Source organism: Liolophura sinensis, chromosome 3 (assembly GCF_032854445.1).
Source record: "Liolophura sinensis isolate JHLJ2023 chromosome 3, CUHK_Ljap_v2, whole genome shotgun sequence".
Taxonomy (NCBI): domain Eukaryota; kingdom Metazoa; phylum Mollusca; class Polyplacophora; order Chitonida; family Chitonidae; genus Liolophura; species Liolophura sinensis.
The window spans coordinates 12450748-12522836 of record NC_088297.1 but is presented as its reverse complement, the minus strand read 5'-3'; the positions used below and the strand labels follow the sequence as shown (position 1 = coordinate 12522836).

Below are 72089 nucleotides of genomic sequence, written 5' to 3'. Positions count from 1 at the left end.
ACTAAGTATTTATAACGTTCTGCACGTTTTTGCCCATTCTATGGTCTTTCAAGATAATAGCGAATAATTAGTAAAGATTTAATTAGTGTGTAGTCGTGACATGTTCTACATACTCTGTATGTTCTGAGGAGTAGTTTGTCGGGTTGGCTGTTGTGCTGTGTAAAACAGGAAAAAGATGCAGTCGAATACAGATATGCACATTTTCTGACAAATGTCACATCAGGATACTACTGAAATAAAACCCCCATTAAACTGGCCACAGGCCGTATTTCCCGATAACATGTCAGAATTTACCAACCATCACGCTATCTCCGTTGTTCTCGTTTTAATAGCCATACTGTAGTCTTTGGTTTTCAAAGGTCAAAATCACGCCATTCATATGTAATTATGAAATAGGACAAAATGCCTCTCTGTCCACCAGCTGTTGTTGTTGTTATTGTTGTCAGGCTGACCTTCACCGTTACCTGGGCAAAACTTGCTTGATTGGCAAAGCCGGTGTTACTTGTGATGACCGATGTTCCCTATAGGGGGTTATTCAGTCGATATACAGCATATGCCGCATTAGCAGTACCACTTGTAAAGATACCTCAGTTTAATCTCACCGAATGGATTTGTATATTTGTGTAGCCTTTGAATTCGCCCCAGTTGTACAGGACGGTTTCAAACCGTCCATATATGTGAATTATGGATCTATTCATTCTACAGATGGTGTCAATAATTTAAGCACGGGGTTACCATTGCTATTATTCTAGTACCGTAGGGTTAGAGTACTTTCGGCTTCCACTGTAGAGAAAATGCCCTAAAAGTATAGGTGTTGACTCTATGTGTCAATTTAGGCTAAAATAAAATTATCAATGTGTTATAAACAAGAAGTATAGGTGTAGATTTCTTTGAAAACTTGACCGTTTTTAATTTTTTATAGGTGAAGTTTTCAGTGAAAGCTTAGTTCTTTGTCATTTTTTCCTAATTTCAAAACCACAGCTTCCAATGAAATGTTCGTTGTGTTGTGAAATAACGCGTTTTGGTGTGTATGTCCCGAAATTGAAAAACAATTCAGCTTCCAGTGAAAATGTTCGTTGTGTTACAAAACAACAAGGACAGATGCATATGCCTCAAACTGAAAAACAACAAAATGGGAGGCCTCGTGCGAAACTATTTAATCAGCATGCATCAATTAAATCGTGTCAGGTGTTGTTTAGAATCATTATATTGTATATTGTATTCTTATAACTAAAGGCTGAGACAGAGCTTAAGTAGCTTCTGGTATCACTTCCTGCCTCATCAACGTTACCCCATTGACCTCTGTGTTTTTCAAGATTTCTCCACAAAATTTGCTAATCGAATTCATGTACGACGAAATCAACCTCTATGCTGCATTTTGCATGTTATCAGATGCATTCATGCTCACGGGCCTGCGAGATATGGAGTCGCGAAACAGTTTTGAAACGGAAGAGCTTCACAGGAGAATTATTTATTTGATTAGTATTTTATTACACGGTCCACAAAAATATTTCCATTATACGACGGCGATTTGCATTATGGTTGAAGGAAACAGGGCAGAGGCGCGGAGAAACCCACGACCATCCGCAGGTTGCTGTCAGACCTTCTCACGTAGGACAGGAGAGAAAGTCAGCGTAAGCCTGACTTGAACTCACACCACCGGTTTGGTGGAGTTCTTGGCTGTTACCATAAATATAAAAATATTAGGTCAAAGACATGTTGTGACCTACAATGTAATGAATGTGCCGTAGGTGTTCAAAGTAGTAATCATATTGTGGTTAGATGTTCGTGAACGAAGGCGTGGGGCTCTATTGATTTTTTTTTTATTGTCACGGAAAGTAAATGCCCAGAATTTTCCCCTGTGCATGTAATTACAGGTGTGGACAGGTGAAGACAGGTGAGCTGACGTTACCTGACGAGGCCTAATGCTACCTGACCACAGGTGTACGTTTGTGAACCAGACTGCACAGCTATGAACAAGTCACAGCTTCCGTTAACCACCCAGGTAAGTCTTCAAACCCACAAATGTGACATTCTGTTTTTACAGCTAATGATTTGACAGGTTGACGCCTGTCAAATCTAAATACGTCTATCGATAAATGTACGACAATGCAATTATGACAGTTAGCACGTTATTCGGACCTGCCCCGATCGCCCAGTTTGTACGGCATCCGCTTCGGGGGTGGGAGATCCAGGGTCAATCCTGGGTCGGGTCACACCTAAGACCTTAAAAGAAGAAGTTGTAACTTCTTGCTTGGAGTTCAGTATGAAAGGAATAGTGCAACTACTGGATGACCAGTATAATGGCTTGGGCTGGGCGGATTACTTGCCTTCGATGAGTCGTCTCAATGAAGCAGCACTAGATAAAAGAGCGGTGGAAATCCGTCCTGCAACAAGGAGGCACATTACATGCACTCTAAGGATTCGCCGTCATATGACTGAAAAATTGTTCAGTACTTATTCATTCACTCAGGTCATACGAATCAGTGGTACATTAGACACATGTGCTATTATATGGTATGTCCCACTTTACTTACGCTATAGTGAGGAAGACGTTGTACCCCAGAGAGATGTTGTAGCGAGAGGAATGTTGTAACAAGAGCGACACACAAAACGAAAGTGACGCTGTAGCAAGAGCAACGATGTAGCGAGATAGATGCCGAAGCCAAAGCGACTCTTTAGCGAGGTTTTCATCGATGGCGACGCTTTAGCGAGATTGGTGTTGTAGTGAAAGCGGTGCTCTAGTGAGAGCGATTCTGTAGCGAGAGATATGTTGTAACACTAGTAACAATGTAGGGAGAAAACGATGTAGCGACAGCGACGTGGTACTGAGCACTCTGCAACGGGAAAGAATCTGTTACGTGAATGATCATGTAGCGAGAGCGACTCTGTAGGGAAGCGTCGCTGGAGCGAGAGCTACCCAGTAGCAGCGAAGGCGAAGCTGTCATGAATGAGCCAGCGAGAACCCTAGTACTACTGACAAGACAAGCTTCATGCCCTCTGTCCAGAGAGTACCGCATTCTGTTCAGCTTCCTCCATATATAGCCCGGATAGACCTTATATGCTTGTGTACAGTGTGAATTATTAATGAAAAAAATAAAACAAATCAGATCGATATTGCAGAATCAAATGCAGAATCAAAATAGCTGCCACCTTCCGTAAAAAGTCGATGTTCTCTTGCACTCGTGGGCGCTTTAAGTAAATGCGTCATGTTAAAAGACATATCAGACCGACGGACAGACAGAGACTGATAGACGGACAGGGCGCAGTTAAAAGGACGCAGAAACCGTTTGGTCTAAATGAATGCAAGTAATTTCTCTTGATCACGACAATGATTGAAAGATCTACATTTGTAGTGAGACACATTGAACATTGCCTTTTCCTTGTCGTTTTCATTGTATTCATTCTCCTTATCTACTTTTTATTGTGTAGATAACAGTTTCCTGGCGAAAGTAGACGACGTCAAACTGTGTTCATGTCAAAAATGCGATTCACTCTGATACGCCGTATGCAAATGACGATGACATTTCCCGTCGTCTACCTGGTGTATATACTGACCCACCTGTAACGCAAACAATGCCAGTCGTTAATTAAACAGCTGAGGTATGGACGTTAAAGGTCAGACAGATTTTCACCTGTGGCTAATGCAGTCTGAGCTGCGGGCTGGCCAGCTGCCGAGGCGCTGTAATCTCTCAGGTATACACGCTTCCTCTAAGCCCCTTATACAGTGAGCTCATCGCCACTCACCTGATAGGCACACTCTTTGATGTGGCGATGACAGGTGAGTTTTCGGGAAAATCCGCTTTAAGGCCCCGTGTTGATTGAAAAACCCTAACTTGGATTAGATACGGGAACGAAAGTTAAACCGTATGGAGATTTTTTTGGAAGGCACAGATTTTGCTTAAAGCACAGTTGGATATACACCAAAGTTCAGTGTGCACGTAGGCACCTGGAAATTGCTTGCACTCTAACATCGCATGAGCTAGACTTGAGCTCACAGCGACCAAATTGGTGAGAGGCACCTGAGAGGCCGTGCTGACGTGCTAACCTCCTCTATCACGGAGGCCCCCAGTTTATATATCATATTTACATTTTAATCTATTCATAAATATTATCACATAACAGATTAACTGCATGTGTTTGGATAAAATGACACATTTACATTCAGATAAATTTATTAGTCATACATTACATCCTTTTAGCTCGCCTTCGTGAAGAAAGAAGAGGTACTGTGAGAGGGGGATCAGATACTGTCGGTGGTGATGGCAGTGTCCAGTTTGGTCAATGGTTTTGGCCAATCATAGGGTTGCAGTAGTCATTCATCGTTCACAGATAGCTAATCATAGGTAGCGATTTACATATAAAAGGCCAAGGAAGATTTTTACCTCATCACTCAATATTTCCTCAATCATGCACAAGGTTGCAGGTACCACCAATAGTGTATTGATTTGCCAAATGCTGTCCGCTATTTTCGCATCAAAGACCTCTGAGGGAAATTTGTGCACGAACTCCCCACAGTTCTTTTACTAACGCAATGACACACGAAGTCAATGCTCTGCAAAGCCTCACGCATACAATAAACAGTCATAGTTACAACAGTATAAACATTCTGGCCTTTCGTGTTGATTTAATGGTAACATCTTTGCACTGTCTAATCACAGAACAATATCTGTGCATGACAGTGTCAATCATTTTAGTTTATTTTGATTTAGAGGTAAAGATTTGAACGTATCACATGATTTGAACATTATGCAGTTTTACGAACTGCCCAATCACGTATTCTCTAAATGCCCTGTTATAACAGTATTATACAAAGATAACATAAATCACCAAGAGGCGGTCTAAATACCCACCACACAAACATATTTTCAAATACTCTTCACTTGTGAAAGAATACATCGAGCAAAATAATGAAAACCATATCTGCAAATAACGTTTCACGCACTTTCATTTAATAATTGCGTAAGTTTCAAGTTTTCTTCTCCTTTTAGGTTTTAACTGTTTAATTACTACATCTGTTATACTATATTGTGTATTTAAATTATATAAACTACTTTATATACTTGTCTTCCTTTCTGTCCATACGTGGGAAGGTTTGCTCGCAACCTGCAGATGGTCGTATGTTACCCCCGGGCGCTGCCCCTTTTCCTCCCACCATAATGCCGGTCGCCATCGTACGAGTGAAATATTCTTGAGTACAGCGTAAAATCCGAATCAAATAATCAAAAATCAAAAATCAAATTTTTTTATTATCGGTTCAGATGGATGATCCTGGGTTTCCCCGGGTTCGGCTGCCAGGTTTCCTCCAACCATAATACTGGCCGGCGTCGTATTAGTGAAATATTCGTAAGTACGGCGTGAAACACCGATCTAATAAATAAATAAATAAATAAATATAATATATCGGTTCAGTTACTGCGTCTTTCATTGCTTTCACTGCTTGTGTGGTCTTAATTGGTTACAAAAAGCCGTACGACGTCTGTGTGGCTTTTTGCACAGAGTAACGTCTGCCGGAGACATCTAACGGCGTCACATGTCGGAAAATTTGTCAGTAACTTGTCAAAGGTCGGTGGTTTAACCCGGGCATTCCGTACCACTAGCACTCCGGCTTCTCCCACCCATAAAACTGATCGGCATTGTATAAATGAAAATTTCTTGGGCATGATCAAAATAAATAAAAGGTACATAAAAGTAAACAGAATTGATTGTTTCCTAATCTCCTTCTATACGTAGATCTACATGTTCGTGTGAAATTTCGTTATCACTACCTGTTGTTTAAGAAATTTTGACTTTATTTTTTTTTTATCAGAATGGTTCATCAACGACTGACCAGAGCTGGAAGATATTCTATGTCGTAGCAATCACGTGGACGGTCATCTTAATTTGCATCACTCTGACAATGTACAAGTCGGAAGAGTGCGAATCAAAATGGCAGCACATCCGGTCTGGGCTGACAGGCGCGGTGGATAATGTTCAGCTGTTAAAGCAACAAAATGAGGAATTGAGGTCCTTACTGGCGGAGCTCAGGTAAACATTGGAAAACTTACACAAAAAGAAACAAGGAAATAAACAGTAAACTGTCACGAAAATGGCGAGAGTACTACTGCTGACTTTAAGTTAGTATTTAAATACAAAACGCACTTGTAGTGAGCCCTAAAGGTTCTGCATACGGGACAGCGTGTCGGCGTATCAGCAGTTCCGCGAGTTCACGCAGATATGGACGAGACAGGATGGGAGCTCCCGCAAACTATACTAGCTTCAAGGCGAGATTTTACGATACCAGCTAGACTGAATAGCCCGGTCTGTCGGCTCAAAGGCGCCGTTAGCAGATGCCGTAAAATCACGTAATTTAGACGTGCTAGTTCGCGAGAGCCCCCTTCCTGTCTCGTTCACACCTGCGTGAATTCGCGAGACCACTGAAATGCAGACTCAGCTTATTCGTTTGAAGTATTTTATTTATGTATTTATTTGATTGGTGTTTTACTCCGTACTCAAGAATATTTCACATATGCGAAAGCGGCTAACATTATGCTGGGAGGAAACCGGGCAGAGCACGTGGGAATGTTTAAAGTATGGACACACAGATTATAACTAAGTGAATATGTAAGAAAGGGAATTTTCAGTAACAAATAGTTTTCCTTGAGTATCTCTTGTCTAGTTTTTGTGATTTTATCTAAGGCCAATATTCACTAGATATTTAGAAAGATAACAAGTAGCGATACATATATCATATTTCTTTGTTTTACAATCAACCATGCTTCTTTGTTTTAGAACTAATCATATTCCTTTGAAAAACAACCATGTTTCTTTGTTATAGAACCAATCATATTTCTTTGCTTTAAAACCAAACACATTTCTTTGTTTTAGAACCAATATATTTTTGCCATATAACTATTGTTATATCTTTGTTTTATAAATAAATCCTTCTCTTTACTTTACCAATTTTCCATAACATTCCATTGGTTTGCAACCATTTCTCTTTCTCCAGTCATATTTCTTTGTTTTACAACCGTTGTTTTTTCTTTGTTTTGTAGCAGGTTACAGTTGCTTAATATGAATAACCGTCTGAAAAAGAGTGAAAAAGCAGACCTCCTTCAAACATTGATTTTGAAGGTAGCGCCATGAGTCTCTGAAGACACACCAACTGATTTTCTGTCAATACAACTATGGTAAAGTCTGCAACAACAACAACATAACTAAACCTGATTTCGTAACGAAAGACCGAACATTACAATGACAAGAATGAAAAGGCAAACACATACACACTCCCCAAACAATATTCTAGATTGAACCTAGAAAACCTTTGTAATATAGTTCAGCCTGGGCACATTTGTCTGTTTTAAAAGAGAATGTCTTATAGAAGACAAGCCTTAGATAACTGGGAATACGAATCTCTGGATTGAAACGTAAGGATTTCAGTGAACCCCGAGCAGAGAATTTTATCGGAATTAAATCTTGCAGTTAAGAAGTTTTACAAGACTGTCTCATCTAGAATAGAAAGTCAAACATAAATGCGTCAAGTATTTGGAGAATTCCAGCGGAGTTGTGCCTTGTTGTGTGGAAATTCCATCAGAACTCTGTCATATAGTGTAGGAAGCCTAGCAAGCCTGTGTCGTGTAATTTTAAATTCCAGCAAATCTGTTTCGTATAGCTTGAGAATTTAAAAAAAAGCTTTGTCATGCAGTTTGGGAATTCAAGTAGAGATTTTTAGTGTACTTTTGGAATTCTAGTAAATTTCTGTTCGGGAATTCTAGAAGAGCGATGTCGTGTGGTTTAGGAATTGCAGCAGAGCTGTGTCGTGTAGTTTGGGAAATTCTATCAGATCAGTCTCGTATTTTATGAAACATTCTGTCAGAGCTGTGTCATATAGATTTATAATTCAAGCACAGCTGTGTCATGTGTCTAACAGACCTGTGGTGTTCAGATTTCGGTAATCATTCTCGGATCGTTTTTTCTCCTTGTATAACTTCTTGTGATCTTTTCTGTGTAGAGGAATTTTCTAAATGTCAAGAGTAGCAGTTTACCATGGGAGACAACTGTGACCCGCTCAGCTGATTTTTTTTTTTTTTTCATTTATTAGGTTGGAGATTTACGCTGTCTTCAAGTATATTCTCACTTAATTACGGGCCGTATTTTATGAGGGGCGAACAAACATTTTATGGAAAATTATTGATAGCTGATACCATTAAACGCCACCATTTATCGGTATCGATATAATTCAGCCATTTTAGTCGTCTGATAATTACTGCTCCTTCCTGACATGTCATAATAGTATTCACCGGAAATTTCAAAATGTTATTCTACCTGAGTAAAACAAATGAAATCGGTTAAATTTTTAAAGGTGATATACTAGTATAAGGATACATAAGTATAAGTATATCGTGCTACCCTTGTAAGAACTGCACAGTGACCGATATCGGTGAGACAGCAGTTGATACGCCAACCCTTACACTTTGACCGTTGTAAATACAAACATTTTTTCTCTTTCCAAGCAGCCAACAAGGAGCAATCATATCCACTTAAGCCAAACAGAACACACTATCGATATCGCTGATTCATTTATTGATATCGGTAAACGAATTAGCGACATCAATAAATATTTGTCAGCCATCGATATCGCTCATTCATTTATCGATATCGCTCATTCATTTATCGATATCGCTCATTCATCCATCGATATCAATAAACCTTTGTTATATAGTTAAATGAATCCGCATGGATAAATGAATTAGCGATGTAGATAATTCATTTTTATCGATTAGCTTGTTTAAACATGTACAGTACTATAGCTATAGCGGACAGTATAATGACATCTATTCCCGTTTTTATTACAGGTAAATCCGAAGTGATGCAAGACTTAACAGCTTTAACATCTACATTGGTACGTTCGACGGGTAGAGTAAAACATATATTTTTGCCTCGTGTAAGAGCGTCCAGCTATAAAGGAAAGCCCGTGAATTGTGGATGACTTTTCGACTGACCTCAGTCAGCTGACAGGTGGAATATCGGTGACTTTTTGACACACCTCAGTCATTAAGCAGGTGGATTATCGGTGACTTCCTGACTCACCTCAGTCATTAAGCAGCTGGATTATCGGTGACTTCCTGACTCACCTCAGTCAGTAAGCAGGTGGAATATCGGTAACTTTCCGACTCACCTCAGTCAGTTAGCAGGTGGATTATCGGTGACTTCCTGACTCACCTCAGTCAGTAGGCAGGTGGATTATCGGTGACTATCCGACCCACCTCAGTCAGTAAGCGGGGGATTATCGGTGGCTTTCCAAGTCACCTCAGTCAGAAAACAGCTGGATTATCGGTGACTTTTCGACTCACCTCAGTCAGAAATCAGCTGGATGATCGGTGAATTTTAGGATTTAAGTGTAGCAGCAAAACAGTGGATTATAGACGACGTTCCTATTTAAGCCTGCAAGGAAACAGGTGGATTACAACTGACGTTCCAACTCAACCCTGCTAGCACACAGGTGATACATGAATGACTTCCAGTGGATTATAGACGACGTTCCTATTTAAGCCTGCAAGGAAACAGGTGGATTACAACTGACGTTCCAACTCAACCCTGTTAGTAAACAGGTGAAGGTAGAATATTGGTGACGTTGCGATCTAACCCTGCCAGCAAACAGGTGGATTACGAATAACGTTCCTATTCATCCTGGTTAGCAAATAATGGAATATGTGAATGACGAGATGACGTTCCCACTCAGTCGTTTTAGCAAAGGGAAGGACTATGGGCGCATGATATTCAAAGCCAATTGTCATAGCAAACAAGTGGATTATGGATTACGTTCTAAAATTTGTTAATAAAAAAGGTTTGATGAGGTTTCGACGGAACCGTGTTAGGAAACAAACGGATCATTAATGACCTTTCCAGTCTGCAAGTAAGTCTATTATGGATGACTTTCAGACAGGGTCCTCTTTCGTAAACATGTCAACTGGTTTACTGGTTTACCGATCGCTTTCAACAAACAGTTGCATGGCAGTTGAATTGGCGACTCAATTTTCTTAACCAAAATAAGTTTATTATGAATTAAAGAACTGCAATAACAAACAGATTGTTAAATCTGTTGACAAACAAGTGGATTATGCATAAATAAATAAGATAACATATGCATAAATAAATAATAAGAAGTTAAGTCAGACTTAACTCAGACTTAACTCTCAGACTTAATTATGAAACAGATTCGTTACGAATTTGTTGCCGATTTTCAAACAAATTGATTATAACTAATTTTCTAACGTCGACTCTGCTATGTTAGTGAGCAGATTAATTATGAAGGAATTTCTGACTTTACTCTGTTGGCAAACAGACTGATTATGAAAGAGTTTCCGACTTATCTCTGTTGGCAAATGGATTGATTATGAAAGAGTTTCCGACTTAACTATTTTGACAAACAGATTGATTATGAAAGAGTTTCCGACTTAACTATGTTGACAAACAGATTGATTATGAAAGAGTTTCCGACTTAACTATTTTGACAAACAGATTGATTATGAAAGAGTTTCCGACTTAACTATGTTGACGAACAGATTGATTATGAAAGAGTTTCCGACTTAATTCTGTTGGCAAACAAATTGATTATATATGATATTCTTCTTCAAATCTGTTAGCAAACAGAATCAAGATATCAACATACAGTGATTTCCTTAATTGTTGAATTAAGTCTCGTGCTAAAAAGGGGAAAAGAGAGAATTAAGAATGCATGTGTAATGAATAAGTTAAGTCTTTAAGAACTTTTGAGGCTCGGGAATCTTTGGACAGATTTTACTTTTGAAACCAAAGTTCTCTGCTGAAATACTCAACAAGGAGAAAGGCCCTGTCCTAACGTGTACATTAAACTGGGTTCATACAGGCTGACGAGCCGATATAACATGAGTTTGAACCATATAAAGGCTGTGCGGCTGACGAGCCGATATAACATGAGTTTGAACCATATAATTTATTTATTTATTTATTTGATTGGTGTTTTACGCCGTACTCAAGAATATTTCACTTATACGACGGCGTCCAGCATTATGGTGGGAGGAAACCGGGCAAAGCCCGGTGGAAACCCACGACCATTCGCAGGTTGCTGGAAGACCTTCCCACATACGGCCGGAGAGGGAGCCAGCATGAGCTGGACTTGAACTCACAGCGACCGCATTGGTGAGAGGCTCCTGGGTCATTACGCTGCGCTAGCGCGCTAAACCAACTGAGCCACGGAGGCCCCCGAACCATATAAAGGCTGTGCGGCTCACGAGCCGATATAACACGATGTTGAGCCATATGAAGGCTGTGCGGCTGACGAGCCGATATAGCACGATGTTGAACCACACCTAGGCTTGGACAAACTGGATTCAGGTTCAATCCCAGCGTTGGACCGGAAATTTGTGGATTCCACCACTCTCACTTGTCACTCATCTGTAAATGACATGTGGAAGACTGGCCTTACTGGCTAAACAAGCTATCACGGTTAAATATAGGTGAAGGTTATTATTATTATTATTATTATTATTATTATAACAGTATTAAATTCAAACACGGTTTATCTTGACTGAGTGTATTTATTTATATTTGAGTTTTGCTCGACCATCAAGGGATTGTTTATACATACTTTGGCTTTCTTTGCATTAAATGTGTTTTTGATATCAATATCATCGGGTAGTAATGTGGAGTCCAGGGTGGCCTCTTACAGTTGCATTCAGAAGGATAGGTGGGCGAGTTAACAGCGCTGCGTGCAGCATAAATTTCCATTTGTTCCGTAAGTGGCGTATAGGTATAGATTTATTTATCTGATTGGTATTTTACGCTGTTCTGAAGAATATTTCACTTATACGACGGCAGCCAGCATCATGGTGGAAGGAAACCGGACAAAGCCCGAGAGAAATCCACGACCATCCTCAGGTTGCTGGAAGAACTTTAGGTATAGATATGCTAATAGTATAAATATATTTATAAATATTTACCGCTGTCTGTACTTGGACATACACTGAATATTTTGGTCATATAATACAACCATTTCATTCTTTATATTACCACCCGATTTCCTCTCATCATAATGCTGGCCGCCGTCGTATAAGTTAAATATTCTTGAGTACGGCGTAAAACAGGAAGCAAATAAATAAATAAATTTATATTAACAGAAGACCCATTACGTAGAAGTATACAACGTCCACATAGCTAGTCTCCACGGCACTTTACACTTTTCTTCCATCTCTAACACATTATGTGACGTATCTGGGAAGCAATGCATTTATTTTCCTCTCTGTTACACAGCAAACGTTTGAGAAACGGCTGATGCATGGTGGTAAAATGGTTCAAACGCGGTTCTTTTGAAACAGACTTTAAAAAATGACGACAACGGAGAGATTTGTAAAAGGATAACAATGTCTTTGATAGGAATTAGTTTAGAATTGCTTGGAAACATAAAAATGGTCAGTGGGTTCATAACTGCATGGCAACAATAATGCGAAATCTTAGTTTCGATTTTAAGGTGTGGGCGGTCCGTGTAGCAGCCGTATACAAAATGGCTTCAACCTTAAAAGTTTCTCAGCACATTAGATTTCCTATGATTCAGTTCACAATTTCCCCCCAAGAGGTTGGCAATTTTCTCCACCAGGTGGCGCAAGCTAATTCAGATGACATAATTAGTGTAATGTACCGTAGACACAAGCTATAAGGAAGTTGCATACTTCTGGGTAATGGACTAATCATATTACCCATCATGCAGTTTATCGTGTTTATAAAACGTGAACGTTGCATGGCCGTCGAATACAACCATTTTCTTGTTTATGCCAGGCTAAATTATTCATCAGCCAATCCAGTTCATGTTAATTAGAAATTATGAATGATAATGAAAACAAGCAAAACCTAGCTTGACCTTGAACTCTTTATGAATCGCCGTTAGTATGTAGATGCCTCGGCTAAGCATAAGGTGTGTCTCCTGTGAGTGGGGTGTGTGTGTGTGGAGGGGGAGGGGAAGTAGTTAAAGGGAAGATGCTTGTCTTTTATTGGCTAGTTCTTAGTGTCATAGAATCTCATCTCGAGATGGCTTAGCGGCATATTTTCTAGCACACTGTCCCGTGTAGATCGAAACAATAACAACAACATACACATGAAGTCAGTACGGTCTTTTTTAACAGGTACGCTTGCTTACATATGTAACATATGAAACCCCACTGGGGTTTGAACCAGCGGAAGTGTATCCGGCGTTTCTATATCACAACTTGGGAAACCGAGGATCAAACCCTCGTCGAGTCATGTTAAAAACTTTAAAATGGCACTTGTTGCTGTCTCGCTTGGTGTTCAGCACCGAGAGATTTGAGCAAGGAAACCGGACTGGTTGTCCCGCTGTCAGTATCATGTGAGTAGGTCGCCTCTCTTGTCTTGTGTTTTCGGTATGATAATTCAGTGGCGGCAGCACTGTGACTTTCGCGACATGGTCTCGCCTTGCAACAAGAAAACATGGTATATTTATTTATTTGATTGGTGTTTTACACCACGTTGAACAATATTACACTTATTTATGTATTTATGTAGTTATTTAATTTGTGTTTTACGCCGTACTCAAAAATATTTCACTTATGTGACGGTGGCCAGCCTTATAGTGGGAGAAAATCGGACAGATTCCGGGGAAAACCACGATCATCTGCACATTGCTGGTAGACCTGCCCACGTACGGCCGGAGAGGCAGCCAACATGGGATGGACTTGAACTCAAAGCGACCGCAAAGCAAGACTGAAAACTTGTTAAGAATGATGTAAAACCTAAAGCAAGCATATAGGCTATACACACACGCATAAATCCGCGTCTAACACTTTTTTTTTTCGTTATGGATAAATCTGCTACAGTGGTTATATAGATGCTATTATATAAGACATGCTAAGACCATTGCACCAAGTACAGATCCTCCTCACAAATCCATTTCATCTATGACGTCAAACGCCCCTTCTTCGGCTCATCATGATGACGTCACATTAAAGACAGTACAACGTTACAATGGAAACTGATACATTGGAACGGTGTAGTCGTTACACTTCAGTTTTGACGTACCATTGGCTCCATGTCCTGCTTCACACCAGTGTCATCTCACGGGATTACAAAATATGCCGCCTCCCCATTGTTGTGACGAACATTCATAATTGTATATTCTTTCAGATTACAGGTATTCTGTTTCAACGCAGCCACATTCAGTACAGTCACATTCATCACACTTTAATTCTGTGTGCCACCATGCCGTTAGTGAGAGAGTCAACTCTTCAGGAGGGCTGCGTTGTTGTTTTTGTTCCGGTTATTTAGGATGGTGTTTTAGCTCTTGGTTGTGCGATGCATTTTTGAAACACTCAAGGGTTGCAGTCCATTACAGTGCACAGGCTATATATTCTTTTACTACAACAGCACCGTGTCAAATTCAGTAGAGATGTCACCCATAATCCACCTTTTGTTATGTCTGAATCACATCTCTTTGATTTAAACAGGCTTATGGCTCACCTTTTCATTCAGGTAAATAACATACGCACTAAACCATAACCAGTGCACAGGAAGGCATTGATCCGACAGTGATTATAATAAGGACAACATGGCATAAGGACTTTATGTAAGTTTAAGTAAACCTGAAATAATGTGTCACGAGAAGGATCGATCCGGTCAACTGTAATCCACATTTTGTTGGAGTTTGTCCAATATACATCTCTTGGGCGGGATTGGCGTACAGTATGACATCATGGATCACTTTTCACACAGGTAAATAAAGACGTGCTGAACCGTTACCAGTTCCGAAGAAAGTATAGACCAATGGAACTACATGACGTTTTATTTATTTACTTCTTTATTTAGAAAGTTTGCACTAGCTTTCGATCCTTATGCCGGAATCTTCATCACGTGAAACAATAAATTTCCTTTGTAGCAATCTCAGGAAATCAATGGGAGTGTCTACGTTGGAGTTTCTTGGCGCTACCCTCAACATTATGGTTTTAAGAAGGTCAGCTTTATCGTGGTTTTTTACTTTTTCCTTGATGTAACGCAACTGTAATCCACTGTAAAAATAAAAATGACATCCGATTTGTATAATTGTTTTATTTATTTCATTGGAGTTTTACACCGTAGTCAAGAATATTTCACTTATACGACGGCGATCAGCATGGCGGTGGGAAGGAACCGGGCAGAGCCCGGGAGAAACCAACAACTGCCCACAACACATACGGCCGGAGAGGAAGACAGCATGAGCTCGGACAGATTACACTGGTGAAGGAAAAGACAGCCGACAGCCTTTGTCCTTATCAGGCATCTTGTTCTTTTTTTTTTCTTGTCGTAAGTGTACTGTCGTGTAAGGAATAATTTATCTCACCATTCTGTTTTGTATGATTACTGCCTTAATAAAGTCTGCTGTTATGTCACCAAAATAGTTTGTATTTACACTACCTTGGCTTGGTTTTTAAAAATAAATGGCAAAAAAATTAACAAATAAATAAATTTTAAAAAATAATAACAATAGCACATAAATAATAGGCATATTTGGAAAATTACTTATTCATTCCTGTACTTCCATTTTAAATGCTTACCTCACTAGCTTCAGGATTGAAGTGATTTCTTCTTTTCTCTCTTTGAGCACCTGTTTATCGACCACAGCGCCTTCCAAGCCAAATCGGACGTGCCGCCATTTTGACTCGCACATTTCGGCCTGGTACATTGCCAGCGTGATGCAAACCAGAACCGCTGTCCACGTGATAGCCACGACGCTGAAGACGCTCCACGTCTGGTCATTCCATGACGTACCATTCTGCAACAACAACATCGTAATAATGACTGGATTCCATGGCCCCACTCCATGGCCCAACACAATGGCTGTCGGTTAACGGCAGAGTATTGTCAATCTGCCAATTTTAACATGGGATGGTATATATCGTAAAGAAAGGTAGTTAAACAGGCTTGGATTAATTTTCTGAGTTATGACCTTAGTTGAGTTTGGGTATCAGTGATTGACACAATAATGATATTCTGTCCGTAGTTTAACCTAGCCTCGAATACTGAAATGTTAAAAGATAGGAATGTAGCCCTTTCTTCCATGCTGTGAAGAGGCGACGTCATTTTGTACTGGGACGTCACTCTGTAATGTATTTATTTATTTATTATTTATTTATGTATTTGATAGGTGTTTTATACCGTACTGAAGAATATTTCATTTGTGCAATTTCGGCCAGCATTATGGTTGGAGAAAAGCGGGTAGAGCCCAGAGAAAACCCACAACCATCCACCAGTTTGTGCCAGACCTTCTCACATGCGGGCGGAGAGGAAACCAGCGTGAGCTCAACTTGAACTCACAGCGACCGCATTGGACCAAGCATGTTATAAAATAGGATGTCAAAATATAGACTGACATACCCCACAGACAGACAGGGAGACTTTTAGAGCTGCCTGTCGCAGCTAAAGATACGGTCTTCTTTCACACAATAAAACAGGTTAAAAGTCCCAGACTCACAGTCCCAGAAAACATGGAAGCAAACATGGCTTTAGCTCCACCACCTGTTACGGAGGCCATTCGTCCCCCCCCCCCCCCCTTCCACCCCCTCCCAAAAAAAACGACTCCGTTTCAATCAGATTATTTGCCTTCATCTTAAAGTAATAGAGAAAAGACGTGAACGAGTTTAACTGTCGTTCCCGTGAGTCTAACTCAGATCCATTAGCGAGTTTATTATCGCGGGAATATAACCCTAGGATTGGACCGGACTTCCCTCACAGCTGAGCTGTACTTGCTGCATCAAGGAGTGAGTGAGTGAGTGCTTGTGCTGCATCAAGGAGTGCGTTGGACAGCGGGGCTTCCCTACTCCTCACAACGCCTCCCAAACTCTCTATGAGCGCTGTACATCACCCCTTCCATCAGCAAACTTTGCGCAACATCGTGAATAACGCTATGCACGATCGCGGTGTTCACGGTGATAAGGCCAGAAGTGGTGTTTGAAACCCCTCAAAAATCTGCATGTTTCCAATGGACTCCTTAAAAAATGGATGAATGCTGAATTTAGGTCCGCGGAAGTGCATGGAATCGGCAATCCCACATGCCCCACATGCGTCGAGCTTGTCTTTGGCAGTGACGTAAAGCTTAGAGAGCGGCACATGCGTTGTAAGGAGGAAACTGAGCCTCGTTCTGTCACTGGCAGATTTTCACAGGAAGCAGATAACACGTAATATAGCCCGTGCATCAGGCCTGTGCGAAGGCAGGCCTGATAGTTAGCCGTAGGCAAAAAATCAGCCTAACCTTAGCTTTGATTAACGATTTCCATTGTTTACCTGAACAGGTAGACGACATGGAATGTTCCCCTCATTTGCATTCAGCACTTCATAGTGAATAATCATGCTGGCCTCCTCCCCGGCCGAACATCAGAAGGTTATGGCAGCAACCGGCGCGTGGTCGTGAGCTTTCCTCCCACCCTTATACTGTCGCATAAGTCAAATATTCTTGAGTACGACGTAAAACTCAAATTACACAAGTAAATAAATAAATAATAGCAAGCAGGATGCTTTACATGAAAGCCGACAAGTTTGACGTTGTCTCTTTATAACTGAAAATCCTCATCGCTGCAAACCGGCTTCGAAGCGGTAGATTCAGGTACAATCCTGGGTCAAGTCACACCTAAGGCGTTAAAAGAGGAAGTTGTAACTTCCTGGCTTGGAGTTCAGCATGAAGGGGATAGTGCAACGACTGGTTGACCCGTATCAGTATAATGGCTCGGGCGGGGCGTCTTACTTGCCTTCGGTAAGGCGTCTCAGTGAAGCAGCACTAGATAAAAGAGCAATGGAAATCCGTCCTGCAACAAGGAGGCACATTACGTGAACTCTAAGGATTTCTTCTTCGTCATATGACTTAAAAATTTTTAAATACAACGTTCAACCCCAAGAACTCACTCACTGACTCATCGCTGCAAACGATACTAGGCATAACTTGAACAAAAAAAACCTTCCATGTGACAAGGGAACTACTTATTTTGTGCGCACTGATGACGTGGAGTTTTTAATCCCTACAAGGCGATTACACGATACCATAGGATTGCATTCATCTTGACCAGTTTATACAGCTGGTATGAACTGAGCAGATATCGGAAATAACCACAGCATTAATATTAGGTTAACGTGGATGTTTAAGATTTTCACCGTACACATACAGCTGTACTTGTAGAATGTTAGCATCTCACTATTACCAAAGCTCAACCCCGCAGAAGAGCAATCACTGCAGAGCTTAAAACATGGGAATTTAGAAACACCAGTCGGGACTGGTTGGCTCGATGCTACTGTACAATGTGACTGGGTGGGGTGTCATATCTGGTGTCTTCGGCATGATATTTCAGTGGTGGCGACACTTTGGGAGCATAGACTCGCCCTGCCAGAATTAAGAAGATACCATATATGTACACAGACCTAATGTCATATGACTGAAAAATTGTTAATTACGACGTTAAACCCCCAAGTATATATACATACTGCTGAATGATAATAAAGCCTCATCAATTTTCGACAATTCAAATCTCATGCTTAGTACAGCGCATGCGCCGCTCTCTACGTTTTCTTTACATCACGGCCTCCATTAGCAAAACTTGTACGGAAATCTTGTGCAACGCCGAGGTGACTGGTTTCAGGAAGATACGATGGTGATAAGGCGGGAAGTAATGTCACAATTATAGCGACATGTTTGCGAAGTATTGATATTAAATACTTACGGACACCTAAATTACATTCATTGTCTTCTTCTACTATGATTATTTGCAAAGTTACAGTAAACCTAAACTTACAGGAAAATCCATGTCCATCATTTTACTGCCAGGTGCAGTATTTTAATTTACTCGGTGCAGTAGACGAATATGGAGACCGTCAGTGTTAAACTGGAGTGCCCGACTGGTCAGACAGGAAAGTAAGAACAGAGCTGGAACTTCATGGAACTACTGTGTCGTCAGGTTATTAATTGCTCCTGGACGTGTATAGTAATTAACTAAGGTGTGAAATGTAAAAGGGAAGGACAAAGGAGAGCTTGACTTAAGAATTAAGGACATTGAACTTTGAAGGTGACCTCCAGGACAATGAACACTAAACTTTAATCGGAACCTGTGATACTGTTTGCTTTCAGTTTATATTAAACCATCTTTATTATACACGCCTTTGTGTTCAAGATTATTGTGGCCAGCATTGGCTACGAGAATACACAAAATCTCTGTCTTAACCTTTGTTTTTAATATTGCTTAATGCAAACTTAAAGTATACACAACATGATTCTAACCAACACCTGATAAATGCTGATTACATAGTTCCGCGAGAGGACACCAGGGGTGAGAAAAGGCCTAAAACAAGCCTACATATGTCACCCAGGCTCCTCTGGTCAAGCTTATCAAGTGGTAACAGTGATATAAAGATATTTGTTTTTGAATAATTATGACGTCACGCGATGTGCTCAAGGATACAGATGCAAAAACATACAGATGCATATGTTGTGTTACATATGCGTCACGCATGTGCCACACACGTGTCACACACTTGGAACTTGTTTCATGTGAATGGCATGTAGCATACGTGCGTGTAATGTACGTATTACGTACGTGGCAAGTATGTGTAATGTATGTAAATTGTAGGTGCACATTTTACATTCACTACCCGTATATTGATATCCACTCGTTCATGCTTTTGATTGTACCCCATTGTTTGTACATGCCATTATTTGGACTATATGTCTTCATCATTCCAAAAGAAATATTTTCTTGCAGAAGCAAGACAGTGAATCATTTGGAATTGTTCAGGCAACGTAGTTTTATATCAATAGTCTGACTACACCAAGTAACATGGCATGCATGCAAGTCCTTGCATACTAGATCTTTCAGCTTGATAACATATGGACAGGAACTCCTTGTGAGTCATCAGGTGATTTACTGCAAAAACAAGCATTGTGGAGTACTAAAATCAATACTTCATTACTCTGAATCATGTAAAGCGATATCAAAAAAATGTTTTTCATCAATTTATATACTGTACACATGCAGTATGTGAAAAAAAAACATGAAACAGGAGTAACATTAAAGAAGTATATGCAACTAAAACACAGGATTTGAAGCACTTATGTATATGAAATTTTAGAACCGAAAATGTAAATGGAATGTATATGCATCATTCGTTAGTACTCTCAGGTCGTCCAGACAGCTTCCATGTCTTGGGAGCGAAATCAGTCAGAACTGACTCAGAAATGGTTGTGACGAGCCTCTCGTCCATGGCGTATCCTGTAGTTGGCCGTTCTCTGAAAATTTAAACAAAGACCAGTCACTATATTTTAAAATGAAAATGCCCTTTTCTGAACGCAATAAGAATAAATGATTGAGTTCTCCTGCACGATGAAGAGTTGCAGCACGGAGAATATCATTTACTTGAAATTGCATTGACCCCAAATGTTACATATTTTTTCTCGAAAGAGCATTGCTTTTAATGATTGAAAATCAAAGATATATTTTTTTAAAACTCATTGAACGATCTTGGGGGTAGTCCTCGGAAAGCCCAAAAGACATTCCAATATATATCATTTGATTCTTTCTTTTTCTTTGTTTCTTCGCCTTTTGAAAACTTCATATGTTGTAGATCATGAGTAATCGGATGAGTTATTGTTTCCATGGCAACTAGATTTGAGTGTAAACGATAAAACATATATTTGTCATGCTGGCATGTAATACAAAATGAAAAAGAAAAATCTGTCTTCACATCATGTTAGATAGTTTATGTACATACACTCAACATTTGAATGATATTATGACGTCATATCTTTTTGAAGACACTTTTTGTGGTGGCCATATATCCCCAAATGAAAAATCTCAGTGTCAGGTTTATACCTACTTCTTGAAGATGAAGGGCCCTGTTGGTAAAAGATAAATAGGCCTGCAATTCAGTGGTATTTTACATATTTGTATATGTAAGCATTTTTCGGGGGCCTCCGTGGCTCAGTTGATTATCACGCTAGCGCAGTGTAATGACCCAGGAGCCTCTGCCAATGCGGTCGCTGTGAGTTCAAGTCCAGCTCATGCTGGCTTCCTCTCCGGCCGTACGTGGGAAGATCAGTCAGCAACTTGCGGATGGTCGTGGGTTTCCCCCGGGCTCTGCCCGGTTTCCACCCACCATAATTCTGGCCGCCGTCGTATAAGTGAAATATTCTTAAGTACGGTGTAAAACACCAATGAAATAAATAAAGAAATAAATGCAAGACTACGTGAGCAATATTGTGTATATCCCATGTGAAATCCAGTATGGCACATACAACGTAAGAACGTTTATTGTTGTTATCCAAAGATGTTAATAGGAAACCAGTCTGATTCCATCTACCAAAAACGCACCTCAGCCAGTATTTACTGGAATGCAAATCAAGTCACGTGGCGGCGATCAACCAATCAACGTTTAGTGTAATTTTGATGAACTTGGCAACACAAGAACTACTTACGTAAACAATGATAACTTCACACCGGGTGGATCTTTCTGCGGTGCAAAGGGACCTTTTATACCAGGACCAAAGTACCCTGATAACAAAGGGTTGCACCTTTTGATTACCTTCACATTTCCACTCAAAAGTATATCAAGCCACAGAACAGCGTAATGATACTGAATGCTCTGAGTGTCTAATGACACTGTAATAATTAATACAAGATTAAAATAGTAACTGTTGTTAATTAATATGATACCAGACAGCCAAATTTCAAAAATGTATTTCAGTGCCGCAGCACACATGTAATAAACCTACTTTGATAGGAAGCACTTGATGATCTGTTTGAATGTCCTCGCTATCTGTAGGATCGCGCAACTTTGCAAAAATAGTGTTCCGACGAAAGTAGTTCCTAACTTTGTCTGCATGAAATACAATGAAATATGCTCAAACAACAACAACAACAATCACAGTCACAGTATGTTACTGATCATAAACGAAAACATTACAACGCAGCAAGATGTCAAAAGATCACATGACCAGCAGGGTTGCCGAAGGAATACATAGCCATTGCAACATTTACAAACAGTCTTATGTGGATTACTGGTACACAGGGGCAGATTCAGGAGTTATTTGATTTCCAGGTAAGCTAGGTGAACATACAGTCTGCCACTACATATACATAGAAAAAACGATACGGGGGTCTCCGTGGCTCAGTCGGTTATAGGGCTAGCGCAGCGTAATGACCCAGGAGTCTCTCACCAATGCGGTCTATGTGAATTCAAGTCCAGCTCATGCCGGCTTCCTCTCCGGCCTTACGTGAGAAGGTCTCTGAACAACTTGCGGATGGTCGTGGGTTTCCGCCGGGCTCTGCCCAGTTTCCACCCACCATAATGCTGGCCGCCGTCGTATAAGTGAAATATTCTTGAGTACGTCATAAAACACCAATCAAATAAATAAATAAATAAAAAAAACGATACAGGACGATACCACTAAAGAATAATTTTTTAAAATTCTATAAAGTTTTGAAAGCCAAGAAGATGACGTTCAGCATCGGGGATATGGCACTGGCGGACAATTCACTTCAAGTAGCCATGTTGTAGAAGCCGTTATGAACTTGGCCAATCACTAGCGCTGAAAGCATCACCTGATAATTGGCTGACACTTCAAAAACCTATTATCGCTTGATTGTCAGCGTGTTTTGTTATAGTGGATAGACAGATAGCGGTACAATAAATTGGATTTTGCGACTAGTTTAAATGTTAAACTGATGCATTTTGAACCACACATTTATGAGCAGGGGACTGAGAACGGCTGCCCGTGTCACAACGTGTTCATGATGAGAAGGATTGAGTCATTTGTAAAGGTGAGCTGGCAAGAAACCCGCCTCGGGAGAATCATAGTTTGAGAAAAACTATTGTGACTTTGCATTATTTTTCCTCAACAAAGTATTATATTATGAAAATATCTTCCCAAAATCCGAATGAAAGAGTCTGTTATCATTCAGAAGGTCCTGTTATGTTCGGTAAATTCCCTGAAGTCGGTACAACCAGCTAGGTCAAATGCTTACATCCATGCGGGACGAGGATGAGCTGAACCGCTAAAACACGACGCTTGTGTCCCATGGATATCGCCCTGACTGAGCACCAAACTAAAGGAAATATGAGCCCTTTAAACACGGAACAGAGCTGATACCCTTTGGTTGAGTATCAGGCGTGTTGTTTGTATTTTCCCATTGTCACATTGTTTATACCGATTGTACGAGAGAGCTCCTAGGTCTTGTGATGTCACTCTAGATAGCTATAACATGGGAAAATGGCGTCAACAAAATGAGTGGCTAGGTGCTGACAATCATTGGCAGTTTATTTTGATGTTAAGAGATCTATAATTTAGAACATTTTTAGAACATTTCTGGAATACTGCTTTATTAATTAATTCAGCTTTAGTGGTTGACTTTATGCTCACATCAAGTAAATTATACAGTAAATTCCTTGCCGATTTAGGGGGCTGTGTACTGCAGCAAAAAGGTAAGGAAAAGTACATTATAAGAAACACATGTTCAGTACTGATCATGTCAACATTGGCAGTGAAATAGTTAAACAGGCATGCATTTAGTTACATTTGTGGTTTACAATAGCAATTCAAAAAAAATACATTCCACCATACCATCCCAACTTAGATTTATACAAGTAGTTGAGAATGTACGTTTGGTGCGGCATTGAGGTGGCGGTTTTTGTGGTTTTGAGGTGGCGGGTGTTGATGCCCAGTTGCCCCGGCTGGGGCAGGCTGGGCAGGTTGGTGGTGACGTCACACCTGCAAGCCCGAAGGGCTGGCAGACCTTGCAGGTGTGGACGTCACCCCTTCGCTGGGGAAGTTTGGTGGGTTTTTTCCACGCCGCGGGGCGTATGTGATGTGTGTAGTAGACTAGAGTATAGTATAGCAGTATAACCGTAGAGTATAGGGGTATAGGGGAAAAAAAGAGAAAAAAGAGGCAAAACGTCGGCTTGTAAAGTGGCGTGGGACAGCTCGAAAAGAGCTCCCTGGCGCCAAAACAGACCAATGGGTGAGCCGGATTTGCCCCAAAACGGCCCAATGGAGGGCCCGCAAAACGGACCAATCGGCGTGCGAGAAGGGGTTACGTAAGAAAAAACGAACCAATCAGCGTGCGGTTGAGTTCCGCGTGGATAGGATAAAAGCCGGTGAAGACAGCGACCGGTGTTCCACGAACACTACAACGGTCATCTAAAAATATATACTGACGGATCTAAAAATGTGCAGGGTCACACTGGATCATCATTTGCAATACCAGATCTAAACATAGTTAAAAACTATAAACTACCCAACCACCTCTCCGTCTATACTAGTGAATTAGTTGCAATTACAATGGCACTACAATGGATTCTTGAGAACAAACCAAACCGAGTAGCCATACTAAACGACTCCCTCAGCGGAATAATTTCCATCCAAAACTCCAAATCTGAGAGTAGACCAGACCTCCTACAAGAAATAATCTCGCTAACTGACAAAATACAGAAACAAAAAACCGACCTGACTCTAGCATGGGTTCCAGCGCACGTTAATATTCGAGGAAATGAAATTGCAGATCAGGCAGCAAAATCGAGCCTACGAAAATATGAACAAGATATAGACGTCCCCCTGAGCCAAAATGAAATATATACATTGATCAATACCCAAATTAACAATCAGTGGAAAGAGGAATGGGATAAAGAATCCCGCGGACGGTGGCACTATAAAATATTAAACGGAACGATTACAAAATTAAATTCGTTCCAATTATTGAATAACCAAGATGACAAAAACATATCACGCCTGAGAGTAGGGAAAACAGGGCTCAAAGCACATCTAGCAACTATAATCCAAAATTCTTCACCAACTTGCCCAGCCTGTCAAGAGCATGATGAAACCATAGAGCACTATTTGCTACAATGTATTAAACACAGTAAAGAACGAAGACGATTGGCAGAATGCCTGCAAATCTACAAATGTGAACTTGACCTTCAGACTATCCTTAACCCCAAACCACACCTGAGAGCACAAATATTCTCCTTACTAAAAGAATACATCAAATCGACGGGCTACGAAAGCCGAATCTGATAAAACACAATTGACCAACAGCGGCGATACCTTGATTCTGAGGGCCGTTTCTGCTCTAGTCAACAATACGTCACCTTCTCTGATTAAAAACGGTGCATTCTCCGTAATTACCAAACACATATACTAACAACGGCGATACCTTGATTTTGAGGGCCGTTTATTCCACAGATACATAATTCCTCCCTACAACTTTATCCCCAACTATATCGGCGATACCTTGATCTTGAGGGCCGATAAAACGTCCATGAAACCAATCTGCAAAAACATAGCACACGAAAACAATGTAACCACAAAAGTTGATTAACTGTAGTAATTAATAATATTTCTCCATTAACTAATCTGCCCTCTTATTTGTTGTTATTTATCTATTCTTATTATTTGATATTTATTTTCTATTTATTTACAAATGTGTATATATCATACGAGGGCAGACCCTCTATCAATTTCTGATTGGTAGGTATACCACTAATTTGCTCCTAAATATCTGTTTTATCAAATATCTTCTTGCTTAAGATATACATTATCTCATAAACAAAACCCCTTCGCAAATCAAAAATACAACTATCTTGTATATTTGTTTTCTCTATTTGTTTTCACAGGGAAAAAAAAAAAAAAAAAAAAAAAAAAAAAAGGATAAATCTTTATTATCGGCAGCAGTTACGTTCATAGGCTGGAGAATAGTATCCTTCGAAATTCGATCCCAAACTCTAGAATCGACTTTGGAACAGGCCATGACATTCGGTTTTTTTTTTTTTTTTTGGCATTGGGGGAGCTAGAGTTGGGACACTTAGATGCTCTGGAAGATTGGAAAGTCTCCTTCAGGAGACAAAACCTGACCTAGTTATCCTCCACATTGGGGGGAAACGATGCGGACTCTCACAAATCAGCAGCAGCAATTTGCGCTGATATTTTAGACTATGTTGGTGCACTTAAATCGAAATTCCAAATTCCAAGGATCTACATCAGCGAGCTTCTTTACCGTCAGGTAACTCGGCGAATTTCGGTCCACATTAATAATAAAAAAAAATCCATGAAATTAACAAGAAGCTGACAAACAACCAATTGGCCACCTGCTGGAGACACCGGGGACTGATCCGACCACAAAGCAAATTCTAACCAACGACGGAGTGCACCTAAACACTCTAGGCCAGGAACTGTTCTACCGGTCTATGAAACGTGCTGTCTGCACCGCCATGGGAGGCCACAAATAAAAATTGGAAATAGAGAAGGAAATCAATTAAAAAAGAAGACATGGAAAACAATAAGAAGACCCATGGGACCAAAGAAACTTAACAACCAGGAAACGAAGACCAGAAACATGAAAGACATCATGACAATAGGACTATCTCTTGCTTCGACTAAGTGGATGAGGCCTGACATCCTTGCTCCTCATTTATACTTGTCGCACCTGTTACAGGCACAGGTTTCCAGTACGCTGGTTTTTCCTGGACGGCGTCCGGTATAAGTGGCGGGAGCTCCTTAACTCCACGCCACTGAGGAGGAAGCAAGAGAACAAAACTGTTAACCAATAAATAAAGGCACTACTGTTGTTTTCTCTCTGTGTAAATTTCTGTATAGGCAACTCATTGTAATTCTATAATGCAGATCTATGTATTTCTAATGTAAAGATAACGTTAGTCTCTGTAAATGGCTTACTATTTATCCCCTTTCTGTTGAATGACCATGGCAGCATTTGAACCTATACAATAGGCCGTAATATGCTACCACAAAGAGGTTGATCCCACCGATTGACTCATGTACATATGTAAATAGTGTGCCAACGCACTGCTGTTATGTAACCAAAATATTCATGTGTTAAAAAAAAATAAATAAATAAAACACTGATTTGATGGGCCACGATGTCCGCCAGGAAAGTGGCCCTAAAACCAGTAAATAAAAAAATAAAATAGCAGATCACTTCACCCGAAGACACCGAGCGAGCGAGCGAGCAAACAAGCGACGATGGATCGAGAAGATTTCGAGGCTGATACAGACAAGAAGAAGAAGAAGAAGACGTTGGAGGAGAAGAAGACGGAGAAGATACATATGCACATATGTACAATAGTATGTATATAGAGTATGTCTTGGGTTTACCTGGGATATAACGTCTACACCCTTCTATGTTACAGAGACCTGTTTCATCTACCACCACCACCATCACCACCACCACCACCACCGACGACAACAAACCCAGCACGAGTAAAGCTCAAGTGCGTTTAGCGGGGGCTGCCTCGCTGAAAGAAGAAAACAAAAAACAAAGTCCAACGAGCCAGTTCGAACCCGACCCAGTACAGCCTCACAAGGCTGTCTTGCCGAGCGGTGACAGTGACGTACGGGAGTTGTACCAGCGGCATTGGCGATCGATCCGAACTCATTTCCATCGCCACAAACCAATTCAAGACTGCTATAATTACCGACTGAGTGATCTCGGTGCTATCCCAGCCTATGTAGACGAGATTTACGAAGACCAGCCGACTACTTTCACTATCAATTACAGTTTTGGATATATCCTCCGCCACAAAGAGACGGGACAGGTGCGGTATTATTACCCGAGCACCAACAACACCCGAGTACTCGACGCACCGTACCGCGTGGCGAGTCGGGCTGACCTGCGAGGATTCCACACCCAGCGTCTCCTCACCCAAGACCCGCTTACCTGGGCCCAAAAACAACGCCCCAATACGAAATGGACCGTCGACCTCATCACCAACGTGATGTTTTTCGTCCACAAACTGCCACATCAAACTCCGCATGCTGGAATTTTATTACGATTTCATGGCTCGTTTTTTCGACAAGGCGGATTGGCAGTACTGTGAGATGGACACAGACTCTGCTTACATGGCTTGGTCTGACCCAGACTGGGAATCCCTCGTCAAACCCGAGCTGCGAGCCGTGTACAAGACCGAGCGGGATGCGTGGTTTACCCCGTCGCGACCATTACGACAACGATAAGCGCACACCGGGGCTTTTCAAAGTCGAGTGGACTGGTGATGCCATCGTCAGTTTGTGTTCCAAGACTTATTGTTGTTACGGGGGGGAATCCAACGCCAAAGACAAACTCTCCTGCAAAGGTGTGAGCGCACGAGGTGTGGACAAGGCCGTGTACCTCTCTGTGTTGCGCAATCACCAAAGCGCGAGTGGTGTGAATCGGGGAATGCGGATGCGGGGCAATACGATGTACTCGTATACCCAACACAAAGACGCATTCACATACTTTTACGGGAAGCGAAAAGTGCTCCCCGACGGGGTGAGCACCACCTATTTAGATCTGTAGAACGGTGCTATGGATACTCTACACACCCGGCTCCGTGCTCTTGTGACACTTCCGACGGCCCTTTTCAGGGCCAACCAACTCTTCCCGAAATAGTACTTTCTCAATCTAAGCACTAAAAAAAAAGAAAGAAAAGAAGCCCCACACCAGACACAGTCTTCCCATTTTTTTTTTTTTAATTGTACAATTTTTTTTCATGTGTTTTATCATTCGCGGTGGTACATACGTTAAAAAGTTAAAAACGCCTAGCGGGGGGCGGCGGGCCGGCAGCCGTAATAGCCGGACACTGACCCGACTTGCCGTGCCTGCTACATCGTCATACATTAGACGGCCTGGTAACAACGTATGACTTTTAACAAGATATGTAACAGCCATTTCTTAAACGGTTAAATTCAATTATTCTTTATCCACTAATCTTAACACACATATACACAAGACAACCAAATGACCATGAAGGAGAAAACGACAACTACCAGGTTATATTAAAAAATTCATTTTTCAATGTTTTATTCTTTTCTATCAAAAATCTGAAATACGAAAGGATATACCGAAACATAAACTTGCAGTACTTGCTATGGGGAACCTAACAGAGCCCATACGTGTAAATGATAAATACATGATATTGAAAATAAATGATAAATGGGTGCACTGAACAGCTAATTTGACTTTGAAAAGACCGGTCAAAGCAGGTGTCAAAATGTCTGGCTCTATTAGTAGAGATGTGCTTTCCAAAACATGAGGCAAAAATGGAATTAAATGCTCACAGCAAAGCCATCCAAAATACAACAATGATTTTCCAACACAAACGTCAAATGTTCTGTATTTTCACCAACATCCACATATTTTAGAAAGATATGTAACAGCCATTTCTTAAACGGTTAAATTCAATTATTCTTTATCCACTAATCTTAACACACATATACACAAGACAACCAAATGACCATGAAGGAGAAAACGACAACTACCAGGTTATATTAAAAAATTCATTTTTCAATGTTTTATTCTTTTCTATCAAAAATCTGAAATACGAAAGGATATACCGAAACATAAACTTGCAGTACTTGCTATGGGGAACCTAACAGAGCCCATACGTGTAAATGATAAAAATGATATTGAAAATAAATGATAAATGGGTGCACTGAACAACTAATTTGACTTTGAAAAGAACGGTCAAAGCAGGTGTCAAAATGTCTGGCTCTATTAGTAGAGATTGTCAAATGACCATCGAAGAGAAAACGACAACTACCAGTAGGTCATCCATGGCTTTTCACACGATCTGTTGGAAGCGTTCCACAGGTGGGTCGGGGTGGTTGGCATAGCTCGGCTGGGTGTAAGGACATGGTAGGCTAATGTACTCTAGGGCTGAAGCACAAAACAATAAACTCTGACAATTCTAGTTATGCAAATAGTTACTTTCCTGGCTAATATTCATTCAAAATATACTTGGGTAACCGCATGCATGTATGTATGTGAGTATTTAACCATTCATTCTTCAAACGAGTTGCTAAGACACAGAATACCTGATGCATGTCACAAGTGCTTACATAACGGCAAACAGCTCAGCTATGAATAGTAATTTTCAGCAATTAAGTTTTTTGCAGCATGTCTTATTACATATTATCCAGTAAAGAAGTTTTTTTATAATTTTCATATACTGTTACAAACATGTAAAATGAGATAGCTCTTACTTTCTTAAATCAAGAAGCAAAGCTGGTTCAGGAAAGAAAGAAGACATCAAAGCATACAATGGCCACTTATTCAATCATGTATCGTAAGTGAAAAAAAGTAGAGCTTGGGCGGTGAAGCATTTGTTTGTCTTTCCTTTTTTATCTGGACACTAACTTTACCTTCAAGAGGCACACCTAACTGCACCAAAGTGTACTCTGCTGCAAAAACCTTTGCCCCCTCAACAGTAGAACACAGTTTATTTGGGGTAAATGGGTTACGATTTGGAAACTGAGTACCGAGAGCTGGTGTGGTGATCTGAAAGACAAATGTACTTTACCATAGATTAACAATGTAAATGCCTAACATCAACTTCTAAATGACACTTACACATGTATAAATCACAACCACGACATTCTTTTTTCGATTTACTTCAGATCAATTATTTTTATCACATAATTTACTTCTTATTCTTTCTGGTACACATGGACATGATTAATTGTATAAATAAATAATAAAAAAAGTTACATTCCAGCAAAAGAACTTGATTCTTATCTCTTCAAACAAGTTTCTTATCAACATTTTGTTGAAACCTATGGTAGTACCTTGTACAAAAAGATCTGTTGGGCACCACTTCCATCCCTTCCCATGGGAGAATGAAGCTGGTATACAGGACTTCCCCATCCATTCTTCTGGCAAAGGTCATCGAGCACCTATAGTGAACATTGTTACATGCATGACACTCTTGATTTACTGAAGCCTCACTAGGGCAATCGGGCTATAAATTAAAGGTAATTAGTAAAACAAAAAATTCTTCCACAAAACAAAATCATGGTCAAAGGTTAAACACAGAGCCTTGCATTATGACAACTTTCAATGATAACAAAACAGCCAATTTTTTTTTTTTAGCTATTAACACACCTGATTAACGAAATTTAATTCAAAACTCATTACATGTATAGGAAATATTAGATAAGAATTAGTTTCTAAGTATGTTACCTGCTACTTCAAAGTTTAAACAAACACCCATCTTCAACGAAACTGAACTAACTCACCTTCTGGTTAATTGGACAATCGGTTATGTCTTTTAGTACGGCGTAGGCAGATTATAGATTTTAAGACTGCGTAATCCTTTAAGCATGCTCCAGAATAAGTTGCAATGCGCAACTTTTTAATGGGATATGGGACTGGAAACCTTCCGCATTGACAACGATACACACCTCTGCTGGATGTTTCCTAAAGCCCCACCCCCTCATCATCCCTCGGCCTCGCACAGGGCTTCTGATGCCCATGGGACCTCGCTCTGCCAACCCCCTACTAACAGTACAAAAAGCACAAATATTCAAGCTATTTCACGATAAAAATTATGTGACTGAGCCTTCTTAAAGTTTCTTCTTCCTGCTTTTCCTCCTGAGATGTTCACATAAAATCAAATATATTGAGCTATTCAGGTCCGGTTGATGAAACTTAATGCTTCTTTGTATACTTACATGTAAGAAGCCCATAAAACGTTTTTTTTTTTTGAGGACATTGCATGGATAACACATAAATGCAACTTCTTTCACGTCAAATGACTCTATCAACCACAATGGTAAAACCACTAAATATGGTAGTGTACCTTTCCTACATGTATGCTGTTGAATGGAAAGCTACAGAGTGACAATTAAAGAATATAGGTCACAGGTGGTACGAAGTTCACATTAATTCTTGGCAAAAAGCAAGCCCCTACCATTCAATAAAATCGCCTGTTTTCAATAAAGCTATGCCTTGCACAGTCTTGCAAATATTTCTGCTCCATGTGAAGCACCTTCCAACTGAAATCCGTCATTACCTCATTTTGGATTTCAGTTGCCAAAGTAGACTTGCCCATGTCATTTTTCTAGTTCTCACTCTGTACTCTGTACCCATTAGCATATCAGCAGGAGAGCTACAATACTGTACTTTGTAAAACCCACTTACATATGCTTATTTACAGTTACAGTTATTACAGACAAATCATAAGGTAAAATTTAATCTTAGGTTATCTAAGATTTCATCTTAGATAATCACAACTGAAATGATTTAAAACCAAAGACAAATATCCTGTTCCTGGTCTGAAGCACACAAATGACAGAGCATCTGACACTTCTGAGAACCCTGATATTAAACAGACAAACTGGACACACACGGTGGAATATGACAACCTATGCTCTTAATTCCGCAAATATTGTTCTAAGCTAACCGATTTTTTATAAAAAATTCCAAGAATACAACTCTATTCTGACTGCAAGATCATCTGCTGTGCTGGATTCTCATCTGTATTCTTATATTGGGTGAACAGAGTTGTGGATTTCAGGCCAAAATAGTTCTTTCCTTGCGGGTGGTGGAGACATCGGGTTGTAATACGATGGAGGCGAGTAACTAGGGTCATAGCCATAGCCCTGAAAAATTTGTCACAGTATCAAGTACACTTGTCATACAACCAAAGCATGCATAAAAGCAGATTCGCTCAAACGGCTGAACAGCTGACTTGCTTCCACTGTAGGTACTTGATCTATAAATTCATGTACAAATCCAGGTCTTACTCCAATTTCCTCCATCCATAAACCTGATCGTGGTGGAATAATGTGACAATTCTTAAATATAGTATTATACACTGATTAAAAAGAAAAAAAGTTATTATTAAAGATTTTTAGCATGTAGTTCTAATCATTTTTTAATCAACTGCCTGAAAGGCTAAGGCATTATACTACTACACACATGAGGCCTTCAATATTTCTACACACTGGAAAATTTCAACATCATAAGCCATCAGTGGCATTCCCTACCCTTGCATACCAGATCTGAAACCCCTATGCTTACATACCAGAAACTCTTATGCTGACATATGAGAACCCCTTACCCTAACACATGAGGAACTTTTACCCCGACATATGGGAACCCCCTACCCAGGTATATGAGAACCCCCTACCTTAACATACGAGGAACTGTTACCCTGACATAACAGAGCCCACTACCTTAACATACGAGGAACTCTTACCCTGACATAACAGAGCCCACTACCCAGATATACGAGAACCTCCTACCTTAACATATGAGGAACTCTTACCCTGACATAACAGAGCCCACTACCTTAACATACGATGAACTCTTACCCTGACATAACAGAACCCCCTAGCCTACCACATGAGGAACTCTTACCCTGACATATGATACTTCTTTCTGCTTCCAAGATTCCAACGCTTCCTGGTCTCTGTTGTATGCCCTATCAACCTCACCCAAGTGCCAGTCCTGATTAGCCTGTAATAAAGAATTTTCATCAGTAGTAAAATTCAATTATTTACCTGATATAAATATATATAAATAATTTGGTTTTTATATGCAAAGCTTACTTCACACATACATGACAGATGAGTTAAAAGAAAGCTGATGGGGGAAAAATGTGGACAGGTCCCGGTTACCGACCAAATACCTTCCACAAACTCTCAATTTGAAAACATTTGAACTCTTCCAACTTAACACAGTTTACTCCACATACTATGTTGCAGACAAACTTAACCTATGGGAGAGGATGATCGCTGGGCTGTCCTGAATTACACATTTGAGACGATTTTCACAATGTGGCAGCAACATTGACCAAATGATTTCTTACCTGATTTCTTCTTCTCGCCCATGCAGCCTCAAGGCAAGCACCTTCAACATTCATTCCTAGAGAGAAATATATATATGACTTATTATATAATGCCTTCCCACCTTGATCTTCCTTTAATTTTATTTCTTGAAAGAATGAGGACGTAGTACAAATGCTACACATCAGTTAAAAAGTGTTCCAGATACAGTCTACCTAGAGTTTCTCCCAAAGAAAACTTCTTATTTTCTCAAAAAATTCCTGGCAAAATGGTCCTGGGAGCTTGGGTTCAATATTCAGCCTATTACATGTAACTGTTGAAACAACTTCCCTCTTTTAAACATTTGATCATTCAATGTTCAACAGCTTCTTTTCATGCTGAATGATTTATTGATTGGCGTTTTTACGCTGTACTCAAGAATATTTCACTTATACGACAGTGACCAGCATTATAGCATGAGGAAACCAGGCAGAGCCTAATGGAAACCCACAACCATTCACAGGTTGCTGCCAGACCTTCCCATCCATGTTGAATGAGGGGTGATATTAAGTTAATAATAAGCTAACATAAAATCCAATTTATACAGAAATTTATCCGAACAAATATTCTAGAGAATGCCCACACCTTATGTTTTGAAGTGTGAATTTATACTGTATGTGCTCTTCTGTAAATATATGTAAGTCTGTCCCATAATTGTGAGCCATTTCCTGTACGTAGTTGGAGTATCAAACATCCTATAGGCAAGCGATGTGTCAGTTATTCATTGTTTCATCTTAATTACTTGAGTTAGCATGTTTTCCAAATACTCTCCCTTAGATGTTGGTGGATATTCTATCATGTAATTTTCTGTAAACATCAATCAAGTGAAAAACTAGTTAAAACATAATAATGTGCCACATGCGACTGACAAACAAAAATGAACTTTTACTTATCAGAAACAGAACTATCCGAATGGAAATATATCACACTCTATAAATGCATACAAAAACTACATTCGCCTACCGATAGAAAAAATATACTTCCGTTAATGCATTTGTATTTATCCAAAACCAATCAACACAACTCCAAAATAAATAATTTTTCTCACCATTAAGTTTAGTCATGGCCATGATAGCATCATCTCTGTCTTTAAACTGAATGAATGCATAATCTTTTATCTTCTCTACTCTTTCCACAGCATCGTCCCTTCCCACAACTTGACTGCACAGCTTTATAATTTTGTCTTCTGTAGTTGTCGACATAAGGTTCCTCACATGCAAAACTCTCCTCTGTAGTACAAATATGCACAACATAAATATTATTCCAGTCATACAAATATGCACAATATTAATGTACAAGATGACGACGCATCAGTGCTTTTAGGCCATAAGTTAACTATATTAATTATTACCGCAGCCTCCCATACAAAAGAAATCACTTGTTGCAAGGAATGTTGCGCGCGCGCGCACACACCACCCTCTCATGACAGAAAATGCAACAAATGCTGCACGCGCGCGCGCGCACACACCACCTTCTCATGACGGAAAATGAAAGTGCAGACGATAAGAAATTTCAAAAAGTTACGCAACATTTTACACATATCCACCCACACAAAATACCCCTTTGATACAAAAAACTTTAGTTCAATTATAACTTTTCAAATAACGGCTTACATAAAGGTCAAATTTGTTTGGACTGTGATACCTACTCATGAATTTTACAACTAACCAACCGATATTTTGCTGTCTACATTGGCAATTAAATGTGTTTTAATTTGCAACGAAGAGACAACCAAAAAAGCTTCTATAGTGGAAATTACATGACTTACGGGAGATTTGCAAACACCCAAGAGCTGGCCTTTACGAATTTCGTAGTTGCTAAGCTCCTTTACCGCTTGATTCGCGTGTTCTTTGTTAGTGTATATAACGAATCCATATCCTCTATGGGATCCAGAGCGGGGGTTCATTACGAGTTTCAGTTCGTAAATCTTCCCTATCTTCTCAAATACTGGAACAAGCTCGTCTTCGTAACAGTCTCTTGGAATACCTCCGACGAAAATTTCGCAACTCTTTAAAGGAGCCGAGCTTTCCCAGTCGGGAGGTGGACCGCCGTACTTTCTTTGCCATTTTTCTTGCCGTATGGTGTATCCTGTTCTTTCCATAAGTTTCAGCGAGGCTTCGTTTAGCTCCCGGGTCACACGACGCGGCAAAGCCTCCTCCGCGGACGCCATACCTACACCTTGCTGCTGGTCTCACTGCTGACGAACTAGAAGTAGGCAAACTGGACTTTACCACGCACGTGCGTGGGCTTAGAAGAGCCCTACAGCGCCATCTATGATGTCCAATAATTATCGTTTTATTCCAATTTACATAGAAAAGGCACCAAATCCAGAGAATAGGACCACAGAAACGTGTAAGGCAACATATAGGTAAAAAAATAAGCTGATAACTTGGAGGCATACGGTTATGTAGCACTCGCTGTGCCACTGCGAAAGCAGTTCACCCGTGAGTCTCAAGTATCGAAAATTGAACCGTTCATAGTACGAAATGTGAGAAGAGCCCTACAGCGCCATCTATGATGTCCAATAATTATTGTTTTATTCAAATTTACATAGAAAAGACACCAAATCCAGAGAATAGGGCCACAAAAACGTGTAAGGCAAACATATAGGTAAAAAAATAAGCTGATAACTTGGAGGCATACGGTTATGTAGCACTCGCTGTGCCACTGCGAAAGCAGTTCACCCGTGAGTCTCAAGTATCGAAAATTGAACCATTCATAGTACGAAATATGGCATGTGTTTATACTTCAGTGAGTGTTCGGCTATACCAACTTGTTGGGTGTTCCCCGTCTATAGTCGTGTCAACAAGCGGCTCAGAGTTATTCCCCCTGAAATTCGCTGAACGAAATACGACATGTCTTTATACTGCATGCTCGTATGATAAATATGTCAGTTTTAGTCGACGGCCTGCATGTCTAGCGTTATGTTGTACAAAAAAAAAAAAACATCACATGAGTTCTGCAAAAAACACCAAGGCTATCTGGGTGGTTGAAAATGACCCAAATCCAATCTACTATCGCTGACATCGATTTGACAACAGGCATTGTCCTGTGTAATATTCAAAAATAGAAAAACAAATTTTGTTTTCGCGTGGTTCTAGCTTCTGCATTGTCTTATAGAACAGCTTATCATGTTCCAGGCAAACCTTCGCACTGCGACGTCCAATGAGAGAGGGACATGACAGACCAATGAGCGCGACAAGGAGCAAAACGTCGGCTTGTAAAGTCGAGTGGAGCAGCTCCAACAGCTCCATGCTATGCCAGCTATGCCAACCACACCGACCCACCTGTGGAACTCTTCCAACAGATCATGTGATCAGCCATGGATGACCTACGGTACATGTATATTGATGTGGCACTTCAATCTTTCAGACATGGATATACATGTATAACTTAGATTAGGGCCTGTAAACTAAACACCTGCCTAAACATGGCTCGCATGAGAAAGGTTTGTATTATAATGTGTTATAATAAAGACCGCATATTTTGACAAATAGAGTTAATTTTTTTTTTCTTTTTTCATTTTGAAATTTCAGTTTAATTTTCTATCATCTGCATCGATTAATTATACTGCTGGTTTAATATACAGAACCTGTTAAGTATACATGACACGTCTGAGTAAAAGTCAGACTTACCTGGTGACGACACCCGCCTTAATTATCATAGGCTTGATTCTGGGATCGACCATGGCTGTAAGGAATCAGTGACAAATCCGAACGTTATCTGAAGACGCCGCGTTTGGGCTTACTCTTCAGGAGATGCACTTACAATTTCTGCTTTTCTGACTGCTGTTGTTGTAGAGATGAAAGTGGCTTCTGCAAGATGGCAACAGGTTCGAACAGCAGACGTTCATGATAAGACCGGAAGTACATCAACAACAGACGGAGCAGTTACCTCCCGTATTCCATATTATACTGATAGAGTAAAGCGTCCGCAGAGGCCCACTGCATCCACACGTGAAGAAATACATATACATGGGAAATGAAAACCATTACTGAAAACAGAGCTAAAGAAATACTGATTTCTGATAACGTTTGTTTCACCCATAGAGTACATATAAAAATGTACTTGTTTGGGTGTTTATTAAGTCTCGGATTAAGGCAGTCTATCTTAATCCCAGATTGAACTCACTTGAACTCTTTGATAATTCCTGGTACAAATTATCCAGTTTCTGAGTTAAGAAAACAAGTTTTTAGAACTGTAATCTATATGTTAATCTACTACATGTATATGACATGTGACCCAGGAACCTCTCCACACTGGGGTCGCTGTGAGTCCAGTTCATGCTGGCTTCCTTTCGTGCCGTACATGGGAAGGTCTTCCAGCAACCTGCCCATGGTTGTGGGTGTCCTCTGGGCTATGCACAAATTCCTCCCACCAAAATGTTGGTCGCCTTTGTATAAGTAAACATTTCTTGAGTATGATGTACACCACCATTGCCCAATCAAATCAATAAATGAATAGTAAGCAAGGCAGGGATGTCCATACCACGACCATGTTTAAACTTCCAAAGATAATTTGCTCATTCCTGTAATGTTGTGTTGGTGTTAAAAAAGTGTTCATAATAATAAAATAAAAAATAAAAAAAAAGAACTTACCTGGCTGTGTTCCCCACGTCGATGGACACGCCAGTCCCACAATCGGTAAAAAGTTTTACCACAGGCAATCGCACACACGCTCGTTGTTTTTTTCCATGCTCCCGCTGGTGGCGCACCAAATGCTCCCGTCGGGAAAACGCCCGCCCGCAGGTTGGACAGGTGAACCCTTTTTTCTGGGGTTGGTGGTGTGTATGGTGGTGAGGGGTGGTGGTGCGCCTGCTGTCACTCCTTATCACTCCTTATCACATATGCCCCGCGGCGTGGAAAAAACCCACCCAACTACCCAATCTGCCCCAGCGAATGTTTGGAAGGGGTGACGTCACACCACATCACTACACTCAAAACCTCCTCCTCAAACCTCCTCCTCAAAACGACACCAAACGTACATTCCCAACTACTGATGTGGCTGCGCAAAAATGTATCCCAAAATCCTCAGGTAAGGTGTCTGGTAAAACACCTGTTCCTTGGTGGAACGACGATTGTTCTAATGCTATTAAAAATCGGAAACGCTTAAAAAATCGTGCAAAACGCACTCGTATACCAAGACATTGTTTTATTTAAACGAACTAAAGCTGTAGCACAGCGGGTGATTAAAACAGCTCAGAGAGATCACTGGCGACAATACTGTTCGAATTTATCTGAAAATACAAATACCAAAGAAGTCTGGAATAAAATAAACTCGATTAAAGGTAAAAGAAAATCAAATAACACCCCAACTATTGTTCATAATAATAGTAATTATGTTACTAATATTGACAAAGCCAATATTTTGGCAGACAGTTTCTCTTTTGTTTCCAGTTCAAACAATTATTCTCCTGAGTTTATATCCCATAAGGAAAATATTGAAGAAATGCATCCTTTTAATAATATTTTTTTTGATGACATGCCAATTAACAATGATCTTTCTTTACTAGAATTAAAGCAGGCCTTATCTTCATGTTCGGATTCGTCACCGGGTGAGGATACTATTACATACTCCATGTTGTACAATTTGCCATATCACTGTATGACTATATTACTATTGCTCTACAATGCCGTTTGGTCTAGTACGAAACTCCCTGTTAAATGGAAAACGGCAATCGTTGTGCCCGTTGCTAAACCAGGTAAGGATCCCTCGTTCACATCTTCGTACAGGCCTATAGCCCTCACGTCCTGTCTCTGCAAGGTCATGGAGCGTATGATAAATTCTAGGTTGATGTGGGTTTTGGAGAAACACAACATACTTAGTCCAGTACAGAGCGGTTTTAGAAACAAACGTTGTACTACTGACCATGTGATTAATTTAGAAACCTCCATCAGACACTATTTTAAATATAAAGATTATCTACTTGCCGTGTTTCTCGATATAGAAAAAGCGTACGATATGGTTTGGAGGACTGGGGTGTTAATTAAGCTACGTAATATTGGTATTGGTGGGAAAATGTTGGGCTTTTTAAAAGATTTCCTGTCCGGACGTTTTATTAAAGTTCGAGTGGGACAAAGTTATTCTCGCATGGTGCTGGTGGAGAATGGGGTTCCCCAGGGAAGTGTCTTGTCTCCCACATTATTTAATATAGCCATAAATGACTTACCCAATGTCATATCCCCTAAATTAAATTGCACGCCTTTCGCTGATGATAAATCCATGTGGTTTTGCTCTAGGTCCCTTGCCTCTTGTGTCAAGCATATTCAGCAAGGTCTAGATGATATTAGGCCTATGGAATGGAGCCGGGACTGGGGGTTTAAGTTTTCTTCTGTCAAAACAGAAGCTGTTGTGTTTACACGGCGCCATACTGGTAATGTTTGTCTGACCCTTAATAATTCGACGATCAAAATCTCCTCTTCTTTTAAGTATCTCGGGGTTATATTTGATAATAGGCTTACTTGGGGTAGACATATTGACTATTTGATAGCAAGATGTGATAAAGTTCTAAATTTAATGAGGTGTGTATCGGGCAAATCTTGGGGGGCTGAGAAAAAATCATTACTACTGCTATATCGCTCTCTCATCCGTACCAAACTTGATTATTGTTGTGAAGCCTATGATTCTGCTTGCATTACGCTTAAAGAAAAATTAGATTCTGTTCAGTGCGCAGCGCTGCGGATATGTACAGGAGGCATGCGCACCACACCACTTAACGTTCTACAGGTATTCTGTAACGAATGGCCATTGTCTATCCGTCGGCGTCTGCGTACCCTCAAGTTCTTTTTCAGACTCAAATGTTCGGTTAATAATGCTTCGTCTCGTTTGCTCGAACCTTCCTTTTACGACAATTTGCATGACTTAAATAGTTATGCTGGGTTACCATTTAGTTTGAGATCAAAGAACATATCTTCGTCTTTAGATTGTGATAATGTTGCTTTGCAGTCCTCCCGTGTTCCTGATTTCCCCACATGGAATCTAGAACCTCCCTATATTTCGACTACTCTGAACGATGATAGAAAAAAATCTGATAATCCGAATGTTTCCTTACTATGTGCTACAGAATATATACATACAAACTTATCCCAGTACTTGCAGGTATACACTGATGCCTCCAAGTGTCCAGACAGCAACAGAGTTGGTGCAGCTTTTTGTGTTCCAGAGTTAAAATATTCCAAATCCTTTAGATTATCCAATTTTGTCTCAGTATTTACTGCAGAACTTACAGCTATCATCTGTGCTCTTCAGTTTCTCCTCGACCTAAAACCTTCCAGGGCTGTTGTACTTACCGATTCTTTATCTTCCTTGCAGGCCATGTCAAATTATGTCTGGTATAATTCATCACTTGTGTTTGAAATACTACATTTATGCACCACTCTTCATTACCAGGGCGTCTCTGTGGGTTTTGACTGGGTGCCAGCTCATGTCGGCATTGTTGGAAACGAAATGGCAGACTCCCTGGCGAAGAGAGCTTTATCCTTTTTTGATATATCCTTTCACGTGCCCTTACACATTAATGAAATTATGAGTTATGTTACACCTAAGTTTGTGGATATTTGGCAGCGGCAGTGGGATAAATCTAATAAGGGGAGGTTTTTTCACGAGTGTAATCGTTCTGTTTTGTTAAATTCACCACTATCATTACGTTCCCGACGAGATGAAACGCTAGTTTTTCGCCTTATTTCTGGACATGAGCCTACAAATACGTATTTATTTAGAATGAATCTGCACCCATCTGGGTTTTGTGATAGATGCCAAGTTAACGATGATATCGCTCATCTCTTATTTACATGTACCCGGCACTCTAACGCTTGTTGTGTTCTTTACCGGGACTTACGCTCCATTGGCCTTAGGCATTTTACCTTAGCATCTGTTTTAAACCCAAAAACGAACCGAAATAAGACTTCCCAGGCCCTGGCCAATTTTCTTAGCAGATGTCGTCGTTTTTAATAATCCGTAGTATACAGAATATAACACTCATGTGACTGTATAAATATAATTTGCCTGAGTATTATTAATTATATGAAGGTATATTTTTAGTGTTAACATGGTTGGATCGGTTGGATCTGTCGCTTTTATAGTGGTTGTCGTTTTTTTACCCATACAGAACTGATACGAGCTGACGCTTCTACTGTTTTTGTCCAGGTATTATCTATGTATACTGTTCAGCTCTTCCTACACTATACCCTGTGTTCCGTATATGTTATAACATCTTGAGTGTTCTAACGCCCACCTTTTCCAAAAAATCTCTTTAACCCATGTACCTGCCCCTCTTGTACTGTAAATATGGATTGTATAACTACATTAAGTAATGGTCATCATAGCGAATAATGACCCTTTACAAACACTTGTTTTTTTTCTTTTAGTCATCAAGCCCAAAATTCGTCGGCTATAATGCTACAAATGTTGCAAGCTACAATGTCCATAGCACTAGTATTGAAATTACTTCTTTTTGTTCTAAATAATATACTCAATCCAGGTTAAAAGCACTTTCAATAACGCCAAGTTTTTGGGCGCGCATCGGCCCTTTGGGCCGGAAAAGCGCCAGTGCAAATCAATCCCCCCCCCCCCCCACCGGCAGCCTCAGACTCACCTGACGCTCTACCGGCCTGCCTGCCTGCGTGCCTGCTGACGACCCGACCTACCAACCTGCCGAGAGAGAAGAGAACAGAAGAGAAGAGACTGCTACACTACCTACCTGTACCTGTACCTGCCTGCCTACCTGCCTGCCGAGATGAAACGCTCCACGACCGTGAACCCCCTGCATGCTGCCATCAGGATGAAACGCTCAGCGTCTGTACCTGCCCGGCTATCCACCATAGCCGAACAACAACCGAGCCCCAAGACCCCCAAGAGCCGGAGATGGAGATGATGGAGATGATGGAGACGGAGGAGGAGGAGGGGAAGACTGGAGAGACTGGAGAGACTGGAGGGACTGGGGAGGTGAATGCTGCTATGAGTGCTGCTTTGACCGCTGCTGTGACGGCTGCTGTGACTGCTGCTGATGAGGAGACTGCTGATGATGCGACTACCCCTGCTACTGCAACCCCCAGCATCCCCGACATACCAGTGGAAAAGGTGGAAAAGGCGGAGCCGTTAAACCCAGAGCTTGAGACGGCGCTAACAGCCTTACTGTGGCAAGCTTACGATGTAGCTCTCCAACCCCACCTCCTCCACCAACACCACGAGTGATCCATCTCCTCCCGACCTCCCTTGCTGGAGAACCGAGAGCTGGCCCTGAGTATCGTGGACGAGGCCCGTATGCGTTACCTGAAGGAGGGAACTGTGTTGGTCAAGTTCATGCGCCAGGCCCGTAAGGCAGCCTCCCTCCCGTGGGCTGTGGAGAAGAGTGTGAAAGACCAACTGTGGCAGTTTTTAAATGAGACGCCGATCAACAAATCGAACCCGGCATTCGCCCAGATGTACGTGGAGTATTTGATGACAGCCAACAACCTCTCCGCACCTGACGAGCAGCCTACAATCCTACCTAACAACCAAGCCACCCAGCCCAACCAGGCTACCCAGGCCACCCAGACGATGACCGAGTGAGTGTGTTTTTTTAACCGCACCACCCTTACCCGCTTTTTGTTTTTTTGTTTTTTTGTTTTGTTTTCTTTCTTTTGTTTTTCCCTCTCCCTTCATTCATTCTCGTTTTTTTTTACCTATGTGTGTTTTTTACAGGGAGATGACTAGGGTGGTGCGCGTTATAAACATTGACCAGTGTCGGGACTTTCATATTGGTGATTCAATCGTCATAACGAGACATATCTCACCGTGACAACAAAATAATGGACACTTACAGCATGCATTTATTCGTTCATTCGTTGATGTGTTCACTGTTCGAGTTCGAAAAAAAATAAAAGGTTGACTACCCTGGTCTTTTGTGTTGGTCATGTCTTTACCTGTTTGTTAAGGGATAGTCTATCTATCTACCTATCTATGCATAGCCCAGAGGACACCCACAACCATGGGCAGGTTGCTGGAAGACCTTCCCATGTACGGCACGAAAGGAAGCCAGCATGAACTGGACTCACAGCGACCCCAGTGTGGAGAGGTTCCTGGGTCACATGTCATATACATGTAGTAGATTAACATATAGATTACAGTTCTAAAAACTTGTTTTCTTAACTCAGAAACTGGATAATTTGTACCAGGAATTATCAAAGAGTTCAAGTGAGTTCAATCTGGGATTAAGATAGACTGCCTTAATCTGAGACTTAATAAACACCCAAACAAGTACATTTTTATATGTACTCTATGGGTGAAACAAACGTTATCAGAAATCAGTATTTCTTTAGCTCTGTTTTCAGTAATGGTTTTCATTTCCCATGTATATGTATTTCTTCACGTGTGGATGCAGGGGGCCCCGCTGACGCTTTACTCTATCAGTATAATATGGAATACGGGAGGTAACTGCTCCGTCTGTTGTTACTGTACTTCCGGTCTTATCATGAACGTCTGCTGTTCGCACCTGTTGCCATCTTGCAGAAGCCACTTTCATCTCTACAACAGCAGTCAGAAAAGCAGAAATTGTAAGTGCATCTCCTGAAGAGTAAGCCCAAACGCGGCGTCTTCAGATAACGTTCGGATTTGTCACTGATTCCTTACAGCCATGGTCGATCCCAGAATCAAGGCTATAGTAATCAAGGCGGGTGTCGTCACCAGGTAAGTCTGACTTTTACTCAGACGTGTCATGTATACTCAACAGGTTCTGTATATTAAAGCAGCAGTATAATTGATCGATACAGATGATAGAAAATTAAACTGAAATTTCAAAATGAAAAAAGAAAAAAAAATTTACTCTATTTGTCAAAATATGCGGTCTTTATTATAACACATTATAATACAAACCTTTCTCATGGATAACCCTCGAGAGCCTCACAGCTGTTTGGTTTTACCTTCACTTCGTGGCGACAAATTCCAAGGTTTTCTGTGGATCAGTGTTGTGTTTTGTGCCAAGACTTGTTGTGGGCATACATGAAGGTATGGCAAATCAGCTCTCTCTCATCCATTCCATCACACGACTCTAGTTTGATCAATTTCTGTGGATCTTGACGAGCAATCTCAGTTCAGTGGACAAACTTGTGGCCGCCATACTTGGTGACAGTCTTTAGATGGCATACAATCTTCAGTGAGGCTCTCTACGGGCTTTCTCGCGTAGCTTGCAATAACCGGGATATACTACATATGGCTGATACTGCTACGTGTTCGGCTGAAATTGACAATGACTCCAATACTGACTCCAATTCTGTGGATGTTCAGGCCGATTATCGTTCCCAGCCTATAATTAACGAGCTACTATGCTACTTGTCGGATAAGCTGGATGTCTTACCAATTGACACGCTGGTGAAGTTATGTGACGATGTGTATAGTGATACTGAAATTCAAAATGCAAAGGATATCTTGTATAAGTGCTGCGGAAACCTTGTGACAAATAAAATTCGCAAGAGATCAGGTCCGAACAGAAAGGTGAACTCTCTTCAGGATATATGCAAAATGCTTCACGAATTGGAACCCAGTGATATTCCATGCTTTGTGGCTCGGCAACTGAGCAAGTTACCTCCCGTGTCAACAAATCATATTGATGTTTCCTCTCTCTTACGTGAATTGGCAGGAGTTAAGCTCCAGATGAATGACATTGTTAGCAAAATGGATGATCTAAACTCAACACAGATCAATGTTCAAAAAAAGTTGGACCGCTTGGACAGCAAATGTGCTAGTCCACCTACAAATAGAAAAACTCGATTCCTAGAGAAATCTATTACCAGTGTCGGTGAGTGCGCCTCCTCTAAGGATGATACTGAATTATCTCAGTCTACTCGCATCAACGAGTGCAATGTTGTTGGTGACAGTCCGTTTGCTAATAAAAGCAAAACAGTCCCTTTGTCAGATATAACTAACAACACTGCTCCAAATGAGGCTTCCTGTGTAGACCAATCAATGGATAAATCTTACGCTGCTGTGCTATCAACTGAAGGATCACATCCTAGCCGTACAACTCTGGAGTATGCTGGAAACGATTTCACAACAGTGATTAGAAACAAACCCCGACCAAACAAAAAACATGAATTGCGAGGTTTGCGAACCTATCCCCCTGTGGAAATCTTTATTACCAGATTGGAGCCAACAACCACTTCTAATGACGTAATCCAATATGTTAAGGATAACTCAGGTGTTAACGTTGAATGTAAGAGGCTGGATACTAAATATGACACATATGCATCGTTTTGGATACGAGTAACGGGTAAAGTTTCGAATATGTTATTACGTTCTAGCTTTTGGCCCGATGAAGTACTGGTTCGAAAATTCTATAACCGCCGCGACTCGGATGCAACATGGTCCAAGCGAAGATTTAGGGAAGGTGACCATTACACCACCAACGGTTCTACACAGCGATATGCACGTGACCATGTGATGTTACAGAATGACTATTAGTGAATGTACTTTTTTGCGTCCCAGTTATGGTATTTATTTATTTCTGCTTGTGCCTTATCTCAATTTAACTTTCAACATGTCATTAACTGTAACCTCTTTCAACTGTAGGTCACTTAAGACCTCTATACAGGAAGTTAAACAACTATGTGACCTTAGTGATGTATGTGTTCTTCAAGAAACTTGGCTCAGAAACTCGGAACATGATTTACTGAATGCCATACACAATGACTTTTGTGGCTATGGTGTCTCGTCCATTGACGAAACCCTTCTAACTCCTGGGCGTCCCTTTGGTGGTATTGCTGTCCTCTGGAAAAAGTCGCTGGGAAGCTTGGCTAGTATTGTTGACTTCCATGACAATAGGCTGCTTGGCCTTCGTTTAGAGTCTGACTCAAGTAAACTATTGATAATTAATATATACATGCCTACGGATTGTACAGATAATATTGACATATTTAATGATTATCTAGCTAAGATAAAGTCTATTATTGAAGAATCTGACATTCCCAACGTTGTGGTCATGGGAGACTGGAATGCAGACCCAAATGCTTCATTTGGAAAAGAGCTGAAAGATTTCTGTACTGACTCAGGACTATATAATTATGACTTAAATCTTCTCCCGCAATTTACGTTTACTTATGTCAGTGATGCCCACCTGACCACCTCGTGGTTAGATCACTGCCTCTGTTCCCAGCATGTTAAGGATTCTGTAAGCAATATTAATGTGTTGTATGATTTTGTTACTTCCAGCCCTCGACATAAGAGGAGATCGAACCGACCGATCACGTGTCGATCACCTCATTCGAAAAAAGGGGGACCGAAACGTCGGTTACCATAAAAGCCACAGGGGACCGATAAATAATTTCGGCAGATTAGGAGTGAACGTGTACGTAGTGTCTGCCGCTGCCGAAAATGCAACCGCTCAGTCAAAGGGGAGCTTGTCGCAGTGCGGCGCGAAGGGAAATGCATGCATGTGCTATGAGCCGTGGGTCAGGACGCAAAAGACATTTGGTCATCACAAAAATAAAACAGTTAATTGGGTCACTGTCCAAGCGCGGCGCACAGAAGGTGTAGTTTAACGTTCACTGATACCCATGTATCTTTACCAACCAGAAGTTTAGGGTCCAACAACACTGACAGGCATGCATATGCTGTGATCTGGACGATTCCAATTATTGGAAACTAAAGGGGTGGTGAGGTTGTTCCAATACGCGTCTGTTGTACTTCGATCTAGGAATTTCATAACTGTCAATGAAAACTTTGAAGAGAATACGTACTTGTATCATATATCACAATGCCAATCTTAAAATGCATTGCATGGATTATTTTGCTTGAATTGGCTTGCAAACCTAAACTCAAAGGTCCCTTGTTCTGCTGCTGTCTAGAAATCTGGTGCCGCGTCTCTTTCAGGCGATTAAAACAATGCCAGCTAAGTTTTTGTCTTCATATTCATATCTGTCCATCTCTTATTCTATTGATATCGGTTCTGCTGGAAAGACAATGTACATGTATGTATTAATAGAATGCAATATATGTGTACATGTGTCCGTTTACTCGATCGCAAAACAAGGTAATCAAAACAAGGTTAAAGTCCATGGCATTCCACCGTTGGGTCAACGGTCGCCAGAAATAATAGCCAATCGTTTTAACTGCTAATTAGAATATTGACAGAGGCGCCGCGCTGTAGATGTTTGTCACAGTCCAGAGCGGAATATTGGCGCTACGTCGAGCAGAATCTTTTGAGGAGCTGACGAATATTGCTTAGATTTTAATCGTTATTTGTGTATAAATATGTTTTGATGGCTACCAAAAAGCCAGAGACTGTCCATCAAAAAACCTTCGAAAAGTGGCCTTTCAAGGAAGAGTTCAGAGTTTTGGCAACTGACAGTGATGGTAATATCACTAAACTGCAGTGCAAAATATGTGCGGACAACTTGGCAGCTATCAGGGCAGAGGCGGCAAGGCGAAATGTGAAAGGTGCAGCGTTTAATGGCATTGTGAACCTGGCAGACGGTGTTGAGTGCGTCCACCGAGGAAACTTATCTCGTCATATCAAACCTGGTGGACTGCATGACTGGGCCAAGCAAAGATTTGGCAAATCACCCGTGGCATCAACGAGCAGTGCTCCACAGGCAGGGTACGTACCATTTAAAGACATTAAATTTAAAGTTTAAAATAAATGTAACTGTATAGGAAAATGATACACACTGATGTAATAATGTAGAATATAATAATAACTTGTTAAATATAATCACGAAAATATTTAAAATATAGGTGCCGTATGCATATAGTTACACTGGTGTGCATGTGTTGTTCATCGTATATAGATTATAATTTGTAATGTTTAAGCTCGAGTTTCTAAATGATTTTCTCTCCCTTTTGTTTAAGGCCTCCCAGTGGATCTGGTCAACGCCGCATTGATATTCTTATCGACCAAACTTCAAGCACAGCATATAGGCACCTATTCAACACCGCCCTTTGCATTGTCCGGCATGAAAGGCCGTTTTCTGACTTTCGTAGTCTTGTTACGCTACAGCGCAAGAATGGAATCAAACTGTTAAGCGGAAAAGACACTGACAAATGTTGTCGCCAGTTCGTTTCTATAACGGCCGCAATACTCCGACAGGACATTGCAAAAATGCTGCTCCGCTCCAACTTCTTCTCGGGCCTTATGGACGGCTCCCAGGCCAGGAAGACGGGTTCAGAAAAGGAGCTAATCTATGCAAAAATTGCAGTGAACGGATGCACTGTAGAGCTCCTTGTAAAGTGCCAGGATATGGCCGAGATCGGAGGGGAAGATGCTCGAAGTTTAAAGCAGGCCTACGATCAGGCATTTTTGGATTCCTGTGAGGTGCCGAAGGAAAGGCATGACAAACTGATGGTGAGCATCTGCACTGACGGCGCCAGTGTAAACATGGGGAAATATAATGGCGCATGTACCCAACTGAAGGCTGAACGAGAGTGGCTGCTCGTGGTACATTGTTCAAACCATCGTCTGGAGTTGGCCATTAAAGATGCCTTTGCCTCTGACAAATCGTTCGAAGAAGTGGACGAAATCATGACACAAATGTATTATCACTTCAGAAACAGTGGCAAAGCCAAACGAATATTCACAGCGACAGCAATCGCATTGGGCGTTACTTGCGTCGCTTTCACGAAGGCGCACGGGACGAGATTTCAAAATCACAAGTACAGGGCATGCAAGGCCATGGTACTTTTTGCCCCTCTGCTTGTATTGTGAAAATATGATAGAAACACCAGGCGCGTGCAAGACAGAAACGGTAGCAAAACTCCGTGGATACCTACGAAAGTTCTTGTCATACTCCTATCTCAGCAGTCTTAACTTCTACATGCAAGTCCTGAGGGTCACAGCTCAAATGTCATACGTCCTGCAAACCCCAACGTCACTAATAACAGACGTCATTGAATCGATTTCAGAGGCAAAAACCAACCTTCGTGAATTGACGGCAACTGAAGAAGACTTGCCGTTCGATACGGAAGGGACAGCCGAGAGTGACAGTGTGAAACTATCGGCCAAAGCAACAAACTTGCCAGCGACGCTTGCCTTCAAGGAAAAACTAAACGAAAAACAAAAGAGACAGGTCGAAAAATACTGCACTATTGTGAAACAGGACTACGACATCAAGTTTGTGCGCCAAGGAAAAGCAAATGTCCGGAGAGTTAAAGAGACTCTGATCCCAGCAATATCTGAAGCTATTGATGCGAGATTTGCTCCTTTCCTCTCTGAACAAGAAATCTATGCATCTGTTCAAATAGCTGACCACAGATGCTGGGACTTCGAAGAAAAGACATTTGGTCTTGACAAAATCCAGAAGCTGAGTGAGCATTTTCAAGAGCCGCTGGGGTATCATGAGTACGACATGAAAAAGGCCCAATCGGAGTTCAGACAGCTGAAGGCCGTTGTTGCTGCGAAGTACAGAAAATTCCGCAACCCCTTGCAGCTGTGGAAAACAGTCTTTCAGCATTATGTCTCTAAGTATCCCAACATCCTACTGCTGATAGAATTGTGCCTTTGTTTTGCTTGGAGTTCTGCAACGGTGGAACGCGGTTTCAGTGTTTGCGGCCGGACCTTGACAGATGCCAGAACGTCCATGAGCAAGGGTACACTGGATGACCTGCTTGTACTCAGGATAAACCTGCCATCGCTCGAAAAACTGGACAGCGAGTATGAAACAAGCCTGGTGGATAGAGCAGTGTCACAGTATCTGTCAACACCAAGAAGAAAAAGTGGAAAGGCGAAGCAAGTCGCCAAATCTGGAGGTTCTAGCGAGCCTGGACCAGCCATAATGCCCACTCCATTCTCATCCAGCCGAAATCCTCTGTTAGAGGATGACAGTCATCTGTATATTTCAGAAACTGATAGTGACGCAGACAGTGTGTCTGATGATTCAGAAATAAGCGATGTCGAATCAGTGGAAATGCCGATGGAATTCGAAGAGGAGATTCTGAGTGATTAAAAACAAGATCGCCTACATAAAAGTGTAAAACTTTAGCTAGGTGCCATTAAATTTAGTTCTTTGCCTTGCACTGACTTTGTTGATTGACTGTTACATAATCATGGCTGAACTTTTCACGTCAACACGTTATTACTTCAACAGGAAAGAATGACTTTTGTGCAGATCTCGTTTATTTGGTTTTGAATTTTTAACGTTTTGCTTTGAACTAAAATATTTCTACAACATACATGTATAATATATATGATAATGTGTGTGGACGTCGTATCATTCTTGCACATTGATTACTTATTTAAACTCATTTTTTTACCTTTTATCGCAAACTTAAATACATGCATATAATATATATATATATAACGTTTGTAACGAAGTCGTGTGTGTGATGACATACACCTCGGGGGACCTGGCATTTCAATGCAATAACGTCTTATATGTTATGTCTTTTACATTAAAACCATTTAAGTATGATTGTGTGGTTTTGTTACATATTCAACTGCGCCTGTATTAAAGACAAACGTACAGAAGGCTATTTTTCAAAGACTTGCGCCAGCATTGGTTCTTTCGTGGTATGTTAACATACAATTACAACTCCAAACGGTAACAACGCGAAGTAACGAAAACTCCGGCCGATATGAGTCATTTGAAAAATAGTTTTTGCAAAAATAGGTATAGCAACGGATACGCCAGGTAGATATGTCATGCATATTTATCCTCATTGTAGAAAAGTCAATGTTCTCCTTCACCTCCTATCTTGCCAAAATACTGACTGCGAATCCACATGGCGTGAGTGAAATGTTTGTAGACATCGCCATGATCTACATGCATCAATCAATCCTTGTATTTAAATTCAATAATTACGTTCTATAACTTATGCGTATATACCGCAGGCTGGTAGTCATAAGTCTGCTTTAGACAGATCGCATAACAAGTTAGGAATACGAAACTTTCAATTTTGAGTGGTTAAATTTCACCGTGGCATTCCCCGCCTGTAACTGATTGACTGGAAGTGTGGGCGAGTCCAAAAGCATGCTAGCGTAGGGGGTTTTCGACTCGAACTAATGTCATTATTATTTAATGCTTGGTTCCGCTGATTTTCTGTGGTAGCAGCAATCGGGACACGTCATGTTTTGTAGAAATAGTGAATTGAGAATATTCAAGCAACATTTACAAGTTGTATCATTACTTTTCGAAAGACATTTCTTTACGCAACTTCAAAACTTACCCACCCCGTGTGACCCTCTCGCAGCAGTCAGCTTTGCGCGGGAACGTGCTGGAGACATTATGCCTTCCAGAGCAGGATTTGTATTATTTCATTACCTGCTTGGAGTACTGGGTACGTTTATTTCTAATACAAATACAACAATAATGTGATCAGTAGTGACAATGATAAATTCTTCATTTTTTACACGATCAGTACGTCAAACACCATAGACATTGCTCCAATCAATTCGCCAGTTAAACCCACCACTCGGACTTCGCTGCGATTGCCAGTGGGTTTCATGGACGGCGTACCAGCGACTGCAGCGAGACTGGGACTAGTTACTTCTGAAAACAGACGGGAAGCCCTCTAACAAAATTAAATAATGCAGAGCATACATATATATCATTGTGTACATGAACTTCACGGCATACCTGTATATTACAAGGAACAATTTTGGTTCTCGAAACCTACGTAATCGATACAGGGGATCGATCGGTTACCAAAGAATTTGGGGGAGATCAAATGTCCGATCACCTGAACGTTAGGTCGGGGGATCGATTTCTCGATCACCATAATTATCCTTATGTCGAGGGCTGTACTTCTGACCATAAACCACTGTCTATTAACATTTCTTGGCAAAATTTACCCCGCCTCTCTACTTCCAGCTCCAATCCAACTCGCCTGTTCATTGATTGGAGTAATCTTAATGGAAATGATATTGCTAGGTATACTTCTGTGACTAAACTCAAAATGAGATCTATAACAATTCCATCTGAGGCTCTGAATTGCATGCAACCTAAATGTAAAACACATTCTGAAGAGTTATCTCAGTATTATCACAGTATTGTCACCGCTCTGCGTCAAGCTGGTTATGAAACCGTTGCAAAAAATAAGTCTTCTACTCGATACAATATTCCTGGTTGGAATGATCTAGTTAGTGACCTTCATGCTCATGCACGTGTAGCTTTCCTTCTTTGGAAAGAGCATGGCAGCCCTCGAAGTGGTGAAATCTGTAATTACATGCAAATGACTCGGCGTAAATTTAAGTATGCTGTTAGGGCCTGTAGGAAAAATGAGTCATCAATTCGAGCCGACAAAATGGCCCAAACTCTCTTCCAATGCAACTCGGAGGAATTCTGGAAAGAGGTGAATAACACCAATGCTAAGAATATGTCTCTCCCTATCAGTATTGATGACACTCATGGTGAAGCCAACATAGCATCTCTGTGGAAAGATAAATATGAATCTATTCTTAACTCAGTCAGAAATACCAGAGCTAAGGATAAAGTACTTGAGTATTTGACTGAATGTAATGATGCTCCATTCCATAGATTTACTACTGTGGAAGAGGTGTCTGATAAAATCAAGACCTTAAAACTGGGTAAATGTAGTGGGCCTGACAGTTTGAGCTCTGAGCACCTAAAGTATGGTGGTCCTGAAGTTGCACATCATCTCACACTCTGTATTAATGCACTTATGGCGCATTCTTGTCTCCCCAAGGACCTTACTGATGTTTACATTTCGCCAGTAATTAAGAGTAAGTCTGGAAATATAACTTCCTCCGACAATTATCGACCTATTGCTGTCGCTACTACTTATCTCGAAACTTATCGAAGGCCTTATTTTAGAAAAATGTCTTAACTTCTTCGACACCTCAGATTTTCAGTTTGGTTTTAAAGCTAATAGATCCACCGATCAATGCATTTTTGTGTTAAAAGAAGCTATCAACTACTATTGCTCTAATGGCAGCCCTGTTTTTGTTTGTTTCCTTGATGCCAGTAAGGCTTTCGATCGCGTAAATCACTGGTGCTTACTGCAAAAACTGATTGATCGTAATGTACCTCCATGTATTATAAAGTTTCTCGAAGTATGGTTTAATACCCAAGAGTTCAGTATTAAATGGGGATCGTCCATATCGAGCCCTTTCCGTATCATAAACGGAGTTAGGCAAGGGGGGATTTTATCACCTACTCTGTTTAACCTATACCTCTATGAACTGGACGTTGCTCTGTCCGATAGTTGTGTTGGATGTAATGTTGGAGGTATATTTATCAATCACCTTATCTACGCCGATGATATGTGTATAATCTGCCCGTATGCAAAAGCAATGCAAGCTCTCTTTAAAGTATGTGAAGAGTTATGCTCTTTCCCATGACATAATTTTTAATACCCGTAAGACTGTGTGTTTGGTTATTAAACCTAAAACGTATAAAGATTTCAATCCCCTGCCTTTGTACCTTAATGAACGATTGTTATCTTATGTCCAATCGTATACTTACCTTGGGCACATTATTACTGACAATTTGTCTGATGATGCGGACATTCTGTCTCAGAAAAGAAAGCTCTGTATTAGAGCCAACATGTTGATACGTAAGTTTAGTTCTTGTACTCAGCTTGTTAAAGTACAACTTTTTCGTAGTTTTTGTTGCAATATATACTGTTGTCAGCTTTGGTGTACTTTTCTGAAAAAGGTTATAAGCTCATTACGGGTCACTTACAATAATGCATTTAGATGGTTAATGTGTTTCAGGCGCGATTGTAGTGCCAGTTTTATGTTCTGCATTAATGGTGTACCGTCCTTTGGTGAATTACTGCGCAGGTCAGTGTATTGTTTCAGACGGAGACTTATGTTTACTGACAATTCCATCGTAATAAAACTCCTGAATAGTGACGCCAGTATAACATCTCGGCTTCAGGAGAGGTGGTCAGTTTTACTATACTGATGTGAAGTCGGTATATGTCGCCAATGTTATGTGTATATAATTAATTTTTTTTTTCTTTTTTTTCTTTTTTTTTTTTTTTCTTTGTGTGTGTGTGTTTATCTTTTTTTATATGGACAATTCAGTCTGAAATAAAGCTTTATCTATCTATCTATCTATCATGCGACCCATGTTTAGGCAGGTGTTTAGTTTACAGGCCCTAATCTAAGTTATACATGTATATCCATGTCTGAAAGATTGAAGTGCCGGATCAATGTACATGTACCGTAGGTCATCCATGGCTGATCACATGATCTGTTGGAAGAGTTCCACAGGTGGGTCGGGGTGGTTGGCATAGCCGGCATAGCATGGAGCTGTTGGAGCTGCTCCACTCGACTTTACAAGCCAACGTTTTGCTCCTTGTCGCGCTCATTGGTCTGTCATGTCCCTCGCTCATTGGACGTCGCAGTGCGAAGGTTTGCCTGGAACATGATAAGCTGTTCTATAAGACAATGCAGAAGCTAGAACCACGCGAAAACAAAATTTGTTTTTTCTATTTTTGAATATTACACAGGACAATGCCTGTTGTCAAATCGATGTCAGCGATAGTAGATTGGATTTGGGTCATTTTCAATCACCCAGATAGCCTTGGTGTTTTTTGCAGAACTGATGTGATGTTTTTTTTTTTTGTACAACATAACGCTAGACATGCAGGCTGTCGACTAAAACTGACATATTTATCATACGTGCATGTAGTATAAAGACATGTATTTCGTTCAGCGAATTTCAGGGGGGAATAACTCTGGGCCGCTTGTTGACACGACTATAGACGGGGAACAGCCTTTGGCACTGCATGGCTAATCGAAGCCCACCTGTTTAAACGGATATATGTCAAATTGAAGAAAATAATAAGTATTGGGACATCGCTGTTAGCGTTGTATGACTAATCTAAACCCACTCGCCATCATGCTCGCTAGGTCTCCAAAAAAAAAAAAAAATGGTGGTATAGCCGAACACTCAATGAAGTATAAACACATGCCATATTTCGTACTATGAATGGTTCAATTTTCGATACTTGAGACTCAGGTGAACTGCTTTCACAGTGGCACAGTGAGTGCTATATAACTGTATGCCTCCAAGTTATCAGCTTATTTTTTACCTATATGTTGTCTTACACGTTTCTGTGGTCATATTCTCTGGATTTTGTGACTTTTCTATGTAAATTGGAATAAAACAATAATTATTGGACATCACAGATGGCGCTGTAGGGCTCTTCTTACATTTCGTACTATGAATGGTTCAATTTTCGATACTTGAAACTCACAGGTGAACTGCTTTCGCAGTGGCACAGCGAGTGCTACATAACCGTATGCCTCCAGGTTATCAGCTTTTTTTTTTACCTATATGTTACCTTACACGTTTCTGTGGTCATATTCTCTGGTTTGGTGCCTTTTCTATGTAAATTTGAATAAAACAATAATTATTGGACATCATAGATGGCGCTGTAGGGCTCTTCTAAGCCCACTCACGTGCGTGGCAAAGTCCAGTTTGCCTACTTCTAGTTCGTTAGCATTGAGACCAGCAGCAAGGTGTAGGTATGGCATCCGCGGAGGAGGCTTTGCCACGTCGTGTGACCGGGGAGCCAAACAAAGCCTTGCTGAAACTTATGGAAAGAACAGGATACTCCATACGGCAAGAAAAAAGGCAAAGAAAGTACGGCGGTCCACCTCCCGACTGGGAAAGCCCGGTTCCTTTAAAGAGTTGCGAAATTTTCGTCGGAGGTATTCCAAGAGACTGTTACGAAGACGAGCTTGTTCCAGTATTTGAGAAGATAGGGAAGATTTACGAACTGAAACTCGTAATGAAACCCCGTTCTGCATTCCATAGAGGATATGGATTCATTATGTACACTGACAAAGAACACGCGAATCAAGCGGTAAAGGAGCTTAACAACTACGAAATTCGTAAAGGGCAGCTCTTGGGTGTTCGCAAAACTGGCGTAAGTCATGTAATTTCCACTATAGAAGCTTTTTTGGTTGTCTCTTCGTTGCAAATTAAAACACATTTAATTGCCAATGTAGACAGCACCAGACGTCGGAAATATCGGTTGGTTAGTTGTAAAATTCACGAGCAGGTATCACAGTCCAAACAAATTTGACCTTTATGTAAGCCGTTATTTGAAAAGTTATAATTGAACTAAAATTTTTTGTATCAGAGGGGTATTTTGTGTGGGTGGGTATGTGTAAAATGTTGCGTAACTTCTTGAAATTTCTTATTCTCTGCTCTTTCATTTTCCGTCACGAGAAGGTGGTGTGTGCGTGCGCAACATTTCTTGCAACAAGTGATTTCTTTTGTATAGGAGGCTGTGGTGATAATTAATATAGTCACTTATGGCTTAAAAGCACTGATGCATCGTCATCTTGTACATTAATATTGTGCTTATTTGTATGACTGGAATAATATTTATGTTGTGCATATTTGTATTACAGAGGAGAGTTTTGCACGTGGGGCACCTTATGTGGACAACTACAGAAGACAAAATTAGAAAGCTGTGCAGTCAAGTTGTGGGAAGAGACAATGCTGTGGAAAGAGTAAAGAAGATAAGAGATCATGCATTCATTCATTTTAGAGACAGAGATGCTGCTATCATGGCCATGACTAAACTTAATGGTGAGAAAAATTATTTACTTTGGAGTTGTGTTGATTGGTTTTGGATAAATACAAATGCATTAACGGAAGTATATTTTTTCTATCGGTAGGCGAATGTAGTTTTTGTATGCATTTATAGAGTGTGATATATTTCCATTCTGATAGTTCTCTTTCTGATAAGTAAAAGTTCATTTTCATTTGTCAGTCGCATGTGGCACATTATTATTTCTTAACTACTTTTTCACTTGATTGATGTTTACAGAAAATTACATGATAGAATATCCACCAACATCTAAGGGAGAGTATTTGGAAAACATGCTAACTCAAGTAATTAAGATGAAGCAGTGAATAACTGACACATCGCTTGCCTATAGGATGTTTGATACTACAACTACGTACAGGAAATGGCTCACAATTATGGGACAGACTTACATATATTTACAGAAGAGCACATACAGTATAAATTCACACTTCAAAACATAAGGTGTGGGCATTCTCTAGAATATTTGTTCGGATAAATTTCTGTATAAATTGGATTTTATGTTAGCTTATTATTAACTTAATATCACCCCTCATTCAACATGGATGGGAAGGTCTGGCAGCAACCTGTGAATGGTTGTGGGTTTCCACCAGGCTCTGCCTGGTTTCCTCATGCTATAATGCTGATCACCGTCGTATAAGTGAAATATTCTTGAGTACAGCGTAAAAGCGCGCCAATCAATAAATCATTCAGCATGAAAAGAAGCTGTTGAACATTAAATGATCAAATGTTTAAAAGAGGGAAGTTGTTTCAACAGTTACATGTAATAGGCTGAATATTGAACCCAAGCTCCCAGGACCATTTTGCCAGGAATTTTTTGAGAAAATAAGAAGTTTTCTTTGGGAGAAACTCTAGGTAGACTGTATCTGGAACACTTTTTAACTGATGTGTAGCATTTGTACTACGTCATCATTCTTTCAAGAAATAAAATTAAAGGAAGATCAAGGTGAGAAGGCAATATATAATAAGTCATGTATATTTCTCTCTAGGAATGAATGTTGAAGGTGCTTACATTGAGGCTGAATGGGCAAAAGGAATAAATCAGGTAAGAAATCATTTGGTCAATGTTGCTGCCACATCGTGAAAGTCATCTCAAATGTGTAATTCAGGACAGCCCAGCGATCATCCTCTCCCATAGGTTAAGTTTGTCTGTAACACAGTATGTGAAGTAAACTGTGTTAAGTTGGAAGAGTTCAAATGTTTTCAAATTGAGAGTTTGTGGAAGGTATTTGGTCGTAAACCGGGACCTGTCCACATTTTTCCCCCATCAGCTTTCTTTCACCATTGTAAACTCATCTGTCATGTATGTGTGAAGTAAGCTTTGCATATAAAAACCAAATTATTTATATATATTTATATCAGGTAAAAAATTTAATTTTAATACTGATGAAAATTCTTTATTGCAGGCTAATCAGGACTGGCACTTGGGTGAGGTTGATAGAGCATACAACAGAGGCCAGGAAGCGTTGGAATCTTGGAAGCAGAAAGAAGTACCATATGTCAGGGTAAGAGTTCCTCATGTAGTAGGATAGGGGGTTCTGTTATGTCAGGGTAAGAGTTCCTCGTATGTTAAGGTAGGGGGTTCTCATATATCTGGGTAGGAGGTTCTCATATATCTGTAGGGGATTCTCATATATCTGGGTAGGAGGTTCTCATATGTCAGGGTAAGAGTTCCTCATATGTCAGGGTAGTGGGCTCTGTTATGTCAGGGTAAGAGTTCCTCGTATGTTATGGTAGTGGGCTCTGTTACGTCAAGGTAAGAGTTCCTCATATGTTAAGGTAGGGGGTTCTCATATATCTGGGTAGGAGGTTCTCATATGTCAGGTATGTGTGAAGTAAGCTTTTGCATATAAAAACCAAATTATTTATATATATTTATATCAGGTAAATAATTGATTTTTACTACTGATGAAAATTTTTTTATTGCAGGCTGATCAGGACTGCCACTTGGGTGAGGTTGATAGAGCATACAACAGAGGCCAGGAAGCGTTGAAATCTTGGAAGCAGAAAGAAGTATCATATGTCAGGGTAAGAGTTCCTCATGTGGTAGGATAGGGGGTTCTGTTATGTCAGGGTAAGAGTTCCTCGTATGTTAAGGTAGGGGGTTCTCATATATCTGTAGGGGGTTCTCATATATCTGGGTAGGGGGTTCTCATATGTCAGGGTAAGAGTTCCTCATATGTCAGGGTAGTGGGCTCTGTTATGTCAGGGTAAGAGTTCCTCGTATGTTAGGGTAGTGGGCTCTGTTACGTCAGGGTAAGAGTTCCTCATATGTTAAGGTAGGAGGTTCTCATATATCTGGGTAGGAGGTTCTCATATGTCAGGTATGTGTGAAGTAAGCTTTTGCGTATAAAAACCAAATTATTTATATATATTTATATCAGGTAAATAATTGATTTTTACTACTGATGAAATTTCTTTTATTGCAGGCTATTCAGGACTGCCACTTGGGTGAGGTTGATAGAGCATACAACAGAGGCCAGGAAGCGTTGGAATCTTGGAAGCAGAAAGAAGTACCATATGTCAGGGTAAGAGTTCCTCATGTGGTAGGATAGGGGGTTCTGTTATGTCAGGGTAAGAGTTCCTCGTATGTTAAGGTAGGGGGTTCTCATATATCTGTAGGGGGTTCTCATATATCTGGGTAGGAGGTTCTCATATGTCAGGGTAAGGGTTCCTCATATGTGAGGGTAGTGGGCTCTGTTATGTCAGGGTAAGAGTTCCTCGTATGTTAGGATAGTGGGCTCTGTTACGTCAGGGTAAGAGTTCCTCATATGTTAAGGTAGGAGGTTCTCATATGTCAGGTATGTGTGAAGTAAGCTTTTGCATATAAAAACCAAATTATTTATATATATTTATATCAGGTAAATAATTGATTTTTACTACTGATGAAATTTCTTTTATTGCAGGCTAATCAGGACTGCCACTTGGGTGAGGTTGATAGAGCATACAACAGAGGCCAGGAAGCGTTGGAATCTTGGAAGCAGAAAGAAGTACCATATGTCAGGGTAAGAGTTCCTCATGTGGTAGGATAGGGGGTTCTGTTATGTCAGGGTAAGAGTTCCTCGTATGTTAAGGTAGGGAGTTCTCATATATCTGTAGGGGGTTCTCATATATCTGGGTAGGAGGTTCTCATATGTCAGGGTAAGAGTTCCTCATATGTCAGGGTAGGGGGTTCTCATATATCTGGGTAGGAGGCTCTCATATGTCAGGGTAAGAGTTCCTCATATGTTAAGGTAGTGGGCTTTGTTATGTCAGGGTAAGAGTTCCTCATATGTTAAGGTAGGGGGTTCTCATATATCTGGGTAGGAGGTTCTCATATGTCAGGGTAAGAGTTCCTCATATGTCAGGGTAGGGGGTTGTCATATATCTGGGTAGGAGGCTCTCATATGTCAGGGTAAGAGTTCCTCATATGTCAGGGTAGTGGGCTCTGTTATGTCAGGGTAAGAGTTCCTCGTATGTTAAGGTAGTGGGCTCTGTTATGTCAGGGTAAGAGTTCCTCATATGTTAAGGTAGGGGGTTCTCATATATCTGGGTAGGAGGTTCTCATATGTCAGGGTAAGAGTTCCTCATATGTCAGGGTAGTGGGCTCTGTTATGTCAGGGTAAGAGTTCCTCGTATGTTAAGGTAGTGGGCTCTGTTATGTCAGGGTAAGAGTTCCTCATATGTTAAGGTAGGGGGTTCTCATATATCTGGGTAGGAGGTTCTCATATGTCAGGGTAAGAGTTCCTCATATATCAGGGTAGTGGGCTCTGTTATGTCAGGGTAAGAGTTCCTCGTATGTTAGGATAGTGGGCTCTGTTACTTCAGGGTAAGAGTTCCTCATATGTTAAGGTAGGGGGTTCTCATATATCTGGGTTGGAGGTTCTCATATGTCAGGGTAAGAGTTCCTCGTATGTTCAGGTAGGGAGTTCTCATATATCTGTAGGGGGTTCTCATATATCTGGGTAGGAGGTTCTCATATGTCAGGTATGTGTGAAGTAAGCTTTTGCATATAAAAACCAAATTATTTATATATATTTATATCAGGTAAATAATTGATTTTTACTACTGATGAAAGTTCTTTTATTGCAGGCTAATCAGGACTGCCACTTGGGTGAGGTTGATAGAGCATACAATAGAGGCCAGGAAGCGTTGGAATCTTGGAAGCAGAAAGAAGTACCATATGTCAGGGTAAGAGTTCCTCATGTGGTAGGATAGGGGGTTCTGTTATGTCAGGGTAAGAGTTCCTCGTATGTCAGGGTTGTGGGCTCTGTTATGTCAGGTTAAGAGTTCCTCGCATGTTAGGGTAGTGGGCTCTGTTACGTCAGGGTAAGAGTTCCTCATATGTTAAGGTAGGGGGTTCTCATATATCTGGGTAGGAGTTCCTCATATGTCAGGTATGTGTGAAGTAAGCTTTTGCATATAAAAACCAAATTATTTATATATATTTATATCAGGTAAATAATTGATTTTTACTACTGATGAAATTTCTTTTATTGCAGGCTAATCAGGACTGCCACTTGAGTGAGGTTGATAGAGCATACAATAGAGGCCAGGAAGCGTTGGAATCTTGGAAGCAGAAAGAAGTACCATATGTCAGGGTAAGAGTTCCTCATGTGGTAGGATAGGGGGTTCTGTTATGTCAGGGTAAGAGTTCCTCGTATGTCAGGGTAGTGGGCTCTGTTATGTCAGGGTAAGAGTTCCTCGCATGTTAGGGTAGTGGACTCTGTTACGTCAGGGTAAGAGTTCCTCATATGTTAAGGTAGGGGGTTCTCATATATCTGGGTAAGAGGTTCTCATATGTCAGGTATGTGTGAAGTAAGCTTTTGCATATAAAAACCAAATTATTTATATATATATTTATATCAGGTAAATAATTGATTTTTACTACTGATGAAATTTCTTTTATTGCAGGCTAATCAGGACTGCCACTTGGGTGAGGTTGATAGAGCATACAACAGAGGCCAGGAAGCGTTGGAATCTTGGAAGAAGAAAGAAGTATCATATGTCAGGGTAAGAGTTCCTCATGTGGTAGGATAGGGGGTTCTGTTATGTCAGGGTAAGAGTTCCTCGTATGTTAAGGTAGGGGGTTCTCATATATCTGTAGGGGGTTCTCATATATCTGAGTAGGAGGTTCTCATATGTCAGAGTAAGAGTTCCTCATATGTCAGGGTAGTGGGCTCTGTTATGTCAGGGTAAGAGTTCCTCATATGTTAGGATAGTGGGCTCTGTTATGTCAGGGTAAGAGTTCCTCATATGTTAAGGTAGGAGGTTCTCATATGTCAGGTATGTGTGAAGTAAGCTTTTGCATATAAAAACCAAATTATTTATATATATCTATATCAGGTAAATAATTGATTTTTACTACTGATGAAATTTCTTTTATCGCAGGCTAATCAGGACTACCACTTGGGTGAGGTTGATAGAGCATACAACAGAGGCCGGGAAGCGATGGAATCTTGGAAGCAGAAAGAAGTACCATATGTCAGGGTAAGAGTTCCTCATGTGGTAGGATAGGGGGTTCTGTTATGTCAGGGTAAGAGTTCCTCGTATGTTAAGGTAGGGAGTTCTCATATATCTGTAGGGGGTTCTCATATATCTGGGTAGGAGGTTCTCATATGTCAGGGTAAGAGTTCCTCATATGTGAGGGTAGTGGGCTCTGTTATGTCAGGGTAAGAGTTCCTCGTATGTTAGGATAGTGGGCTCTGTTACGTCAGGGTAAGAGTTCCTCATATGTTAAGGTAGGGGGTTCTCATGTATCTGGGTAGGAGGTTCTCATATGTCAGGTATGTGTGAAGTAAGCTTTTGCATATAAAAACCAAATTTTTTATATATATTTATATCAGGTAAATAATTGATTTTTACTACTGATGAAATTTCTTTTATTGCAGGCTAATCAGGACATCCACTTGGGTGAGGTTGATAGAGCATACAACAGAGGCCAGGAAGCGTTGGAATCTTGGAAGCAGAAAGAAGTACCATATGTCAGGGTAAGAGTTCCTCATGTGGTAGGATAGGGGGTTCTGTTATGTCAGGGTAAGAGTTCCTCGTATGTTAAGGTAGGGAGTTCTCATATATCTGTAGGGGGTTCTCATATATCTGGGTAGGAGGTTCTCATATGTCAGGGTAAAAGTTCCTCATATGTCAGGGTAGGGGGTTCTCATATATCTGGGTAGGAGGCTCTCATATGTCAGGGTAAGAGTTCCTCATATGTTAAGGTAGTGGGCTCTGTTATGTCAGGGTAAAAGTTCCTCATATGTTAAGGTAGGGGGTTCTCATATATCTGGGTAGGAGGCTCTCATATGTCAGGGTAAGAGTTCCTCGTATGTTCAGGTAGTGGGCTCTGTTATGCCAGGGTAACAGTTCCTCATATGTTAAAGTAGGGGGTTCTCATATATCTGGGTAGGGGGTTCTCATATGTCAGGGTAAGAGTTCCTCATGTTTCAGGGTAGTGGGCTCTGTTATGTCAGGGTAAGAGTTCCTCGTATGTTAAGGTAGTGGGCTCTGTTACGTCAGGGTAAGAGTTCCTCATATGTTAAGGTAGGGGGTTCTCATATATCTGGGTAGGAGGTTCTCATATGTCAGGTATGTGTGAAGTAAGCTTTTGCATATAAAAACCAAATTATTTATATATATTTATATCAGGTAAATAATTGATTTTTACTACTGATGAAATTTCTTTTATTGCAGGCTAATCAGGACTGCCACTTGGGTGAGGTTGATAGAGCATACAACAGAGACCAGGAAGCGTTGGAATCTTGGAAGCAGAAAGAAGTACCATATGTCAGGGTAAGAGTTCCTCATATGGTAGGCTAGGGGGGTTCTGTTATGTCAGGGTAAGAGTTCCTCGTATGTTAAGGTAGTGGGCTGTGTTATGTCAGGGTAAGAGTTCCTCATATGTTAAGGTAGGGGATTCTCATATATCTGTAGGGGATTCTCATATATCTGGGTAGGAGGTTCTCATATGTCAGGGTAAGAGTTCCTCATATGTGAGGGTAGTGGGCTCTGTTATGTCAGGGTAAGAGTTCCTCGTATGTTAGGATAGTGGGCTCTGTTATGTCAGGGTAAGAGTTCCTCATATGTTAAGGTAGGGGGTTCTCATATATCTGGGTAGGAGGTTCTCATATGTCAGGGTAAGAGTTCCTCATATGTCAGGGTAGTGGGCTCTGTTACGTCAGGGTAAGAGTTCCTCGTATGTTAGGATAGTGGGCTCTGTTACATCAGGGTAAGAGTTCCTCATATGTTAAGGTAGGAGGTTCTCATATGTCAGGTATGTGTGAAGTAAGCTTTTGCGTATAAAAACCAAATTATTTATATATGTTTATATCAGGTAAATAATTGATTTTTACTACTGATGAAATTTCTTTTATTGCAGGCTAATCAGGACTGCCACTTGGGTGAGGTTGATAGAGCATACAACAGAGGCCAGGAAGCGTTGGAATCTTGGAAGCAGAAAGAAGTACCATATGTCAGGGTAAGAGTTCCTCATGTGGTAGGATAGGGGGTTCTGTTATGTCAGGGTAAGAGTTCCTCGTATGTTAAGGTAGGGGGTTCTCATATATCTGTAGGGGGTTCTCATATATCTGGGTAGGAGGTTCTCATATGTCAGGGTAAGAGTTCCTCATATGTGAGGGTAGTGGGCTCTGTTATGTCAGGGTAAGAGTTCCTCGTATGTTAGGGTAGTGGGCTCTGTTACGTCAAGGTAAGAGTTCCTCATATGTTAAGGTAGGGGGTTCTCATATATCTGGGTAGGAGGTTCTCATATATCTGGGTAGGAGGTTCTCATATGTCAGGTATGTGTGAAGTAAGCTTTTGCGTATAAAAACCAAATTATTTATATATATTTATATCAGGTAAATAATTGATTTTTACTACTGATGAAATTTCTTTTATTGCAGGCTAATCAGGACTGCCACTTGGGTGAGGTTGATAGAGCATACAACAGAGGCCAGGAAGCGTTGGAATCTTGGAAGAAGAAAGAAGTATCATATGTCAGGGTAAGAGTTCCTCATCTGGTAAGATAGGGGGTTCTGTTATGTCAGGGTAAGAGTTCCTCGTATGTTAAGGTAGGGGGTTCTCATATATCTGTAGGGGGTTCTCATATATCTGGGTAGGAGGTTCTCATATGTCAGGGTAAGAGTTCCTCATATGTCAGGGTAGGGGGTTCTCATATATCTGGGTAGGAGGCTCTCATATGTCAGGTTAAGAGTTCCTCGTATGTTAAGGTAGTGGGCTCTGTTATGTCAGGGTAAGAGTTCCTCATATGTTAAGGTAGGGGGTTCTCATATATCTGGGTAGGAGGTTCTCATATGTCAGGGTAAGAGTTCCTCATATGTCAGGGTAGGGGGTTCTCATATATCTGGGTAGGAGGCTCTCATATGTCAGGGTAAGAGTTCCACGTATGTTAAGGTAGTGGGCTCTGTTATGTCAGGGTAAGAGTTCCTCATATGTTAAGGTAGGGGGTTCTCATATATCTGGGTAGGAGGTTCTCATATGTCCGGGTAAGAGTTTCTCATATGTCAGGGTAGTGGGCTCTGTTATGTCAGGGTAAGAGTTCCTCGTATGTTAAGGTAGTGGGCTCTGTTACGTCAGGGTAAGAGTTGCTCATATGTTAAGGTAGGGGGTTCTCATATATCTGGGTAGGAGGTTCTCATATGTCAGGGTAAGAGTTCCTCATATGTCAGGGTAGGGGGTTCTCATATATCTGGGTAGGAGGCTCTCATATGTCAGGGTAAGAGTTCCACGTATGTTAAGGTAGTGGGCTCTGTTATGTCAGGGTAAGAGTTCCTCATATGTTAAGGTAGGGGGTTCTCATATATCTGGGTAGGAGGTTCTCATATGTCCGGGTAAGAGTTTCTCATATGTCAGGGTAGTGGGCTCTGTTATGTCAGGGTAAGAGTTCCTCGTATGTTAAGGTAGTGGGCTCTGTTACGTCAGGGTAAGAGTTGCTCATATGTTAAGGTAGGGGGTTCTCATATATCTGGGTAGGAGGTTCTCATATGTCAGGGTAAGAGTTCCTCATATGTCAGGGTAGGGGGTTCTCATATATCTGGGTAGGAGGCTCTCATATGTCAGGGTAAGAGTTTTTCGTATGTTAAGGTAGTGGGCTCTGTTATGTCAGGGTAAGAGTTCCTCATATGTTAAGGTAGGGGGTTCTCATATATCTGGGTAGGAGGTTCTCATATGTCTGGGTAGGAGGTTCTCATATGTCAGGGTAAGAGTTCCTCATATGTGAGGGTAGTGGGCTCTGTTATGTCAGGGTAAGAGTTCCTCGTATGCTAAGGTAGTGGGCTCTGTTATGTCAGGGTAAGAGTTCCTCGTATGTTAAGGTAGGGGGTTCTCATATACCTGGGTGGGGGGTTCCCATATGTCAGGGTAAAAGTTCCTCATGTGTTAGGGTAAGGGGTTCTCATATGTCAGCATAAGAGTTTCTGGTATGTAAGCATAGGGGTTTCAGATCTGGTATGCAAGGGTAGGGAATGCCACTGATGGCTTATGATGTTGAAATTTTCCAGTGTGTAGAAATATTGAAGGCCTCATGTGTGTAGTAGTATAATGCCTTAGCCTTTCAGGCAGTTCATTAAAAAATGATTAGAACTACATGCTAAAAATCTTTAATAATAACTTTTTTTTCTTTTTAATCAGTGTATAATACTATATTTAAGAATTGTCACATTATTCCACCACGATCAGGTTTATGGATGGAGGAAATTGGAGTAAGACCTGGATTTGTACATGAATTTATAGATCAAGTACCTACAGTGGAAGCAAGTCAGCTGTTCAGCCGTTTGAGCGAATCTGCTTTTATGCATGCTTTGGTTGTATGACAAGTGTACTTGATACTGTGACAAATTTTTCAGGGCTATGGCTATGACCCTAGTTACTCGCCTCCATCGTATTACAACCCGATGTCTCCACCACCCGCAAGGAAAGAACTATTTTGGCCTGAAATCCACAACTCTGTTCACCCAATATAAGAATACAGATGAGAATCCAGCACAGCAGATGATCTTGCCGTCAGAATAGAGTTGTATTCTTGGAATTTTTATAAAAAATCGGTTAGCTTAGAACAATATTTGCGGAATTAAGAGCATAGGTTGTCATATTCCACCGTGTGTGTCCAGTTTGTCTGTTTAATATCAGGGTTCTCAGAAGTGTCAGATGCTCTGTCATTTGTGTGCTTCAGACCAGGAACAGGATATTTGTCTTTGGTTTTAAATCATTTCAGTTGTGTTCATCTAAGATGAAATCTTAGATAACCTAAGATTAAATTTTACCTTATGATTTGTCTGTAATAACTGTAACTGTAAATAAGCATATGTAAGTGGGTTTTACAAAGTACAGTATTGTAGCTCTCCTGCTGATATGCTAATGGATACAGAGTACAAAGTGAGAACTAGAAAAATGACATGGGCAAGTCTACTTTGGCAACTGAAATCCAAAATGAGGTAATGACGGATTTCAGTTGGAAGGTGCTTCACATGGAGCAGAAATATTTGCAAGACTGTGCAAGGCATAGCTTTATTGAAAACAGGCAATTTTATTGAATGGTAGGGGCTTGCTTTTTGCCAAGAATTAATGTGAACTTCTACCACCTGTGACCTATATTCTTTAATTGTCACTCTGTAGCTTTCCATTCAACAGCATACATGTAGGAAAGGTACACTACCATATTTAGTGGTTTTGCCATTGTGGTTGATAGAGTCATTTGACGTGAAAGAAGTTGCATTTATGTGTTATCCATGCAATGTCCTCAAAAAAAAAAACGTTTTATGAGCTTCTTACATGTAAGTATACAAAGAAGCATTAAGTTTCATCAACCAAACCTTAATAGCTCAATATATTTGATTTTATGTGAACATCTCAGGAGGAAAAGCAGAAAGAAGAAACTTTAAGAAGGCTCAGTCACATAATTTTTACCATGAAATAGCTTGAATATTTGTGCTTTTTGTACTGTTAGCAGGGCGTTGGCAGAGCGAGGTCCCATGGGCGTCAGAAGCCCTGTGCGAGGCCGAGGGATGATGAGGGGGTGGGGCTTTAGGAAACATCCAGCAGAGGTGTGTATAGTTGTCAATGCAGAAGGTTTCCAGTCCCATATCCCATTAAAAAGTTGCGCATTGCAACTTATTCTGGAGCATGCTTAAAGGATTACGCAGTCTTAAAATCTATAATCTGCCTACGCGGTACTAAAAGACATGAACCGATTGTGCAATTAACCAGAAGGTGAGTTAGTTCAGTTTCGTTGAAGATGGGTGTTTGTTTAAACTTTGAAGTAACAGGTAACATACTTAGAAACTAATTCTTATCTAATATTTCCTATACATGTAATGAGTTTTGAATTAAATTTCGTTAATCAGGTGTGTTAATAGCTAAAAAAAAAATTGGCTGTTTTGTTATCATTGAAAGTTGTCATAATGCAAGGCTCTGCGTTTAACCTTTGACCATGATTTTGTTTTGTGGAAGAATTTTTGTTTTACTAATTACCTTTAATTTATAGTCCGATTGCCCTAGTGAGGCTTCAGTAAATCAAGAGTAAATGTAAATGCATGTAACGATGTTTACTATAGGTGCTCGATGACCTTTGCTAGAAGAATGGATGAGGAAGTCCTGTATACCAGCTTCATTCTCCCATGGGAAGGGATGGAAGTGGTGCCCAACAGCTCTTTTAGCAAGTACTGCAAGTTTCTGTTGAAGATATTAGTATGTTTCGGTATATCCTTTCATATTTCAGATTTTTGATAGAAAACATTAAAAAAAAAAAAAAAAAAAAGAATTCCTTAATATAACCTGGTAGTTGTCGTTTTCTCTTTGATGGTCATTTGGTTGTTTTGTATATGTGTTAAGATATGTATATGTGGATGTTAGTGAAAATACAGAACATTTGACGTTTGTGTTGGAAAACCATTGTTGTATTTTAGATGGCTTTGCTGTGAGCATTTAATTCCATTTTTGCCTCATGTTTTGGAAAGCACATCTCTACTAATAGAGCCAGACATTTTGACACCTGCTTTGACCGGTCTTTTCAAAGTCAAATTAGCTGTTTAGTGCACCTATTTATCATTTATTTTCAATATCATGTATTTATCATTTACATGTATGGGCTCTGTTAGGTTCCCCATAGCAAGTACTGCAAGTTTCTGTTGAAGATATTAGTATGTTTCGGTATATCCTTTCGTATTTTAGATTTTTGATAGAAAAGAATAAAACATTGAAAAATAAAAAAGAATTTTTTAATATAACCTGGTAGTTGTTTTCTCCTTCATGGTCATTTGGTTGTCTTGTATATATGTGTGTTAAGATTAGTTGATAAAGAATAATTGAATTTAACCGTTTAAGAAATGGCTGTTACATATCTTGCTTAAATATGTGGATGTTGGTGAAAATATAGATGCTGAAAATATGTGCGAAATACCATCACATTGATCTCCTCCAAGTTTCTTATAAGCTTCGAGATTTTCTGATCCAAGTTTTTTCTCTTTTTTTTTTTCCCCTATACTCTACTGTACTCTATTCCACTACACCGCCTATATATAGTATATAGTAGAGTAGAGTAGAGTAGAGTATAGTATAGTATAGTATAGTATAGTATAGTATAGTCTCCAGTGTACATGCATGTTTGGGTGTGGTGTCGATCCATCCATCCCTACCACAACCAGCAGGTAGACAGACAGGCAGATCACTCAAAAAAAAAATCCCACCGACAGGCTCTACGGTTCATAACATCGACCCTCTTCCTGCAGCAGTGAGCCTTCCTGGGCGAAAGTGTTGCAAAGACACGCTGAGCGATCCTACCCGCCAGCCGGCCCGCAGTCAGGCAAACAATGTTGTCAGCTGTGCTTTGTTTTGACATGTGGTTTTTGTTTGGACACGTGGTTTTTGTTTTGATCAGTTGCGCCTTGAATACATTGTATACATTGTTGCCAGCCAGCCAGCCGGTGCGTCAATACATAACGCTAGTATACACACATACGCCCCGCGGCGTGGAAAAAACCCACCAAACTCCCCATCGAAGGGGTGACGTCACACCTGCCAGCCCTTCGGGCTGGGTTCATTTTTCCCCCGTCTCCCCCAACGGATAGGTCCGTTTTGCGGGCCCTCCATTGAGCCGTTTTGGGGCAAATCCCGCTCACCCATTGGTCCGTTTTGGCGCCAGGGAGCTCTTTTCGAGCTGTCCCACGCCACTTTACAAGCCGACGTTTTGCCTCTTTTTTTTTTCTCTTTTTTTCCCCTATACCCCTATACTCTACGGTTATACTGTTATACTATACTCTAGTCTACTACACACATCACATACGCCCCGCGGCGTGGAAAAAACCCACCAAACTTCCCCAGCGAAGGGGTGACGTCACACCTGTAACATCTGCCAGCCCGAAGGGCTGGCAGGTGTGACGTCACCACCAACCTGCCCAGCCTGCCCCAGCCGGGGCAACTGGGCATCAACACCCGCCACCTCAAAACCACAAAAACCGCCACCTCAATGCCGCACCAAACCTACATTCTCAACTACTTATACATTACATCGCGCTATAAGCAATGGGACCGTTTCGGAAACGAAACATTTACCACAGAAATGCAACTTTACTGAGTTTAAGGCCATAGATATTCTTATAATATACAGAATTCCAGTTATTTTAGCTCAAGAATCAACATTTCTTGACATCGTTGGATTAAAAGAAGAGTTTTACTTACCAGAAACTCTCGGAACTTGGGACGGTTCTGTGACCTTACGGTTCTCCTAGCGATGTACGTCATAGTAGGGCATGAAATCTTTAGTTGAACGCGCAGAAAACATTAACTATGAAGGAATGTGGCGGCTTGTTCTTGTGTACGTTGAAGTACAAAGAAATGCCGAATGTATAGGCCTCCATTACTTGAATAAGCCTATTTAAATTTACAAGCTCTTGCAAGCAGTGAACAGCAAGCCTTCTAACTACATGTGTACAATGTAGGCCTAGGCTTATGTACGTACTTCGTGCCAACACATCTTTCTGTTATAAAACAGGCGGTTCCTTGTTTTCAAACGGAAAAGGCTTTTCATCATCGACAACGCAAACACTTTTTCAGAAAATCCGCGAGATTCAACTGCAAATTTGATTTTTTTATCGTTTCCCCAAAGTCGACATCAATTATATTTGGTGTTTTACATGCAAGTCGACATTTAAAAAATAATAAGTTTATTATTATTTATTATGGTTTTCCTTTTTTTTTTTTGGACGTGAGTGAAGTTAGTCTGCGGTTCGCAGCTAGCAGTTAGCTATTCAACGGGGCCAAGGCCTTATTTCTATAAATTATATAATCGCCTATATTTCCATTATTACTGCACCTACAGACATCATGCTTTGTACATTAATAGCACTTAATGCGGGCCATCAATTGATGCCTATGATTCACGATTTTGACACCAGGCGGCGCTTCTGTGGATAGCAGTCGGAATAGCAGTCTGGCCCATATCTTATAAACACTGCACCTACAGACATCATATTTCTTACATTAATGACACTTAATATGGGCTATCACGTAATGCCAATGGTTCCAAATTCTGACACCAGGGGGAGCTTCTGTGCATAGCCGTCTGAATAGCAGTCTGGCCCATACCTCCATAAATACTGCACCTACAGATATCATATTTGGTACAATAATGACACTTAATGCGGAGTATCACGTGACGCCAATGAATCACGAATCTGACACCCAGGGGCCCTTCTGTGAACCGCAGTCTGAATAGCAGTCTGGCCCATATCTCCATAAAAAATGCGCATACAGACATCATATTTGGTACAATAATGACACTTAATGCGGAATATCACGTCTTGCTATTGACACCTGATGCAGGCTATCACATAATGTCAATGATTCCCAATTCTGACACCAGTGGGCTCTTCTGTGAACCGCAGTCTGAATAGCAGTCTGGCCCATATCTCCATAAAAATGCGCATACAGACATCATATTTGGTACAATAATGACACTTAATGCGGAATATCACGTCTT

At 40.7% G+C, this 72089-nt stretch overlaps 5 protein-coding genes across 5 annotated transcripts; 3 read left to right on the top strand and 2 right to left on the bottom strand.

The window, feature by feature from the left end:
• Positions 1 to 29089: 29089 nt before the first annotated feature.
• LOC135464208 (APOBEC1 complementation factor-like) lies at positions 29090 to 31260 on the bottom strand. The gene is made up of 4 exons (XM_064741713.1): positions 31199 to 31260; positions 30584 to 30691; positions 30161 to 30296; positions 29090 to 29675 (listed from the first exon to the last, which is right to left on the bottom strand). The coding sequence occupies exons 1-4, from the start codon at positions 31235 to 31237 to the stop codon at positions 29581 to 29583; spliced, it is 378 nt and encodes a 125-aa protein (XP_064597783.1). The 5' UTR covers positions 31238 to 31260; the 3' UTR covers positions 29090 to 29580.
• A 1021-nt stretch (positions 31261 to 32281) lies between these two features.
• Positions 32282 to 36008, bottom strand: LOC135463369 (probable RNA-binding protein 46). The gene is made up of 5 exons (XM_064740628.1): positions 35394 to 36008; positions 34674 to 34854; positions 33610 to 33665; positions 33159 to 33257; positions 32282 to 32398 (listed from the first exon to the last, which is right to left on the bottom strand). The coding sequence occupies exons 1-5, from the start codon at positions 35793 to 35795 to the stop codon at positions 32282 to 32284; spliced, it is 855 nt and encodes a 284-aa protein (XP_064596698.1). The 5' UTR covers positions 35796 to 36008.
• An 8804-nt stretch (positions 36009 to 44812) lies between these two features.
• Positions 44813 to 46060, top strand: LOC135463368 (uncharacterized). Its single transcript, XM_064740626.1, has one exon. The coding sequence runs from the start codon at positions 44813 to 44815 to the stop codon at positions 46058 to 46060; it is 1248 nt and encodes a 415-aa protein (XP_064596696.1).
• A 9969-nt stretch (positions 46061 to 56029) lies between these two features.
• Positions 56030 to 61318, top strand: LOC135463367 (APOBEC1 complementation factor-like). The gene is made up of 5 exons (XM_064740625.1): positions 56030 to 56431; positions 56922 to 57102; positions 58111 to 58166; positions 60028 to 60126; positions 61193 to 61318. The coding sequence occupies exons 1-5, from the start codon at positions 56030 to 56032 to the stop codon at positions 61316 to 61318; spliced, it is 864 nt and encodes a 287-aa protein (XP_064596695.1).
• Positions 61319 to 61591: 273 nt separating this feature from the next.
• LOC135464220 (uncharacterized) lies at positions 61592 to 68783 on the top strand. The gene is made up of 9 exons (XM_064741723.1): positions 61592 to 61701; positions 62015 to 62113; positions 62492 to 62590; positions 62992 to 63090; positions 63791 to 63889; positions 64476 to 64574; positions 64999 to 65097; positions 68064 to 68157; positions 68668 to 68783. Exons 1-9 carry the CDS (start codon positions 61694 to 61696, stop codon positions 68686 to 68688), a joined length of 717 nt encoding a protein of 238 aa, XP_064597793.1. The 5' UTR covers positions 61592 to 61693; the 3' UTR covers positions 68689 to 68783.
• The last annotated feature ends 3306 nt before the right edge of the window (positions 68784 to 72089 follow it).

Excerpts from the sequence above, each read along its gene's own strand:
- LOC135464208 (XM_064741713.1), bottom strand. The coding sequence starts at position 31,237 with ATGATGAGGGGGTGGGGCTTTAGGAAACATCCAGCAGAG. Across the intron at positions 30,297-30,583 it reads AACAGATCTTTTTGTACAAG|ATCACCACACCAGCTCTCGG; the intron begins GTACTACCATAG and ends TTTGTCTTTCAG. Across the intron at positions 29,676-30,160 it reads GTTAGGTGTGCCTCTTGAAG|CCCTAGAGTACATTAGCCTA; the intron begins GTAAAGTTAGTG and ends TTTGTGCTTCAG.
- LOC135463369 (XM_064740628.1), bottom strand. The coding sequence starts at position 35,795 with ATGGCGTCCGCGGAGGAGGCTTTGCCGCGTCGTGTGACCCGGGAGCTA. Across the intron at positions 34,855-35,393 it reads TGGGTGTTTGCAAATCTCCC|AGGAGAGTTTTGCATGTGAG; the intron begins GTAAGTCATGTA and ends TTTGTACTACAG. Across the intron at positions 32,399-33,158 it reads AAGAAGTATCATATGTCAGG|GGCTATGGCTATGACCCTAG; the intron begins GTAAGAGTTCCT and ends CAAATTTTTCAG.
- LOC135463368 (XM_064740626.1), top strand. The coding sequence starts at position 44,813 with ATGGCTGATACTGCTACGTGTTCGGCTGAAATTGACAATGACTCCAAT.
- LOC135463367 (XM_064740625.1), top strand. The coding sequence starts at position 56,030 with ATGGCATCCGCGGAGGAGGCTTTGCCACGTCGTGTGACCGGGGAGCCA. Across the intron at positions 56,432-56,921 it reads TGGGTGTTCGCAAAACTGGC|AGGAGAGTTTTGCACGTGGG; the intron begins GTAAGTCATGTA and ends TTTGTATTACAG. Across the intron at positions 60,127-61,192 it reads AAGAAGTACCATATGTCAGG|GCTAATCAGGACTGCCACTT; the intron begins GTAAGAGTTCCT and ends CTTTTATTGCAG.
- LOC135464220 (XM_064741723.1), top strand. Across the intron at positions 63,091-63,790 it reads AAGAAGTACCATATGTCAGG|GCTAATCAGGACTGCCACTT; the intron begins GTAAGAGTTCCT and ends CTTTTATTGCAG. Across the intron at positions 64,575-64,998 it reads AAGAAGTACCATATGTCAGG|GCTAATCAGGACTGCCACTT; the intron begins GTAAGAGTTCCT and ends CTTTTATTGCAG.